Source organism: Tachyglossus aculeatus, chromosome 1, assembly GCF_015852505.1.
Source record: "Tachyglossus aculeatus isolate mTacAcu1 chromosome 1, mTacAcu1.pri, whole genome shotgun sequence".
Classification (NCBI taxonomy): Eukaryota; Metazoa; Chordata; class Mammalia; order Monotremata; family Tachyglossidae; genus Tachyglossus; species Tachyglossus aculeatus.
Genome location: NC_052066.1, coordinates 144,301,992 through 144,374,080, shown reverse-complemented (window position 1 = coordinate 144,374,080; position 72,089 = coordinate 144,301,992). Strand labels below are relative to the sequence as shown.

The 72,089-nt window shown below is 47.7% G+C and overlaps 1 non-coding gene across 1 annotated transcript; it reads left to right on the top strand.

Moving 5' to 3' along the window:
- The first annotated feature begins 37,455 nt into the window (after positions 1 to 37,455).
- On the top strand, positions 37,456 to 37,593 carry LOC119934556. Its single transcript, XR_005452961.1, has one exon. It is a non-coding gene; the product is annotated as a small nucleolar RNA SNORA7 (small nucleolar RNA).
- The last annotated feature ends 34,496 nt before the right edge of the window (positions 37,594 to 72,089 follow it).

The window sequence follows — 72,089 nt, the reverse complement described above, 5'->3', positions numbered from 1 at the left end:
AGGTACTGTGTCCAACCTGATTAGCTTGTAACCACCCCAGTGCTTAGTACAGTACCTGTCACATAGTAAGCACTTAAATACCACAGTTGTTATTATTATTATCATTGCTGAAGTGACCTTTGACAGGAGCTGTTGGGCTTCTGACCGTGCCACTACAGGAACCAGGTGCAGGGAGGTGGGGAGGAGGGATGACCACAGACCCAGCCCCCCCCAGCCATAGTGACCAAGGGCAGACTGAAACAGTTGAAGTGAATTGCTTGCCAGAACCCAATAGGAAGCAACAGACTTGAGTCCCCTCAAATACAAACTGCTCCAGAAAGTCTATAGCCTGGAGGAAGTGCCACCCAAATTAATTCCAGCTGCCTGTGGTCGCTCTGATCATTGCTTGCATAAACCACTTGCATAAAATACAGATATTTGTTTCTGGGAGAACCTTTCGTGCCCAGATGTGGAGAAAGGAGAAAGCCATGCTGGGTCACCGGAGGGAGAGTCGGGGATGGAGGGGAGAGAGTTAGGAATGCTGGATGGTCTGTGCTGGGCCACTGGAGGGAGAGTCAGGGATGGGGAGGGAAGAGTTAGGGGAAGTGCTTAACAAATACCATCATCATTATTATTATTATTGTTGGATGTTCCATCCCTAACCATGAGGAAGTGTGTCCTGGAGGGTCCCCACAAATGTCCTGAGCCTCCTGTCTGAGACAGAGTACTGGCTGGCCCTAATAATAATAATAATAATGGCATTTATTAAGCACTTACTATGTGCAAAGCACTGTTCTAAGCACTGGGGAGGTTACAAGGTGATCAAGTTGTCCCACGGGGGGCTCACAGTCTTCATCCCCATTTTACAGATGAAGTAACTGAGGCCCAGAGAAGTGAAGTGACTTGCCCAAAGTCACACAGCTGGCAATTGGCAGAGCCGGGATTTGAACCCATGACCTCTGACTCCAGAGCCCGTGCTCTTTCCACTGAGCCACGCTGACAGTGACTGCTCTGGCCTCTTGTGTTCCAGGTGGATTCTTGCAGATTCGTCTCTGCCTTGACAACTCTTTTTGGCTGACGGCCCTTTGAGAAAAGGGACCCCATTTCCTTCTCTCAGACCTGAGCACAGTTTCCTACCCACAGCATAGCGTAGTGGATAGAACACGGGCCAGGAATCAGAAGTCATGCCTTCTGCCACTTGTCTGCTGTGTGACCTTAGGCAAGTCACTTCACTTTGCTGTTCCTCAGTCACTTCATCTGTAAAATGGGGGTTAAGACTGTAAGCCCCATGTGGGACAGGGACTGTATCCCACCTGATTTGCTTTTATCCACCCCAGCGCTTAGTACAGTACCTGGTACATAGGAAGTGCCTAACAAATACCTTGAGCAGGGTCCGAGAGCACTGGGCCTGTGGACCAAGGCTCTGCCCAGATCTTAGAGAAACAGTGTAGCTCAGTGGAAAGAGCACGGGATTGGGAGTCAGAGGCCATGGGTTCTAATCCCAGCTCCGCCACTGGTCAGCTGTGTGACTTTGACAAGTCATTTAACTTCTCTGTGCCTCAGTTCCCTCATCTGTAAATTGGGGATTAAGACTGTGAGCCCCACTTGGGGCAACCTGATTACCTTGTATGCCTCCCAGCACTTAGAACAGTGCTTGGCACATAGTAAGCTCTTAACAAACACCATTATTATTATTATTATTATTATTATTATTATTATTATTATCTTCCTCTCCCCAGAGCCAGCTGGGCCAGTGCGGAGGATATTGTGAGCCCTGTGTGGGTCCCAGAGGAGTCATAAGAAAGTCAGGGAGGAGTCATTAGAAGCACCAGTGTTGCTGGATACTGAGGGGCCAGGCTAGAGAGCCTAATGGTATCTGTGGTGAAAATCTCTCCATCCCCAAAACTGGTGTCCAGATCCTGCATGGGCAGAAGCAATGGTTTGAGTGGGACCACTGCCCTGCTGCACCGCAGGTGGGGACTTTTGTGTGAAGAGATGAGACCATGTCCAGAATCGCTTCCCTTGGGGGCTCTGCTAGCCCAGCCTCTCTGTGTGCCGCTCTCTCTCTCCAACCAGCTCCCCACCTCTGGAGAGCTCCTTTAGACTTCAGAAAGAGCTGTGGGACTATTAGATATGAAGTGCTGAGAAGCAGCATGGTCAAGTGGTTAAAGCACGGACCTGGAAATTCATTCATTCAATCATTCAACTGAACTTACTGAGCACTTACTGTGTGCAGAACACCGTACTAAGCACTTGGGAAGTACAATTCAGCAACAAAGAGAGACAACCCCTGCCCACAATGGGCTCACAGTCTAGAAGGGGGAGACAGAACTCAAAACAAGTAAACAGGCATCAGTAGCATCATTATAAATAAATATAATTAGAGATATGTACACATCATTAATACAAATAAATAGAATTATAAATATGTACATATATACACAATTGCTGTGGGACAGGGAGGGGGGTAGAGCAAAGGGAGCGAGTTGGGATGATGAGGAGGGGGAGCAGAGGAAAAGGGGGGCTTAATCTGGGAAGGCCTCCTGAAGGCAGTGAGCTTTCAGTAGGACTTTGAAGGGGGAAAGTGTACTAGTTTGGTGGATTTTAGGAGGGAGGGCATTCCAGGCTAGAGGTAGGATGTGGGACAGGGGTCAATGGTGGGACAGGCGAGAATGAGGCACAGTAAGAAGGTTAGCGGCAGAGGAACGGAGTGTGTGGGCTGGGATGTAGAAGGAGAGAAGAGAGGAGAGGTAAGATGGGGCAAGGTGATGGAGAGCAATCAGAAGACCTACCTTCCAGTTCCAGCTCTGCCACTTTCCTGCTTGGTGACCATAAGCAAATCACTTAACTTCTCTTACCTCAGTTTTCCTCTTACCTCAGTTTTCCCCTTACCTCAGTTTTCCCAACTACAAAATGGGGATTGAATAACTGTTCTTCCTCCTACTTTGACTGTGAGCTCCAAGTGGGACAGATCTGTATCTGGCCTGATTAACTTGTATCTATCCCATCGCTTAGAATAGTGCTTAACACATAGTAAGTACTTAACAAATATCATAAAAGAAAAAAGTAGAAAACAAGAAATAAGTGGGAGACCGTTTCAAGCCCAGGGGAGAATGTGGGCTAGGGGTCAGCGGTGGGATAAATAAGATTGAGGTACAGACAGTAGGTTGGTGTTAGAGGAGTGGCATATGTGGATTGGGCTGTAGTAAGTAATCAGAGAGGTAAGAGAAGGGGAGCTGAATGAGTGCCTTAAAGCACGTGTTTGAAGCGGAGATGGATGAGCAACTCCTGGAGGCTTTTGAGGAGAGGGGAGATATGGACTGAACTCTTTTAGAAAGATGATCTGGGCAGCGGAGTGAAATATGGATTGGAGTAAGGAGAGACAGGAGGCAGATTAGTCAGCGTGGAGGCTGATGCAGTAATCAAGGTGGGGTAGATTAAGTCCTTGGATCAGTGTGAGAGCTGTTTGAATGGAGAGTAAATAGCTGATTTTAGTGATGTTGTGAAGGTTGAACCGACAGGATCTGGTGACAGATTGAATATGTGTTTTGGGCAGGGAATATATCTATCAACTCCGTTACATTGTATTCTCCCAAGCACTTAGTACAGTGCTCTGTTACAGTAAGTGCTCAATAAATATTAATGATTGATTGATATGTGGGTTGAATGAGAGAGATGAATGGAGGATGACTACTTCACTGTACAGTCAGAGAACTGGAAGCAGGGCTGTGAGAGAAGCCATTTCTTCCCAGAAAGGATTGGGGAACGTCTGGCTTTTTCTGCCTTCTGAGCAGCAGATTTCCAGCCTCTAGGAGACCCTTTGTGTCACCCCACCTGCGGGGCACCCTGGCCTCAGGGCAGATGGGAGAGGAGGAGGGCACAGCCCCGGGAAAGGTGGGATCATGGCTTGGGGGTGGGGGACAAAGGGCAATAACAATAATAATAATAATAATAATAGTATATGTTAAGCACTTACTATGTGCCAGGCACTGTTCTAAGCGCTGGGATAGATACAAGGTAATCAGGTTGGACACAGTCCCTGTCCCACATGGGGCTCAGAGTCTTAATCCCCATTTTATAGATGAGGGAACTTGAGGCCCAGAGAAGTAAGTGACTTGCCCAAGATCAAACAGCAGACAAGCGGCAGAGCCGGGATTAGAACCCATGACCTTCTAACTCCCAGGTCTGCGCTTTATCCATTAGGCCTTGTTGCTTCTAATGAGGTGCCAACACAGGGTCACGGTCTCTGGACTGTAAGCTCATCTCTAGACTGTAAGCTTGTTGTGGGCAGGGAATGCGTCTGTTCTATTGATATATTGTACTCCCCCAAGCACTAAGTACAGTGCTCTGCACACAGTAAGTGCTCAATAAATAGGATTGACTGACTGACTGTTGAACCTGCTCGGCTCCCCGCCGGGAACCAGTCCCCGCAGTGTTTCAGCAGCCCAGGGGAGATGAGTGAGTTTAGGACCGGAGCTCTCAGGAATGGCTGGCAGCAGAGCCTGCCGCTGTCCTGTATGTCTGCCTCAGGGGAGGGGGCAGCCTGTCCAAAACCGTTAACCGGTAATAACAGAAGCCAGACCCCGGTGACTTCACCAGCTCCAGTTTATTTTTCCAATTCTCCCCAGCCCACTTCGCAACCTCAGGACCCAGAACAAAATAAACCTGTCTCTGCTCTTCGTCCCTTCCTGCCCCAATGCCTGCCAATTAGCTCCATGGCAGGAGAGCAGGGGGCTCCTCTAATAGTAAGATACTCACTGGTCTATCTCCCTTCACTGATCTCTCGCCCACATCCTGCCTCTGGCCTGGAATATCCTCCCTCTTCATATGCCTTCAAAGCCTTATTGAAGGCACATCTCCACCAAAAGGCCTTCTTTGACTGAGTCCTCTTTTCCTCTTCTTCCACTCCCTTCTGCATCACCCTGACTTGCTCCCTTTATTCATCACACCTCCAGCCCCTGCAGCACTTAAGTACATTTCTGCAATTTTATTTATTTATGTTAATGTCTGTCTCCCCATTTAAACTGTAAGCTCGTTGTTGTCAGGGATGTGTCTCTTACAGTGTTATATTGTACTCTCCCAAGCATTCAGTGCAATGCTCTGCACACAGTAAGTGCTCAATAAATGTGATTGACCAACTGACTGACTGGCAGAAGAAACTGGCAGAAGAAACAGAGGGCTTGAGACCCCACCGCGGCCCCAATGTGGGCAGGGATTCAGAAGACCCCTCCTTAGTCTCCTCTAACCACAAAACTTCAGGAATGGTCTTCCCTTTGGGGTCTGTTCCCCTCTCTACCACTCAAAAATGATCTTTTTATAAAAATCCTGGGAAAAGCTAAAAAAATGAAAACTTTCTTTTCATGTAATGAGGCCATCAAGCAGATTGAGTATCACCATCTTTGAAAATGAATATACCTATATCTACCCACTGTGGAATCTGAAACTAAATAAAAATCAAAAATTTTCCCCAATACACTCATAAGTCCAAAGTATTTATTGAGCAACCACTGGGTGCAGAGTGCTATACTGTGCTGGTTACACGCAGAGCATTGCGCTGTGCAAAAACACTGTACTGGTGTTTACCTTGAACAGAGCACAATGCATAGAGGTAGGGTTAGAGTGCTGAGTGTGGAGTACTGTACTAAGCAGTGGAAGAGTATAACAGCAGAAGACCTGATCCTAGAAGCTTACAATCTAAACGAGGTATAGGGTGACTTAGATCACAACATTCTGTGGGGATAAAAGAGAAAAACTAGATTCAGCTGAAGTGGCTTTCTAAACTGAGATCCACAGGACAGGCCATTCCCTGTTCCCTGGCCTCCCCCCACACCCTGTCTGTGGAGGTCCAAGTCAACTGGGTGAACTAACTTTTTGATGGGATGGCAGTTCAGTTCTCTGCTTTATCTCCCAAACATTTTTCCTCCCAATCACTTAGTTCAGTGCTCTGCGCACACTACAAGGTAATTGAGCACACATTAAGTGCTCAAAAAATACTACTGATTGATTGACTGATTGATTTATCAAATTTGCCAGAGAGGTAGCTTGAATTCTATTTGCAAAAGTGGTGAGGGTCTGTGCTGAGCCACCCATACTCTCTCAGCCAAGTGCCCTGTGCCCAGTAGCTTGTTGAAGAGCTCAATCCACTTCTCTGATAGAGCTGCTCACAGGAGGGAAGGAGGCTGAGGCTCCTGCTGGTTGTGGTTCATGCTGACCGTTCACGGCTTTCTGCTGCTATGGGACGTGGAGGGTGGAGGGCCAGCAGGGAGAAGAAGCCTGTACTGGAAGTGCCTCCAGCCCCTGGCACCGGTGAGGGCCGAGGGGGTGCACTCCGGGGGGCCGCTCCTGGTCACGTCACCGGGGAATGGGCTGGGGTCCTGCCCGGCAGAAGCGGAGTAGCTTTCCAGCTGGTCCACAGCTGGGGCAGGGCCCTCACTGCCCTTGATCATACCTGCCTTTGAACTCACTAATCATACGTCTCTGGGCAAGGCACACCCAGTGCCAGTAGGCCAGACCCGGCCACCCCAAGATCTACCACGTCATGGCCCTAATAGGTTGGTGAGCGGACCTGGGCAGGGAGCTGGCCCTGCTCTTCTCCAGTGGGAATTCCATTTCCCTTCCTACCCCCCCTTAATCCGCCTGGCTTCCCTACATCTCAGAAACCTCCAATGATTGCACATCCATCGCTGCACCTAGCAGAGACCCCCTCAATGCTGGCTTCAAGACACTTATCCTTACTCCTCTCCCATTACAACCCAGTCCAAACATTTTACTCCTCTAACACCAACCTTCTCACTGTAGCTTGTTCTCATCTCTCTTTCTGCACACCCCTGGATCACATCCTCCCTCCTGCCTGGAATTCCCTCCCCCTTTATTTCCAGCAGATCACCACTCTCCCCACTCTTGAAGCCCTACTAAAAATCACATCTCCTCCAGGAAGACTTTTCTGAGTTAATCTCTCATTTCCTCACCCTAGTCTCCTTCCCTACTGTCACCTACACCCTCAAGTGCCCACCCCCTAAGTACTTTGATTTGCATCCCCTTGCCTCCTTCTTCAGAATTTATATTACATATCATTAAACTCCGTTGCTTCCCCTACCTGTTATTTATCCTAACGTCTGTCTCTCCTGCTCAGCTGTAAGCTCCTTGAGGGTGGGAATCATGTCTACTAACTCTAGGTTTACTCTTCCAAGTGCTTAGTACAATGCTCTACGTAGAGTACATACATACATACATACATACATACATAGAGCACAATAAATGCTATTGTTGGATTGATTGATTGCTGCGAGGCCTAAACTGAGCAAAGACTGAGCATGCTCCAGTTCCAGACAGTGATTTCAGATAATTCAAAGTGAGCAAGCTGTGCTTGTTTGGGGCTGGGGGAGCAGGATGTTGCCAGGCACTTGACCATTTTCGTCAGGGCCATCAGAATTCTGGCCCTTTCCGGAGGCCAAGCCATATGGGGGTGACTATGCAGGCCAGACCTAACACCCTAGGAAGCAGCTGACAATGGAGTGGATTCGTAGCCAATCAGGAGGAAGAAATTCCAAGCCACTTTGTGTGCATGACCCCTGTCTGTCCTGTTCCAGTCCTGTGTGCAGAATTGTGTTGAGAGGTGCTCATTAGTACCAGTTATCCTATCATTACCTGGCCCCCGCTGTGCAGGGAAGACACATTCCGGGAACCTGTTCCCACCTGCCTCTAGGTTAGCCCCATGGGGCGTAGTCCAGCCTCCTTTCTTGGAGCTGTTACATTTAGACACAGTGCTTGTCTCCCAGGAGCTGGCAGGGCTCCTCATTCTTGACATCCTTCTTGCACTGAGTGCCCCTTTGAGGACAGAAGGGCGGAGAGATTGGAGGCCCCTTCTGCAGATGAAGAGACTGAGGTCCTGGGCAGTGATATCCACAACTGGATCTTCTAGCACACATTATCCTGGTACAAAGACATCTGGTCTCTCAAGAGGCAATTCCAAAGGGGTGGGATTGGGGCAACTCAGCATCAGTGAAAGAAACTTATGTTCTCTGCATCCCTACTCCCTTGTCGTGTGACTATTTTCGGGCCTTATGTAGAGAATCTACCCAAGAATGCTAATCAATCAGTCATGGTTATTGAGCTCTTCCTGTGTGCAGAACACTGTTCTAAGTCCTTGAGAGAGTACAATGTAACAGAGTTGGTAGAAACATTTCCTGTCCACAGTGAGCTTACCTCAAGGGCTTTCAGGATAGAGAAAAAGCACATTCTAGTTCCCTCCTTTGGTGGGCTATTCAATAGTGACTGGAATGAATGCCTTGACTACTCCACTCATTCATTCAATTGTATTTATTGAGTGCTTACTGTATGCAGAGCACTGTACTAAGCGCTTGGGAAGTACAATTTAGCAATTGCTTTCAGACAAAGGTGCTTTCCTCAGCCACAGAACTTGTGGGAAAGAAACTAAGAAGTGAGGAAGTAACCCAGCTTCCCTTCCATTTATGATGGGCTTATGTGACTGAATGGAGAAAGTCTCTCTCCCCCAGGGTCCAGAGATGTAATGTTGCTGTAAATTCAGTCTTGGCCTGGGTGGGGAGCTTTGCTCCCTCTCCCCCACCCCAGCCCCCTTAAATGGGAACATGTAATAATGATGGTATTTGTGAAGCACTTACTATGTGCCAAGCACGGTTCTAAGCACTGAGATAGATACAAGGAGATCAGGTTGTCCCACTTGGGGCTCACAGTCTTAATCCCCATTTTACAGATGAGGTAACTGAGGCCCAGAGAAGTTAAGCAACTTGCCCAAAGTCACACAGCTGATTAGTGGCAGAGCCTGGTTTAGAACCCAGGACCTCTGACTCCCAAGCCCGGGCTCTTGCCACTAAGCCATGCTGTCTCTCAACGTATGTGAGCTGCTCACTTAAAATCCTGTTCCTCAAAGTGCCATTTAATCACTGGGGAATCGTGGGGATGAACTCTTCCCATAGAAGGGTCAGGAGGGTCTGGACATGAGGATCCCATCAACTTCATTGGCCAGGTGTCCCCTCATATGGCAGAGGCCTTCAGTTGGAGGGAAATTGCCACAAATATCCTGATTAGCTTCTGTCTACCCCAGATCTTAGTACAGTGCCTGGTACATAGAAAGGGCTTAACAAATACCATTTAAAAAAAAAATCGGTCAAAGTCCCTATCCCCAGTGGGGTTCACAGTCTAAAAAGGATTTGATGGGCTCTGGTGGACAATGTGAGTGCAGCACAGTGCTAATATATACCAACTGTTTTGTATTGTGCTCTCCCCAGTGCTTAGCACAGTGTTCTGGATGCAGTAAATGCTCAGTAAATTCGATTGATTGCCAAAGCACCACGTGGTTCATTAGTCAGAAATTTCCACTGTCAATGGCCTTAGCAGGCAAAACTGGGTCTAGAATACAGGTGTCCTGATTCCTGAAGCCACGCTTTTTCCACTGGACCCACGGTAGCAAATGAACTAGTAACTCAAATGAACTAATCTGTAGTATATGTAGATTGTTAATTACCCTGATCTGTTGATTATATCTGGAAGTTCTGATGATGGATGTAATCAATCAATCAGTGGTGTTTAGTGTTGATGGAGTGCAGTGCACCATTATAAGTACCTAAGTGCCAAGGGGCTGTTAGACTGATGTGAAGAGAAAGAGAAGGAAATTCAGGAGGGTAGAGCAAATGGGGAAGGAAGAGATTAGGGGGATTCAGAGTGGGAGGGAGATGGGGGAAGCTCTGCTCTTGGCTGCAGCTTGGCCTCCAGGCTTTGCAAAAGGTGTGAGCCCCAACTGAGTCCCATTAAGCCAATCATCCCCATTCCCAGGAAGGAGCCAGCTGGAGACAGGACAGGAAGGGGAGGGGTTGAATGGAGCCCCTCCTAGGCCCTCTGGAACTAGACTGACTTTGTGTTCATTGGGGTGGGGTGTTGTCTGTGCTGGGTCTGGTGACTCAGGATGGGGAGAATGGTTTGGGGGAACCCAGGTAGAAAGGAAGGACCTGTCTGCAGACACAGTTATTGGTGCCTGGTGGGCAGGACAGAGGGGGCTTTCTCAGCTAGCAGTGGAACATGTCCCTGGCCAAGTGTGAAGTTATAAAACCAACTAAGAGGTGAGTAGGGGTGAGAGGGGAGGAGAGGGGGTGCCTGGTTTAGGGGTTGAAGAAAAGAATCCTTTGAGAACCAGTAGTTTAAAGTGGATGAGCCTCTGGCTTGTGGGCTGGCAACCTCTCTTTCTATATCTTCACTAGTGTCCTGGATGAAGAAGTTGAGGATGGGCTCTCCCATTCTGCAGCTCTCAAAGGGCAGGCTAACTGGGAGGGTGTCCCCCTCCCCCAAACAGGCTGAGATGGAGTAAGAGTGGTTGGGTGAGTCGTAGATTAATCAGGGTGTGGTGCCATGGCTAGACCAGAGGTAGACAATGGCAACCTCAGGTGTTGATGGGAATGGGGCTGATGATGAATCAGCAGGATGGGGCTGCAATGGCAGAAGCCAGCAGGGATGAGAGGGCAGGAACTGGGCCATGAGGGTCAGGTGGAAGCCCTCCTGCTCTCTTGCTGCTCTTTAGGGAGTCTGTCTGTGGGTGGGGAGTGGTTAAAGGGCATAGGGCATACAAGTCATTGTGGGTCAGATTTTCTCACTTGTTCCCCCAGTACACCTTGAGGGGAGCAGGGTGTTCCTCTGTAGGCTGCTGAAGGGGAGTGGGCAATGGTGACAGAGCTGCTAAGTGGGTCTCCCTCAGCAGGACTCCAATAGGGGTGATGGACATCCAAGGTGGCTAGATTAGGGTCGGGTGTGTCAGCTGGGAGGGCACTTGAGCTACTTGGTCCACATTGGTGATGGTTTGTATTAAGACATGGGTGTCTTTTGCCTTCCAGTTCCCCAGTGCCCACAGCCTGTGGGGCAGTTGGTGGGACTGGGGCATAGGGTGATCCAATAATAATAATAATGATGGTATTTGTTAAGCGCTTATTATGTGCAAAGCACTGTTCTAAGCACTGGGGAGGTTACAAGGTGATCAGGTTGTCCTAAGGGGGGCTCACAGTTTTAATCCCCATTTTACAGATGAGGTGACTGAGGCACAGAGAAGTTAAGTAACTCGGCCAAAGTCACACAGCTGACAGTTGGCAGAGCTTGGATTTGAACCCATGACCTCTGATTCCAAGCACAGAAAGTCTTCTGGAGACCCCTCAGCAGCAGGCAATGCAATTCTTGTCTGGACCCCTGATTTTGGTGTGTTTTCAAAGGACTGGTGGGTAGTGGAGAAGGTCTCTCCAGAGGGATAAATATGAGCCAAGGGAGTGATAATTGGCCACAGTGGGGAAGGCTATGGGAACCAAAGGTGTTTAGGTAGGATAATACAAGCCTCGGGGGAGGGGAGAACAGGATTACTATGTAAAGTCTGTAAGAATTTCTATGAAGCAGGGGCTGACGGGTTTTCTCTGTACTCATTGGGAATCTAATTAGAAGAAATGGGCTCTCTCCATTAAGGGAAATTGTGGTTGGACAAATGGAAGAACTACGAGGTAGTTATGGTGATGAAACGCTGGACTAGGCTCCCGAGGGAGGGTATGGAGTAAGCTCTTAGAGAGCAGGGATTTAACCACTCCACTGTACTCTCCTAAGCACTTAGTACAGTGCTCAGCACACAGTAAGTGCTCAGTAAGTACCTTTGATTGACTGATTTAGATCTTTAGGACAGAGCAGACATAGGTCTGAATTGAATGGGTTAAGGTCTTCACCTTAAAGGCAGGGGGTTGAATCTGCTCTGTACACAGTAAGTGCTCAATAAATATGATTGAATGAATGTATGGACCATTTGACCTTTGTGGGGGGTCTTGATCAGGAGTCTGGGCCTCCAAGTTTCTTGAGTTCATCAGGTGGCTCAGTGGCAGAGTCTGCAGGACTTAAAGCACACATGAACCCCCTTAACCCTGAGCCCTCGTGTATCGGAAAAGCACAGAAGCTTTCCCACCCTGCCTCACCATTTGGGTAAAAATGTTTCCAGGACTGCTTAATATTTGGACTGTTGAAGACATGGCTTTTGACAGCAGAACTGGGCAGTGTTGCTGAGGTCCTGAGCAGGGATGCTACTGTTCTCTATTCCACTGTCCCTGGCTGCCACCCCACTTTGATACGGGAGGCTGCCAATGATCCTGGAAGATGGAGGTGGGGAGGCAAGCTGGGAGAGCCCATCGGCAGGGCTGGATTTGCCATTGGCTGGCTATGCTGAAGTTGGGGTACTGAATCATGGAGCTGATGACTGTGGTGCCCTTTGGACAGTAACCTGGCATGGGCTACAGCTTCTGGAGTGAGAAGCAGTATGGCATAGCAATCAGAAGGTCATGGGTTCTAATTCTGACTCTGCCACTCTGCTGTGTGACATTGGGCAATCCTTTCACTTCTCTGTGCTTGTTACCTCATCTGTAAAATGGAGATCGAGACTGTGAGCCCCATGTGGGACAGGGACTGTGTTCAACCTAATTTGTATCCATCCCAGCACTTAGTACGGTGCCTGGCACATAGTAAGCACTTAACAGATACCATAATATTATTACTGTTGTTAATAAATACCACAATTATCATTAATATTATTGTTAACAGGCACATTTCCCAGCATATTCCCAACTGTGGCTAGAGAAGCAGCAGTTCTTGTCTGTTCAACATAAAAGCCTGCTTGGGTTGGATGATAAGCTCTTGGAAATTTCCCTCCTCCTATTCCTTCTTCTGATTCTCCTCCCTGTGTTGCAGGGAAAGGTCAGTTTACTGGGGACAGTGAAAGGAAGGAGGGGGTCAGATCTTCTGCTGGTTAGAAGGAGGAGCATGTGGGACCTCTTGGCAAAAATACCAGTCCCCTATGTGTGGTCATTAGAACAAAAGCAAACAGATTCTCTAAATTCTCCTTGCTTCCCTCCTCAGTCTGATAGCTGGTCTCTGCCCTTTTCCCAGTCTCCAGCCTGGGACTGTGGCAATGGTAGCACACTACACCACAGTTCTTCTCTTTTTATCTAAAATGGCCTTGGGCCTTGAGATTGTTAGTTAATTGCTTTTTAGCAGGGAAGTCATTGATCCTCTGTCTAGAGATCCAGCCCCACTGTGGAGCCATTTCACTCCCCAGAGACCTCTCCTTATTCTGTCCCAGGTTCCTCACAAAGCAGCAGTTTTTCTTTCAATCAATCATATTTATCAAGTGCTTACTGAATGCAGAGCTCTGTACTAATTCCTTGGGCGAATACAGAATAATAGAGTTAGTAAACATGTTTCCTGCCCACAGGGTGTTTACAGCCTAGAGGGAGAGACATATGTTAAAACAAAATACAGATATGTGCATCAGTCAGTGCTGAGGGTGGGGTGAATAAAGGGTACAAATTGGTGACACAGAAGGAAAAAGGAGTAGGGGAAATGAGGGCTTAACTGGGGAAATTTAGAGATGTGGTAATAAATACCACAATTATCATTAATATTATTGTTAACAGGCACATTTCCCAGCATATTCCCAACTGTGGCTAGAGAAGCAGCAGTTCTTGTCTGTTCAGCATAAAAGCCTGCTTGGGTTGGATGATAAGCTCTTGGAAATTTCCCTCCTCCTATTGCTTCTCCTTCTGATTCTCCTCCCTGTGTTGCAGGGAAAGGTCAGTTTACTGGGGACAGTGAATGGAAGGAGGGGGTCAGATCTTCTGCTGGTTAGAAGGAGGAGCATGTGGGACCTCTTGGCAAAAATACCAGTTCCTTATGTGTGGTCATTAGAACAAAAACAAACAGATTCTCTAAATTCTCCATGCTTCCCTCCTCAATCTGATAGCTGGACTCTGCCCTTTTCCCTTGTCTCCAGCCTGGGACTGTGGCAATGGTAGTACACTAGCCATTTCACTCCCCAGAGACCTCTCCTTATTCTGTCCCAGGTTTCTCGCAAAGCAGCAGTTTTTCTTTCAATCAATCATATTTATCAAGTGCTTACTGAATGCAGAGCTCTGTACTAATTCCTTGGGCGAATACAGCATAATAGAGTTAGTAAACATGTTTCCTGCCCACAAGGAGTTTACAGCCTAGAGGGAGAGACAGATGTTAAAACAAAATACAAATATGTGCATCAGTGCTGAGGGTGGGGTGAATAAAGGGAACAAATTGGTGACACAGAAGGGAAAAGGAGTAGGGGAAATGAGGGCTTAATTGGGGAAATTTAGAGATGCAATTTTAATAAGGTTTGAAGTGGGAGAGACTGAATTGTCAGGTTTGAAGTGGGAGGGAGTTCCAGGCTGGAGGCAGGATGTAGGAGAGGGGTTAGTGGAGAGATAGTTGAGATGATACAGTGAGGAGGTTGAAGCTAGAGCAGCAAAGTCAGCAGGGCTAGGTTGGAGTAGGAAATCTCTTTTCTGGAAAAGACAAGGGAGGCATTTAGATTGTCCTTGAAGGTGGGTGTTTCATGCAACTGTTTCCTCAACATACAGTAATCTACCTTTTCTGAGCTCGGGCATTTTGGGGAGCACTGCTCCGGAACTAATAATTAAGAGGAGAAAGGTCTAGCCAGTAGGAAAGGTGCTTGAATTATGTGTACAATAGTGGTGAGGGTTTCTGCTGAGCCATCCACACACTCTTTAGCCAAACCCTCTGTGCCCAGGGGCACACACGGCAAGAATACTGGCAGGGGTATTGTCTGCAATCTGGGGTCATGGAACAGAATGGCCCCTTGGGGATAGGGAATGAGTCTACCAACACTGTTATGTTGTACTCTCCCAAGCACTTAGTATAGTGGTCTGCAAATAATAAGTGCTCAAATACCACTGACTGATGGATCGATAATTCTGAGATCTCAACTATATCACCATCTATTTTGAGATGCTCAACCTGCTCTCTCTTCTCTACCTAGCCTTGTTTCTCTCTTCACAACCCATCCCACACTCTTCACCACCAAACTACTGACTGTGTCTTTCTCATCTCTCTCTGTCCGCTTGCTCTTGCCCTCTCTCTGGCCTGGAAATCCTGCCCCATTCATATATGACAGGCCATCAATCTCCAGATCTTCAAAGCCCTATTAAAATCATATCTCTTCCTAGAAGCCTTCCCTGACTAATCTCTTATCTCTCCACTCTAGTTTCCCTCCCTGCTGTCATCTATGCATTTAGTCCTACCCCCTAAACACTTAGGTACTTATCTCATCCCCCAATCCCACAACACCCACAACACTTATGTGTCAATCAATCTATGGCATTCATTGAGTGCTTGCTGTGTGCAGAACACTGCACTGCTGCTTGGGAGAATATAGTACCATAGAAATGGTTGACATGTTCCCTTGTCCTCAAGTAGCTTAGATATCCTTGTAGTACTTTACGTCTCCTACTTGTAATTCAACTCAATATCCCTCTCCCCTGCTGGATTATAAACTTCTTGAGAGCAGAGTTTATGCTTATTCTGTTGCATCCTTCCAAGTGCTTAATACAGTGCTCTGCACTCAGTAAGTGCCCCATAAATATCACTGACTGTTTGATGCAAAGGAACAAGCCAGAAGGTTTTTGTCATCTGGGCTTGGTTGAGATGGTTATTTAAAAAGTTTATCCATCTTAGTTTTCATCCACCTCTGCATCAAACAAAAACTCATCACCATTGGCTTTAAAGCACTCAGTCACCTTGCCCCATCCTACCTTACCTTGCTACTCTCCTACAACAACCCAGCCCGCACACTTCAGTCCTTTTCACTGTGCCTCCATCTTATCTATCTCACTGCTGACCCCTTGCCCAAGTCCTACCTCTGGCCTGGAATGCCCTCCCTCCTCAAATCCGACAGACGATTACTCTCCCCCACTTCAAAGCCTTATTGAGGGCACATCTCCTCCAAGAGGCCTTCCCTGACTAGGCCTCCCTTTCCTCTTCTCCCACTCCCTTCTGCATTGACCTGACTTGCTCCCTTTGTTCATCCCCCTCCCAGGCCCACAGCACTTATGTTCATATCTACATAATTTATTTATATAAATGTCTGTATTCTCTACTCAAGACTGTAATCTCCTTGTGAGCAGGGAATGTACCTGTTTATTGTATTGTATTTTTCCAAGCGCTTAGTACAGTGCTCTGCACACAGTAAGGGCTCAATAAATACAATAGAATGAATAAATGGGGCCTCTCTGAAGAGCAAAGAGTGCTGGAAAGATAGAATGAGAGATCCTGAACCGCCTGGGCCTTGGACCAGAAGTGTGGGTATGTGAATTACAGAGTGGCCAGGCCCAGCTCTGTTCCTGATTCTTAAGGTGCCACTGAGGCACAGGGTTTTGAATCCGCGAGTCCTGATGCTCTTTTCAGTCATGGAGACGAAGAGCTTTGGGGAGGTAGACTCTCTGTTCCCTGGGGCATGAGCCACCAGGACCACGTAAGACCACAGACCCCTAAGCATCTCCCCTGGTCTGCCAGGCAGTAGGGAAAATTGTGTGCTAGTTGTCCTGGGAAGGACTATTAATAATAATAATAATGGCATTTAGCACTTACTATGTGCAAAGCACTGTTCTAAGTGCTGGGGAGGTTACAAGGTGATCAGGTTGTCCCACGGGGGGCTCACAGTCTTAATCTCCATTTTGCAGATGAGATAACTGAGGCCCAGAGAAGTTAAGTGATTTGCCCAAAGTCACACAGCTGACAATTGGTGGAGCTGGGATTTGAACCCATGACCTCTGACTCCAAAGCCCGTGCTCTTTCCACTGAGCCACGTTGCTTCTCCTTCATCTCTCTTTTCCATCCCTGACTCTTCCTCCAGTAACGAAGCATGGCCCTGCCAATCCCTCTAACTCTCCCCTCTCTATCCCTGACTCCCCCAGCAATGACTGCTCACCCGTAGATCTGTCCAAACCCCTTCAAGTCTTCCAACACTCCTAACTATTTTTATGGTATTTAAGTGCTTACTACATGCCAAACACTGTTCTAAGCACTGGGATAGATCCAAAATATTCAGGGTGGACACAGTCCCTGTCCCTATCATAGACTAAGTCAAAGGGAGAAGGATTTAATCCCCATTTTATGGATGAGGTAACTGAGACACAGAAGTGAAGTATCTTGTCCAAGGTCACACAGCTGACAAGTAGCGGAGCCTGGATTAGAACACAGATCCTCTGATTCCCAGGGCCGTATTCGTTCCCTCTGTTTGTCTTTCATCAGACCTTGAGCAAAATCCCCTTAAGTCCTCCCCATAGCTGGGCAGCCCAGGAGCAGATAGTAATCGCAGACCTGCCATGGAAATAGAGAAAGTCCCAGAGGCTTCCATTACAGGCTTCAAGACCTCCACCAGTTGGCTCCCTCTGACCCACTCTCTTCTCCCACTAGCCCCAGTTCATACTTATCGCTTCTCTGAAACCAGATTTTTCCCTGTCCCTTGTTATCTCAACTCTCTGTCTCTGCCCCACTGGTCATGATCTTCCCGCTTTGGGTCTCCTTGACCCTTCAAATCTCCTGTCTCTCAAAGTCCTCTAAAAAGCCACCTCCTCCAGAAGGCCTGCTCTGAATAACCATCCTCCCGGCATCTTGTTAATCTTGCCCCTTTCCCATGTCCTCCATCTGGCATGGAACTACCCTCTTCCTCCTCTAGCATCCATATTTGCCAGACCAACAGTCTCCACAAATTCAAGGTCACATTAAGGTCACATCTGCTCAGGAGGCCTTCTCTGATTAAACCCTTTTTCCTGGCTCCCTCACCCTTCTTCTTCAACTATGTACTTGGATATGTGACTTTCGGGCATTTGGTATTTGCCCCACACTCACTCCCAAAGCATTTATGTGCATATCTATATTATACATTATATATATTTCTGTCCCTCACCCCCCCGCCCCCCCCCAGACTGTAAACTTGTTGTGGGCAGGGAGCCTGTCTACCAAATCTGTGCTATACTCTCCCAAGCACTTAGTACAGTGAGAAGCAGCATGACCTAGTGGATAGAGCATAAGCCTGGTAATCAGAGGGGCCTGGGTTCTAATCCCTGCTCCACCACTTGTCTTCCGAGTGAGCTTGGGCAAGTCATTTAAATTCTTGGTGTGTCAGTTACTTCATCTGTAAAATGAGGATTAAGACTGGCATGGACTATATCCAATTTGATTACTTTGTTTCTACCCCAGGGCTTAGTACAGTGCCTGGTACATAGTATGTAACAAATATACTGTAAAGTAAGCACTCAATAGCATTAATCGATCGATCAGTCAATCAGTGGTTGGGCCATGTTGTCCTGCCAGCTACCAATGCCCATGTGCTCTTCCTTGCTTATTGGTTTCTAATTGATTTATCCCTCCATCAGAGATAATTATCCATGCTCACCTACTCCTTAATTATTGATGCCTCCCTCAATGTACTCGTCTCCCCTTTAGGCTGCAAACTCCTCCAGGACAGCGACTCTGTCGTCATCTTCTCCCTCCCTCTGCTTCCATCCAATGGAGCCTCACTGTGACTGGAAATCCTACCTGCTGCAGAAGACTTGGGTTTCTAAGTAGGTTCAGTATTCAGGGTACTCGCTTTCGTGAAGCTTCAGCCCTTGGCCACCTAGGCCTGCATCCTCTTAGCTGCACAATCCCTAAACCACCCCTCTTTAGGGGCACGACTATTTCCCCAGCTTACACTTACTGTTTTAGAATGGAAGAGAGAGGCCTCAGGAGACTCCCTAAGTCTTCTAAAACTCTGTCCAGTTTACGGGCTGGGGTGTCAGAAAGATTTTCTTTGGGCTCTGTCAGTTACTCCTCCTGGGCCACAGAAAGGAATTTGCGTTGGCTCCCTCCTCAACCAGGGAAAGGACCAGGTCTGACTTGATAGGCCTTGGGTGTAATTAAGCGATCAGATGGAGTGTTTAATTAAATTGCTGTTGAGTTATAAAACCCAGGACTTCCTAAAACCTCAGCAATCATTAGTGACCATCAGCTGCCCCCAGCACCTTTGACCTTGGCGTCAGAGAAACCCAGTGAATAATTCACGAAATCCAATTTCCCCAAGCAATTGTTCTCGTTGGCGATAGGTATCTTTGGGAAGTGGGAGCACTGGTCCTCTGGCTGACTCAGTGAAAGACAGGCCCGTTGGTGGTGAGACAACAGGCCGCTGACTGCCAGACAGATGCCCGGCCAGAATGGCAGAAGCCCGTCTGCAAAAACTGTACCCCTCCCTACCATGGTGGACTCTGAATTTATCGTTGGGTTTACATGGCTCGTGTTATGCTAATCTCGGCGGGGGGAAGTGTAAATCCTGGAGACCTCCCATGTGTCACCGATGCAATTTGTTAATGGCCTTCTGACGAGAATAAACATCAGCAGGAAATACAGGCCTCCCCGGGAAAGTTCAATTTATCACCTCTGCTTTACACGTGCCTGGGAACACGAACACACACACATAGCGTTTATGAATCAATAGGGCCCTAAACTAGTTTCTGGTCATCTGGAAAATCTTTAAAATGCAGTGCCTTCCTTTCCTCTGGGTTTGCTTATCTGGGGTATACATATTGTGTGTGTGTGTGTGTGTGTGTGTGTGTGTGTGTGTGTAACCATTTCCCAAATTAATTGTTGCAGCAATTTGATGTATCTGCTTTAGAGCTTTAGGGGTGCTACCCATCAGCCTGCTGCACAGAGGAATACTAATTGTGGTGCCTTCTTTCCCCCATTCCTTTTCTCTCCCCATCCCCTACAAATAGAGTTGACTTCTGGTACAGGAGGTTGGCAATCCCCTAATGCCCTATGCCGGTGCTTCTAGCAGCACATAGAAGGGCTAACTAGTCTTCTCAGGTCCATTCCCCAGTGTTGCCTAAGCCAGGAGGGTGGATTTCCCCCTGGGCCATTCTCCACTAGCAGTACTGAGACAATAGTGTTGCCCTACTCCTCTCCTCCCTGGTATGAGAGAGCTCTGCCAGTCATTCATTCATTTCATTCAATCATATTTATTGAGCGCTTACTGTGTGCAGAGCACTGCACAAAGCATTTGGGAAGTACAAGTTGGCAACATATAGAGACGGTCCCTACCCAACAGTGGGCTCACAGTCTAGAAGGGGGAGACAGAGAACAAAACATATTAATAAAATAAATAGAATATGTACAAGTAAAATAGAGTAATGAATACGTACAAACATATATACAGGTGCTATGGGGAAGGGAAGGAGGTAAGGCGGGTGAGATGGAGAGTGGGTGGAGGGGGAGAGGAAGGAGGGGGCTCAGTCTGGGAAGGCCTCCTGGAGGAGGTGAGCTATCAGTAGGGCTTTGAAGGGAGGAAGAAGAGCTAGCTTGGCGGATGTGCGGAGGGAGGGCATTTCAGGCCCGGGGGGATGTCGTGGGCCGGGGGTCGACGGCAGGACAGGAGAGAATGAGGCACGGTGAGGAGATCAGTGGCAGAGGAGTGGACCGTGCGGGCTGGGCTGTAGAAGGAGAGAAGGGAGGTTAGGTAGGAGGTGGCGAGGTGATGGACAGCCTTGAAGCCGAGGGTGAGGAGTTTCTGCCTGATGCGTAGGTTGATTGGTAGACACTGGAGATTTTTGAGGAGGGGAGTAACATGCCCAGAGCATTTCTGGACAAACCTTGCCCCCACCTATTGTAAACAGACCCAGGTAAGTCTTGCATCTAAGGCCGGGGAATAATAATATTCGAAGACCAGTTGAATTTTCCTAAAGCATTTCTCCACTAATCATATTTTGGCCTCATAAAATCCCTTTGTGACAGAGGTTAGTCTCCCTTTTTTAGGGAGCAGGACACGGGTACAGAGAGGTTGTGACTTATGCAAAGTAAGGTCGTTATGAGCAGGGAAGGGTCTGCTAATTCTGTTGTACTTTCCCAAGCATTTAGTATAGTGCTCTCCATGAACTAAGTGTTTAATAAATACCATTGATTGATAAATAGTGCAGCAGGCAGAGCTGACACCGAGTCTCAGGTGTCACTCCCAGCCCCTTGTCTCTCTAAGGCTTTGTTTCTCTGACCATGTTTCTCTGTCTCCTGGCATTTCAGAGTCTCTACATCTCTGTGCCACTATCTCAGTATTCTTTTCTTTCCCTGTGGCTGCCCTGGATGCCCGGTGCCATTTCCTCTTGTCTCCTTGGAGATTAAGTTGTGTTTTTACCTGACTCCGCCTCCCCCTCTGTCTCCCTGAGGCAATTTTGTCTGTCCTTTCAAGGTTGGGTATCTCCCACCTCCAACCCTACTTGTTCTATTTCTTTTCTCTCCCCTGTGTACTGTGGATCCTGACTCCCCCTACCCAGAGGACTAGAATGACCCAGGCAGGGACAAGGGCTGATAGCACATGGGGCGGTCCTGTGCCATTAAATCTGACAATGACTCTCCCCGCCTTCAAAGCCTTATTGAAGCCACATCTCCTCCAAGAGGCCTTCCCTGAGCCCTCTATTCCTCTTCCCCCACTCCCTTCTGCATCACCCTGACTTGTTCTCCTTATTCATCCCCCCATCCCAACCCCACAGCACTTACGTACATATCTGTAATTTAATTTTCATTAATCTCTCTCTCTCTCTAGGCTGTAAGCTCATTGTGGGCACAGAATGTGTCTATTTATATTGTAACAGTACAGCTTAGTACAGTGCTCTGCACAAAGTGAGCACTCAAATACAACTGAATGAGTGAATTGAATGCTCGTGCTCTGGGAATGGCCTGGGCTCACAAGAATCAATCCATCCATCAGTCCTTCCATCAAGGGTATTTATGGTTCACGTACTGTGTGTAGAAACACTGTATTAAGCACCTGGGCTGGAGCTCAATACAGTTGGTAGACACGATTTCCTGCCCTCAAGGATCATACAGTCTAACAGAACATGGACTGGGTGGACAGGGAAAAGAAATAGGTGTGAGGAGAGTTAATTCAAGGTGCTCAATCCATCGGTGCTGCCACATAGTCCATTCACCTTATTAACGTCTGTCTCCCCCTCTAGACTGTAAGCTCACTGTGTGTGGGGAATGTCTTTTACACTGTTATACTGTACTCTCCCAAGCGCTTAATATAATGCTCTGCACACAGTAAGTGCTCAATAAATATGATTGACTGACTGACAATGCTGTGGATTGCTGGAGCAGTTGCGGGTTTGGCTGGGAAAGCAGACTTCCTTTGTGGGTTCGCGGGGGTGGAGTGGATAGAGGGTGTGTGGATAATGGTTCTAAGCAGAGCACCCATCCGAACAGGCCTCTGGTGAGACGTGCAGGGGGTTGGGACACTCTGAACCTAAAGCTTTCCCTGGCGGGCAGTGAGAGGGCGGCGGTTAAGAATAATAATTATAACGATTGTATTTATAAGTGTTTACTGTGTGCCAGGCACTGTGTTAAGTGCTGCGGTAGATCCAAGCTAATCAGGTTGTACATAGTCCCTGTCCCACCTGGGCACGGTCTTAATTCCCATTTAACAGATGAGGTAACTGAGGCCCAGAGAAGCAAAGTGATATGCCCAAGGTCATGCTGCTACTTCGGTTCTGAACCAGCTGTTCTGTGTCCCTCGTCCTGCCTGAGGGGAAGCCCCCTTCTCCAACTGATCCACCGCTACTGGTGGCCCACGGAAATCTGTTGTAAATACTCAGTGCAGTGTGTGTATAATCCTTCAATTTGGGATGTTCCAGATGGAAGGATTAGCGCCCACCTCTCTCGTCTGGCCCAGGACAGGAGCCAGAGAGCAGGGAGGGCCAGGCCCCTGAGACGTTTTGATGTCCTGCCGGATGCAAGAGTCAAGATCCTCACCCACCTTGACTCCTTGTGACCTCTGACCCTTCAGGAACTCAAACATTGGTGTGAGTTATTTTAACCGCATTCCAGAAAGCAGTGAAACAAAATACAAGGGACACCTGGGCTCTTGGTAGATGAGGAGGGTCCTTGTCTCGAGAGACCACCCTACAGGCCCCCTGCAGGGTTGGATAAATACTAGAATTGTCTTCCAGGACTGCCCAACCCTCAACAAAAGTCCTGTTGTCCCCACTAGCAGCTCCCAAACTTGGTTTCAGGCCTTAGAAACTGCAAGGGGCCCCCTGAGGAGTCTTCTGACCCGGAGATTGATCGAAACAGCAGACAGATCACTCAGTCTGGGGTCCCGGCAGGCAGGAGGCTAGATGACATTACCTCCTGGCCCCAGAATTTGACCCCTTTCTGGCTGAAATGTTGTGTGGGAATCCTATGATATGGGTGGGCTAAGAAAACTACAAATATCAAAAAGTTATTCAAGTTATTCCTTCCTTGATGGCTCTTTAAAGCCAGAGAGCATTCTCCTGGTCACTTGCGGTGTGCAGGGCATCACTGAGGACTGTGTGCTTCTTGGCTGTAGCATAGTCTACTGGGAACTACAGTGGCAGACAGAAGAAATAGGACCCAGTTCCTGTCCTGAAGGAACCTTTGGAGCAGCAGAGTAGCCTAGTGGATAGAGAATGGGCCTGAGAGCCAAAAGTACCTGGGTTCTAATCCTGGCTCTGCCACTTGTCTTCTATGCTAACTTGGGCAAGTCACTTCACACCTCCGTGCCTCAGTTACCCCATCTGTAAAATGAAGATGAAGACTGTGATCCCCATGTGGGACAGGAACTGTGTCCAACCTGATTATCTTGTATCTACCCGAACACATAGTATAGTGCCTGGCATATAGTAAGTTCTTAAAAAATACCATTTAAAAACAGAAACGAAAACTTCTAGCCTAACTGGGGAGAGATGGAAGGCCTAAATTGAGGCATCCAACAATTACTAAAAGAATGTGAGAGTAGACACAAATAAATGAATTAACAGTCACAAATAGGCTGGCAGATAAGTATCTGAGTGCTGAGGTGATTAGGGTGGGTGGATGGGAAGGTGGGGAATGAATCAAGGAGGACTTTCTGGCTGAGTTGACTTTTAGGAGAACTCTACAGGAGGAGAATAATAATAATAATAATGATGACATTTGCTTAGCACTTAGTATGTGCCAAGCACTGTTCTTGGGGATTCAAGGTAATCAAGTTGTGCCACATAGGGCTCACAGTCTTAATCCCCATTTTACAGATGCGGTAACTGAGGCACATTGCTTCTGATGAGAAGATGCTTAGTACAGTGCTCTGCACACAGTAAGCGCTCAATAAATACGATTGAATGAATGAAATGCTTCTTCTGAGAAGAGGGATGGGGTTTGGTGAATGTGAAGATAGTAAGGGGAAGCTCGAGGGGGTGAGCACAGGAGTGAAGAGTGCAAGCTGGGCAGAGCAGGGGAAGAGAGCCCTAGGCCAGAGAGAGCCGACTGATGACTCCACTAGAAGCTGATAGTCAGGGATGCCTGTCTCAGGTGACCAGACCTTTTTTCCTCTTGACCTCATCCTACAGGCTGCCGGGGAGTGGAGGTGGCCTCCAAGTAACTTGTGTGACCTTAGGCAAGTCACTTAACTTCTCTATGCCTCAGTTACCTCATCTGTAAAATGAGGATTAAATTTTTCTTTGTACTTTTAGAACATGAGCCCCATGAGGGACAGGAAATATTTCTAACCTGATTAACTTGTAACAGTAATAATAATGCTCATCCTGTATTTTGTCAAGTGTTTACCGTGTGCTAGGCACTGTACTAAGCGCTAGGTTGGAAATAAGCAAATAGGGTTGGACACAGTCCCTGACCCACATGGGTCTCACAGTCTTAATCCCCATTTTACAAATGAGAAAACTGAGGCACAGAGAAGTGAAGTGACTTGCTCAAGGTCACACAGCAGACAGCCAGGATTAGAACCCATGACCTCCTGAGTCCCAGGCCTGTGCTGTATCCACTATGCCATGCTGCTTCTCTGCTTCTTCTTGTACCCACCCCAGTACTTAGTACAGTATCTGAAGTACAGAAGGCACTTGAGATATCTCTGCTGAGATTTTTTTTGAGTGCCAAAAACCACCTCCTTAAAAAAAAAAACGTGTTTCTTCCTAACTGTATTCCCAGCGGTCTTTGCTCCCCTGGGAATTATTTCCTATCAGGATGAGCCAATGCGAAGATGCCAAGGCTCATTCCTCGCCAACCAACTCACTGGTCGCTATCCAAGCGATCATTTTTACCCATTGAACGTGGAGTCGATTTGTTACTCTCACTCATCGCCCAAGAACCTCGAGCTCAGCGGGAGCGAGAGGCCCATAGTCTGCCAGCCTTTCTGAAGACTCATTAGTCTGAAACGGCTCCAGAGGCTCCACTCCACTTTCCAAGGAGCGATGCTGAGAACCATTTGGAAAGTTCTCTGTTCATTTTTGGGCTAATCAGCTTGGCCCCTGCAGCTTCAACCTCAGGGACAGCGAGGCCTAGCACGTGCTCTGAGCCACAGGTAACCACAGTCCGGAAGGAAGCTGGGTCGGGCTCACATGACATGAGGCCTGTAGGCCACCAATTGATGCTTAATGAGCCAGGCTGGGAGACGAAAGCCAACAGGAGCCCTTCCTACCCCGGGGGCTTCCTCAGTCCGGTTTTCCAGTTTATCGTCCTGTTTGAGGCCTCTACCCAACGGAAATCATTTGCCCCGAGAGTTGAAACCAGTGGTGTGAGGGGATTGAGATGGGAGGGCCAGGAGGAGGAGAGCTGGAATGGCAGCCCCAGTTTCTACTATGCTGTGTGACTTCACGAAAGCATATTCACCGCTCAGGGCTGCACTTCTCCATCAGAGCTGAGGTAGGGGCCCACTAGTTTGCTCCCTAACCTCAGGCATGGTGGGGAAATGAACGAGGGGGGTGATTGTCCCTCAAAGATGCAGCACCCTGAAGATCAAAATAATTGGGAGAGCAGATCACATGAAATAGAGAGCATTGAGGTGTTTTCCCTCAAGGAGCCAGGAATGCTGGAAGGAAGGTGGAGAAGTAGCGGGGAGAAAGAAGCTAATCATTCTAACAAAACCAGAGGTTTTAATTTCTTTTTAATCACTCTGCTGGAAGGATTGGAATTTTTACAAACACAACCTGGGTGAGTGCAGAGTGGAATATTGATCTCCAAGTGGGTGTGTAATGTCCAGTGAGTTCTCCTGAACACAGGGGTGGCCACATGACGGCCAGAGATTCATTTCTGGCTTTCCTGCTCCTCGCTAATGAGCTCTGGCCCCGGCAGTCTCACACACGCTCGGTTTGTTAAAGCCAGGTCACCCCCATCTCCAGACTCTGGTCAGTTACGGTCGCTCAGGGCTTAGGCATTTCCACTTACCAATCCGTCTTCAGGTGATAAAGATGGATTCAATAGAGATCTGCTAATAAAGAGAGTGCTGGAAGCTACTATTAAATTCTAGCTTCTGTCAGCTTAACAGCAAAAACTTTTAATGAGGAAACCATTAAAGTTGACCTAATGAATCAGAAATGCTTTTCCTTGCTGGCTAATTATAGAGTGTCTGAAATATCTTCCAACATATGTAATTTAGAAAATACTGATCTATTGAGTTTGCCGAACGCAAGGCCATCCGTTGCGTGGCAGGACTCTGCAAATGCCTTCTACGTTGCTTTCAGGGCAGAGCTGGAACATGACCCCGATTTGCGAAGAATCCCAGCAAACAGGTGGGCCACGTTGAGGCTTGTGCCCAACTCTTAGCAAGGGAATGATATTTTCCATCAGCTCCTTTTCTTTTTAAAAGTATCGCTAAGTGCTTATTATGTTCCAGGCACTGCACTAAATGCTGGGGTAGATACAAGCTTGGACACGGTCTGTATCCCACATGTGGTTCAGTCTTAATCCCCATTTTATGGATGAGGTAACTGAGACACAGAGAAATGAAGTGACTTGCCCAAGGCCACACAGCTAAGTCAGACAAGTGTCAAAAATGGGATTTGAACCCAGGTCTCTCTCTCTACGGTATTTATTAAGCTCACTATGTCCCAGGCACCGTACTATGCGTTGGAGTAGATACAAATTTATCAGGTTAGACACAGTCCCTGTCCCACGTGTGGCTCAGTCTTGACCCCCATTTTATGGATGAGGTAATTGAGACACAGAGAAATAAAGTGATTGGACCGAGGTCACACAGCAGACAAGTGGTGGAGCAGGGATTAGAACCCAAGTCCTTCTGACTCTCAGGCCTGTCCTTTTAATCCACTAGGCCATGTTGCTTCTCAGGAACAAATCAATCAGTGGTATTTGAGTGCTTACTGTATGCAGAGCACTGTACTAATAGCATGGGAAAAGTACAGTATAACACAGTTGGTAGACATGTTCCCTGCCCAAAGGAGGTCACTATCTAGATGGTTTCTAGAGATTGTAGTCGAGAAAACACCATTTTCCATTCACAGGAGGGGACAGACAGGCCAGCCAGAAATAATTCATCGGCGTCCCGCACCAGCACCCTCTCGGTTTCTCCCTTCACTCTTTCCAGTTGTGCTGGAGGCCTTGCCTCCTCCAGGAAGCCTTCCTGGAGTGGACAGAGGATGGCCAGGCCTAACGGGTACTCTGCCACTGTGATTAATCTTCCTGTGTGTCTGCCCCCGGGGAAGCAGCGTGGCATAGTGGATAGAGCACAGGCCTGGGATTGGGTCATGGGTTCTTATTCCAGCTCTGCCACTTGTAAGTTGTGTGACCTTGGGCAAGTCACTTCACTTCTATGTGCCTCAGTTAACTCATCTGTAAAATGGGGATTGAGACTGTGAGCCCCATGGGGGACAGGGACTGTGTCCAACCTGTTATGTTTGTATCCACTTCAGCCCTTAGTCCAGTGCCTGGCACATAGTAAGTGATGAATAAATACCAGAATTATTATTATTATTATTATTACAGAACTGAGCGAGTATGGTGATGAGGATACATAGCCCTGCAGTGCTGGCTAAGAAGTTAGCTGAAGAGGGAAGAGCTTGTCTCCCCACGATAGGCTGGCAACTCCTAGAGATGAGGGGAAGATAGAGCTGAATTTGGCCAGCGGGCAAAGAGGCAGAAAATCTGCTCAGATTTTGATGCATCACTCTTTATGCAAGCAGCTCCTTGAGCCGTGGAGAGGAATGCTTCCTCCTATAGAGAGCAGTACCGTGAAGTTACTCATGGCTCCTTTCTGCTTGGAGCTCCAAATCAGGCTGTTGGGCACTGGAATGATGGGGCATTGGTTAATTCCTTGAGGAGAATGAGGCAGCCGAGTCCCCTCCCTCCTCTGGCTCTTGTTAGCAAAGGAAGTCACCTTCCTGCTCGCTCCCATCCTCCCCATCCTTTTATCCCAGGATTAAGCACTTTAAGTTTATGTTTGATCAAGGGATGAAGGTGTCCAACTCTTCATTTCCAGGAAGGGGTACTGCGAAATCGGGGGACTGTCCTGAGAACTAACAGTCTCTATCTCCAGTGTGTGTCCACAGGTCAAGCAAAGTGGGCAGTCAGGCTGCTTTTACAGGCTGTAAATAATGTTTATACTATTCATAAGTGCAGTGTTGGTTAAAATTGTGGTATTTAAGTGCTGACTATATGCCAGACACTGTGCTGAGCGCTGGGATAGATACAAAATAATCATCAGGCACAGTAGATCTGCCCCTTTGCCTGTGAGCCCGATGTGTGACAGGACCTCATTTGATCTGATTATCCTGCACCTAACCCAGCTTTGAGCAAAGTGCTTGAGACATAGTCGGTCTGCCACAGTGCATAGAGCACTATGTTAAGATCAAAGTGATTATTTAGGGAATTAGGCAAAAATATTTTCTATAGAAGAGGAAAATGCATCCTGAGGCCCAAATGAAGCAGCCTGGCCGTTCAAACTGGCCAGAATCCGTGGATCACTAATCATGGGCTTGAAAGCTCCTCGGGGTCAGGGATTGCATCTTTCACTTTTGTCGTGTCTTCCCTCACATGCAATAGGGCATGACATGCCCAGCAGGCAGGCAATGGGTTCCCTGGGCACTTGGGTGGGCAGTCATAAATGCTGCTGACGATGCTCCCATTCATCAAGTCTGGCTGGGGGGAGGGGAGGATATAGGCTTTCAAGGAGCTGCCCCTCAGAAACCCACCCCCAAGGTAGGAGACAGAACTGTTCATTCACTCAAAGGAGGAACCCAGCAGATGTTGAATAACAGCCATCCAGGAAGTAGTTGGCCTAGCTGGCACAAGCCTGGGAGTAAGAGGATCTGGGTTCTAATACTGGCTCCTCCACTCTTTTGCTGTGTGGTCTTAAGCAAAACATTTGACTTCCATGTGCCTTAGTTTCTTCATCTCTGAAATGGAAATTCAATCCCTCCACTTGGACTGTGATCCCCAAGTGGGACAGGGACTGTGTCCACCCTGACTTTTATATTCATTCATTCAATTGTATTTATTGAGCACTCACTGTGATGATGATGATGGTGTTTGTTAAGCAGTTACAATGTGCCAAGTACTGGGGTAGATACAAGGTTAACAGGTTGTCTTACATGGGGCTCACAGTCTTGATCCCATATTACAGATGAGGGAACCGAGGCACAGAGAAGTGAAGTGACTTTCCCAAAGTCATGTAGCTGACAAGTGGCAGAGCCTGGATTAGAACCCAAGACCACTGACTCCCAAGCCAGTGCTCTTTCCTCTAAGCCACGCTGCTTCTCCTGTGCTTCTCCTTCTGCTGTGTGTAGGGCACTGCACTAAGTGCTTGGGAGACTATGATACAACAATAAGCAGATACATTCTCTGCTTTTATCTGTCCCAGTGCTTAGCACATAATAAGCACTTAATGTCACTTAATATTAGTGTTCTTCCATCTTCCTGCTGCAGCGGATGCCCCTTTCTCTGGTGAGGTGGGATTTGGGGAACAACAATTCCATGTTGTTCCTGTCCACCCCTTTCATGGTTCTAGAAACTCCAATTCTGTCCCCCCTAAGCCTGTGTCTGTTCAGAGTGCAGAATCCTGACACTTCCAGTCTCTCCTTATGCAGTACCTGCTCCATCGCCTGATCCTTGCTGCCCTCCCCTGCCACTTCTGAGCTTCCAGGCCATGAAGAGGGGAAGTAGTTGGCACTAACTGTCTACATTTATTCAGAGTAAACACAGTCTCCACTCCCACACTTAGCTGTCAGGCCTACTAGACTGTAAGTTCCTTGAGGGCAGGAATCATGTCTACCAGCCCTATTGCATCGTCCTCTCCCAAGTGCTTAGCACAGTGCTCTGCACTCAGTAAGTTCTCAAAAAATACCAGTGATTGATGGATTGCCTGAAGTTCATTAGCACTGGCTAATAGTCCCTTGATGTCTTTCCCAGGACTTCCCTTGGTCTGTGCCCAGGTGGCATTGAAGGGTAGTCAGGGGCTCACTGTTCCCAAGCTGTGGGGACTTTCCAAGTGGGAAGAGGCTTCACTGCTGCTGGAAACTGGCATTTTGCTTCCCCAGCTGACGGTCCGGTGGGAAGGAGCTGGAGGGCTCCCAACTGTGCAGGTGAAGCTGCCGGCTCAGGAGCGGATCTGAAATGGGGTGGTGCAGGCATGGAAAGAGTCAAGATGGACCACTGCCCCCTCTCATCCTGTTGACTCTGGAGACAACAGAGATGTGCCCCATCTCCCGACACCCATCCGCCCCTTTCTGCCTGAGCTGCAAGTGCTGGGAATTTGGGGTGAATCAGTCCTCAGGTTTGGGCTGCTGGGGTCGCAGATGTCCCTGGAAAACCAAATGTTTCAGCAACTCTTTCGCCATCAGAAAAGGTGGTATGTCAGGAGGCTTAGAAAGTAGGTTAGCAGTCCTCCAGAGTGACACTTCCCAGCTTTATGCTTGGATTCTCTCACCCTGGAGAGGGGTGGAGGGAGGCTGACATTTGAGGAGGGCCCAGCTGATTCATTAATGAAGAGTTCTACATTGAGAAGGGCTTCAGGATAGGTGTTTTGTCAAAGGCACTTCCTGATACTTACCCATGATTCCATCCAAACCCCTCTCTAGAGCTGGCTAGTCTTCCTGGCAGCACAGCTTCTCATGGGGGATTCTATACGCTCACCCCTAAACCCTCTACCACTGGGGGCAAGTGTCTCCTTGTGTCTGTTCTGAATCTTCCAGTTCTAGTGGAAGCCCTCACCCTGGTGGGCTGGGATTTGGGGAACAAAAGTTCCGTGTTCATCTTGTCGAGCTCTTTCGTGATTGTCAGCTCCAATCCTGTTCCCTCCCAGCCTGCAGTCCCCACCCTTTCATTCTCCTCTTGGATCAAAGTTGCTTCGTCTCCCTGGCCATCCTCCTGGTCCATTTTTCATCCTTCTCCTACCTCCTTGGTGTAGTGTCCTATTCTCGCTCTTCTGCTCAAGTCTGTCTCTCTCCCTCCAGGCCCCTGTCTCATCCAACACCCTTCGCCTCCCCTGGCTTTTCCGAGTGGACTCTTGTCTTTCCCTGGACACACATTTTCTCAGCATTCAGTGAGCAGTCACCTAAACGGGTGGACTCCACCAGTTGAATCTCATAAACCTATGGGGTGGCTGAGAGAGAAGGGCGTTGAGCACAAGCCTAGTGGAGCCAGGAAGATCATCAGTCCATCCTGCTGGGATTTTTTTTATAATGGTATTTAAGTCCTTACTAGGTGCCGGGCACTGCACTAAGCACCGTACACAGCCCATGTCCCACTGTGGACAGCTAAACCACTGTGGACTGTCCTATGTAGTCAATCCCACTCATTCTCCCCAGCAGCAGGGAGGGCTTCAGACCTCTGTCCGTTCTAGAACGAGCCTAATGAGTGTGACCAGAGTCCCAGAGGATGCTGGGAAGTGGATCAGCTACCACCCCCGCCAAGCTCTGGGGAACAGGTAACCCCAGGTTACTCCAGACCCACCATGTACACTTTTGAAAACCAAATGGACCGACCCCAAGTTCCCCACTCCACTTCCGAAAAGAGCTGAGGTTTCACCTGTGTAGTGGGGTTAGCCCCAGGAGTGGAGCTAGTGGGCATGAACAGGGGTTGTCGGTCCACAGGTCCTTCCTATCTTCCCCCAGCTTCATCAGGTTCACCTATTCAGTGGCCCTCATCGCCCTAATGCGGCCTGTCTGGAGACACCATTTAGCTACTTTCCACTAGGCTACTATTGAGGAGAGAAAGGCCGGGGCCTGAACACTTCCGCCTGACAGATCTGCAGTGCTTAGATCCTGTTGTTCTTGTTATGATGGGATTGATTTCCCCACTGGAGCGTCTATAGATTTTATGCTCTGTCTACTGTTTCATAGACCATAAATATCTATCTTTTTGGACACGGTGAGGGTGGGGGCAGGGTGAGGTGGGGGAGGGTTGTGTTCTGGGTTAATCCTGTATCTTGATCCTCTTGCCGTGACCTGAGTGCCTGTGACTCTCTTTGCCCATTAAAATATTCCTGAGTCTTTTCAATGGTGTGTTGAAAGTGAGATGTTGGGGTTGCCATCTGCTTCCCCCAACAGGGGCCTCCACTCTTACAGGCTCATCCATTTTGTGGGTGCTACCGAGTTGGAGGTCTGGGATGGGGAAAGCATAACCATAAATTTTCCCAGGGAGAATAATATTCAGGGCTTCCTAGAGAGCTTCTCTTTCCCCAGAGCATTTCCATGTCTGTAACCTCAGTTTATCCACACAACAGGACTGTGACGAAGGGAGAGGCAGATATTATTCTGCCCACTTTACCTTATTCTTCCCCTATCTGCCATTTATTTTAATGTCTGTCTCCCCCACTAGATCAGGGACAAGTATTATGGGCAGGGAACAAGTCCACTAATTCTCTTTTACTCTGCCAAGAGTTAAGCACAGTGTTCTGCACACAGTAAGCACTCAATAAATACCAACGATTGATTCAGGTGAGGAAACTGAGGACCGGAGAGCCAGCAGGCAGGTGACAGAGCTGGGACTGGCGTGCAGATCTCCCAGCTCTCAGGCATGAGTTTCTTCCAATGGACCTCACTGCTTCCATTAGAGAAGCACCGTGGCTCAATGGAAAGAGCACGGGCTTGGGAACCAGAGGTCATGGGTTCAAATCCTGGCTCCACCAATTGTCAGCTGTATGACCTTGTACAAGTCACTTAGCTTCTCTGTGCCTGTTAGCTCATCTGTAAAATAGGGATTAAGACTGTGAGCCCCACGTGGGACAACCTGATCACCTTGTATCCTTCCCAGCCCTTAGAACAGTGCTTTGCACATAGTAAGCGCTTAACAAATGCCATCATTATTTGCTCTTGGAGGTGTTCCTTTTTGGATTTAACCCTGGGGAGGTCTGCTTGGTTCTGGACATTCTTCTAATCATTAGCACCAGGACTGACTGAGCATATATATATTTTTTGTTTGTGTGCGTGTGGAGCAAGAGATTGGGCAAATAAGGAGCAGACAAAAGAAATAACATGCGATTCCTGCCTCAGTGAGCTTTTTGAGTATTACTATTATCATTTTTTAAGCACTTATGTGTCAAGGACTGCTCTAAGGACTGGGGTAGATGCAAGTTAATCAGGGTGAACACAGTCCCTGTACCACCTGAGACAGTCTAAGTAGGAGGGAAAACAAGTATTTATTCTCCATTTTCTAGTTGAGGAAACCGAGGCACAGAGAAGTTAGGAAACTTGTCCAAGGTCCCACAGCAAGCAATTGGCAGAGTTAAGATTAGAACCCAGATCCTCTCAGGGCCTTGCTCTTTCCACTAGGCTATTCTGCTTCTTGTGAGCTCATAGTATAATGGAAGTATGAATCAGTGAAGGTTCCTGTTGCTGAGGGGGTGAAACGGCATGATTGATAGACTCGAGAGAATCATTCAATTGATAACTAAGAAACCAGCAGGGCCAACAAGGCACCGCAGAAGTGGTTGAGGGGATGGAGTCTCCCAGGGAGGTACACAGTAATTCAGAGTGGTCCACTGTATAAAGAAATAATCCCTGTGACACCCCTTGAGGGCCAGAGATGACATGAAAGAGGGATCAGGATGGGCGATCACTTCCATGAGCTGGGCTTGTCAGTGAGCAACGGCTTGGCTGTTCATTCGAAAGCCTCATAGGACCATGGCTCATTTCGGTTTCAAAAGTGTTTTCTTTGTTTGCAGAGCCAGATTCCTTGACCTCTGTATGTGCACGTGTGTGTGTGTGTTTTCATGGGGGCTTAAGCTTATCTTGTCCACGTATGGGTGTGCCTGCATGTCTCGTGGTTACCTAATGATGCATTCCCTGTCAAGGACAAGACCCACAGATCTGTGCAGAAAACCCTAACTTCCCCAGACCAGGCCCTGAGATTGTAGTGGGTGCAAGGGAGACTTCATTATCATCATCACCGATCTGGGCCAAGCCCTGAACTGAGCACTGCAGTCATCGCCAGATAATTGCAGTCCTTGTTTCATTATTCATTCATTCAACTGTATTTATTGAGCACTTACCGTGTACAAAGCATTATACTCAGCACTTGGGAGAATACAATATAACAATATTGTTATATTCCCTGCCCAGAACGAGCTAAGTTTCCAATCCCAGAAGTGGGAAGAACAGATGTTTTATCGCCATTTTACAGACAAGGCAACTGAGGTTAGTCAGAGAGGTAAAGTGACTCATGCCAGGTCTCACAGCAGGCCCATGGCAGAGATGAGATTAGAACCCAGACCTACTGAATCTCGGTATCAGGCTCTTTCCCCTGGGCTGGGCTGGCGGAGGAGTCACAAGATCAATCCGGGCTTGGCGTGATTGATTGATGTGTGGTTAGGTCTGCCCCTTTCTGTGGTACCGGGAAAGGCCGAACATAACATAATTCATCATTGCCCAGACGCCCTGGGCAGCCATCTAGACTCCCAGTAAAGGGAACTCGGTCAAAGCAGGGGACCTGTGATTCCAAGAGTGCCTCTTGATGGAAAATTCAACCTTTTCTCTTTAAAATAAAGGAGACATTTATTTCCTTGCAGAACCTTGTCATGTTTGAGATGAAGCCTGGTGTCTGCATGTCTGCGTGTTCAGTAATTGCTTTTCTGTTTGCACAAAATAACTTCCCCACATAAAAGGGTCGGATAATCCTGAAAGTTGGGATCTCACAGGCCTCTGATTTATTGCTTCCACAGGAGAAGGAGCTCAGTTTTTTTTTAAACAATATTTACATAAAATTCTTTGTTCATTAGCTCAGCTCCAGAGATGGGGGGCTCCCCTGAGCTGGTCATTGGTCACAGAGATCCAATTAGCACCAAAGGCCAAGCGTACATTATGCTGGAAAAGTCCTGGCTGGGGAGGAGCATGCATTTCTGATTAAAGCAGCCCCAGCCTCAAATGGAATTAGTGTCCTGAAATCAGATTGTGCCTGCATGGGAGTGAGGTAGCGTCTCGCTTTTCCATCTCCCAGAGGGGGGCCAGCTCCAGGCACCCAGGAAATCTGCAAGGAAGAGGGTGGGGAATGTATGATGGGATGGAGGCCGGGTTGGTGGGAGGGGCCTTTGCTATAGGTTGCTCCCTGCCAGGAGTTCCAGCAGGTGAGAAACTGGAGATGGAGGCACCTAGGGTCTTTTTTTGACTGGCACTCCTGAAGGCAATGGTCATCAGTGAAGTGTTTGCTAGTTGGTTCTGGGGCAATCTAGATGGAAAACTCCTTGAGGGCAGGGGCTGAGTCTGACCCCAAATTGCCTAGCACGGTGCTTAAGATTGCAGCTGTGCAATAATAATTCAACTCCAGGAGGCCTTCCCAAACTGAGCCCCTTCCTTCCTCTCCCCCTTGTCCCCCTCTCCATCTCCCCCATCTTACCTCCTTCTCTTCCCACAGCACCTGCATATATGTATATATGTTTGTACATATTTATTACTCTATTTATTTTACTTGTACATATCTATTCTATTTATTTTATTTTGTTAGTATGTTTGGTTTTGTTCTGTGTCTACCCCTTTTAGACTGTGAGCCCACTGTTGGGTAGGGACTGTCTCTATATGTTACCAACTTGTACTTCCCAAGTGCTTAGTACAGTGCTCTGCACACAGTAAGCACTCAATAAATATGATCGATTGATTGATTGATAATAATCCCAATTGTGGTATTTGCCAAGCACTCTCTGCCAAGCACTGGGCTAAGGTCAGGGCTAGGTGCAATGCAATACTATTGGACACAGTCCCTGTCCTTTTATTTTAATGGTATTTAAGCACTTACTATGTGCCAGTCACTGTTCTAAGCACAGAGGTGGATATAAATTAATCATTTTGGGCCCCACAAATGGCCCAAATGGGGCCCACGTTCTAAAGAGGAAGCAGCATGTCCTAGAGGATTGAGCACAGGCCTAGGAATCAGAAGAACCTGGGTTCTAAGCCCAGCTTGGCCACTTTGCTGTGTGACCTTGAACCAGTCACTTCACTTCTCTGTGCCTCTGTTTCCTCATCTGTAAAATGGGGTTGAAGACTGTGAGGCCCACTTGGGACACGGACTATGACCAACACAATTTGCTCGTATCCACCACAGTGCTTAAAACAGTGCCTGGTACATAGTAAGTTAACAAATGCCACAGTTATTATTATTAAGGGGAGGGAGAATGGGTATTGAATCCTCATTTTACAGATGAGGAAACTGAGGCCTGTCCTCTTTTCAGCAGGCCATACTGCAGCACTCTATACGTGCTAAGTCTTTCTCAGTAAATACTAATGATGACGATGATGATGACGGTAATGATGATGAGATGCTGAAAGGAATTCAAATCCTCCTCTGTGCCAATCCACTAAACAGGACAACCAGCGAGGTGAGGTATTACCAAACCCAAAGCCTGTGCCCAGTGTGCCCTATGACAACAGCAGAGGCAGTTGGTGCATTGATGCCTATAAGTTGCCAACTTGTACTTCCCAAGTGCTTAGTACAGTGCTCTGCACACAGTAAGCACTCAATAAATACGATTGAATGACTGAATGCCAGAACCATGGATACCCTCACTGAAACCCCAAGAGGCCAGATTTGGCTCTGTGTCAAAGATGGATTTGGAATGCATTTTAATTTCACGCCAATGGGAAGCACCCATTCTGCTCTTGTGACATGTTGGCGGAATTCAGAGAGAGCCTGAAGTCTTCAGTGTGCAGAATTAGGTTGAATGGGTGGATCTTTACTGAACCATGTTGATGTTGATCTCAAGGCACCGAACACAACTGTCAGGATGGGCTTGGGGATACAAGCATACTTCCTTTGTCTGGGGATGAATTTAAAGCAGACTCCTGGGGTCCTCTACAATGCAAGCTCCATGTGGGCCAGGAATGTATCCATCAACTTTGGTTTTATTGTACTCTCCCAGGTGCTTAGTACAGTACTCTGCTACACAGTAAGTGCTTATCAAATAGGATTAATTTTTCATAGGAATGTTTCAAAGAGAAAGGACTGAGTGCTGGTTGTTCTCCTGGACACGCATCCTCAGATTAGAGATAACTATCCACCACCCCAAACTCTCCCCCGCTCCATCTCTGACTCTCCCCCACTGACTCAGCACAGATCATCCAACACCCCTAACTCTTCCCTCTCCATCTCTGACCCTCCCTCCAGTGACCCAGCGTGGTCTGCTTATTTCTGTTCTGTCCAAACCCCTCTGGTGATTCTGACTGCCCAGCTCAATTGGGAACAGATTCTATATTCTCCCTTCCTCTTATTGACATCCTAGGAATTCTGTGTGCAGTGAACATTTCCTTTGGAATTACTGAAACTCTGTACCTTTCCCCAGTGTGTTTCCCCTGCCATGAGTCCAATCTCCAACTTGGCATTGCGTACTTATGAGAGTTCCTACTACACCCTTTTCCCTTCTCAGGATGGCACCTGGAGAGTTTCCAGTACTCTACCAGTCTCGGCTATGGGAGGGAGAGTCAAGTAGATGCATACCCATTCCATTCCTAGCTTGGGAAGTGGCTAACATGTGGAAGGCAATCTACTTCAAGTCAAAACTCACCAGTGCTGGGCAACAGTAGCATGGAATAGAGTTGAGGGCAGAGACTCGTTTACTGCATGGAAGGAGGCAATGGTAAACCACTTCTGTATTTTGACCAAGAAAACTCAATAACAATAATAATAATAATAATAACAATAATATTTAAGCATTTACTATGTGCCAAGTACTGTTCTAAGCGCTGGGGTAGATTCAAGGTTATCAGGTTGTCCCACATGGGGCTCAGAGTCTTAATCCTCATTTTACAGATGAGGCAACTGAAGCACAGAGAAGTAAAGTGATTTGCCCAAAGTCACACAGCTGAAAAGTGGCGGAGCTGGGACTAGAACCCATCACCTCCGACTCCCAAGCCCAGGCTCTTTCCATTGAGCCATGCTGCTGCTTCTATGGATACACTACCAGAACGATTGCAGATGGAAGTGGGGTATTTTGGGAGAGATGTGTCTATGGTGTTGCTAGGGGTTGGATGCGACTTGACAGCCCAAAACAACTGAACCCTCTATTATTCTCATGTTAACTTATTCACTGTATGCCCAGCTCATTTATCTCACTCCGGACCTCTTGCTCACATCCTTCCTTTCACCTGAAATTTTAGACTGGGAGCCCCAACCAGGACAAAGACAGTGTTCAACCTAATTAACCTGTACTTACCCCAGCTCTTAGAACAGTGTTTGACATATATAAGCACTTAATGAAGTCCTTAAAATAAATTCCCACCCCCTTCACGTACAGCAGACCACTACTCTCTCCCTCTTCAAAGCCCTTATGACATTGCGTCTCCTCCAGGAGACCTTCCCTGATTAATCAACTTGCATCGTCACTCCCTCAGATGTAGCTTCAGCACTTCTGTCACCTTAGTACTTGCGGGCTCACATTGTTCTTAATACAGCTCTTTATACTCTGTTGCTCCCTTCTTCCTGTAATTTTAATGTTTGTCCTCCCCACCAGATCATATGCTCCTGAAGGGCAGGAATCTTGTCTACCAACTCTGTTAAACTCCCCTTATAAGTACTTAGTATAGAGAAGCAGTGTGGTTTAGTGGATAGAGCAGGGGCCTGGGCGTCAGAAGGACTGGGTTCTAATCCAGGCTCTGCCACTTGTCTGCTGTGTGACCTTGGGCAAGTCATTTAACTTCTTTGTACCTCGGTTACCTCATCTGTAAAATGGGGATTAAGACTGTGAGCCCTCTGTGGGACAGGGACTGTGTCCAACCCAATTACCTTGTAACCACTCCAGAGCTTAGTACAGTGCCTGGCACTTAACAAATACCATCATTATGGAGAAGCAGCTTGGCTCAGTGGAAAGAGCCCGGGCTTGGGAGTCAGAGGTCGTGGGTTCTAATCCAGGCTCCGCCTGGACTTTGGGTAAGACACTTAACTTCTCTGTGCCTCAGTTACCTCATTTGTAAAATGGGGATTGAGACTGTGAGCCCCACATGGGACAACCTGATGACCTTGTATTTACCCCAGCGCTTAGAATGGTACTGGGCATATAGTAGGCACTTAACAAATATCATCTTTATTACTATCATTATTAACATTATTATTACAGTGCCTGGCACATAGTAAGGGCTTAACAAATACCACTTTTATTGTTATTATTAGGTAAGTGCCTATTACAGTGCTCTGCAAAGAATAAGTGCTCAATAAATACTACGGATTGGTTGATTGAGATCTCTGTTCTCTGGGGTGGAAAGTCAGCTGTGGAGACAGCTTTCTGCAGTAGTTAGTGGCAATAGTATTTATGAAGTGCTTACTGTCTACAGAAGACTGTATTAGGTGCTGGAAGAGAATGAGCAGTTGAGAATTAGACAATAGTCCCTGTTCTTCAGGGGGCTCTTGATCTTTCTGGGGAAGGAAATCTCTGGTCTGAGAATTCTCCGGGAGTTTCCCCTAAAGCCAAAGCCTTTCTCTCCTTCAGCTCGAAAACACTTACGTGGATTTCCTTCCCTGCTGCTGAAGGGTTGTGAGCACAGGGCCTGGTCTAATCTCCACCCTCGCCATTCCTCGCCTGACAGCCCAGGCTGGCTGAATGTTTCTGTATATTTGACTGACAAGAGCCTTTTCTGAACACTCCGTTGTAATCAAAATGTCCAGGGCTCAAGATCAAACTGGCATTAAAAATCGATCTGGTTGTCAGTCAGGAGCCCGTCTTGGCATGAGGCTCCGCTCGAAGCAGGGTTAGGTGGACTCTTGTAAAATCTATGGAAGAAGTCAAAGACAATTGTCCCTGCCCTCAGGGACTTCACACGCAAAAGTGATGCATATCTAAGAATTAGAATAATAATAATAATGACATTTGTTAAGCACTTATTATGTGTGAAGCACTGTTCTAAGCACTGGGGGGGAAACAAGGTGGTCAGGTTGTCCCAAGTGGGGCTCACACTAACTGAGGCCCTTTAGATGGGCTGGGAGCCGCCGAGTGGGTCAGTGGAAAAAGCACAGGCTTGGGAGTCAGAGGTCATGGGTTCTAATCCCTGCTCTGTCACTTGTCAGCTGTGTGACTTTGGGCAAGTCACTTCACTTCTCTGGGCCTCAGTTACTTCATCTGTAAAATGGGGATGAAGACTGAGAGCCCATGTGGGACAACCCGATTACCTTGTATCCCCCCCCCAGCCCCCAGCACTTAGAACCGTGCTTTGCACATAGTAAGTGCTTAACAAGTGTCATTATTATTATTATTATCATTATTATTACTTATTCAATGTTGTCTGTGGTCCAAGTGCTGGTGCAGATATACGATCTTCAAAATTGCCGTCTGCTGGGTGACTTGTTTATGTGGATCAATGGTGTCAGAACAGAGAACAGTACCATAGAGAGAGGACTTGGGCTCTAATCCCCCCCACCCACAGCTTGCCTACTATATAATAATGATAATAATAATGATGGCATTTATTAAGTGCTTACTATGGGCAAAGCACTGTTCTAAGCACTGAGGAGGTTACAAGGTGATCAGGTTGTCCCATGGGGGGCTCACAGTCTTAATCCCCATTTTACAGATGAGGGAACTGAGGCACAGAGAAGTGAAGTGACTTGCCTAAAGTCGCACAGCTGACAAGTGGTGGAGCCAGGATTAGAGCCCACCCCTCTGACTCCCAAGGCTATGCTCTTTCCACTGAGCCATGCATGGGCAAGTCACTTCACTGCTCTGCGCCCTCAGTTTCCTCATCTTTCAAATGGGGATTCAGTTCTTCTTCTCCCTCCTATTTCTACTGTGAGCCCCATGTAGGACAGAGACTGTATCTGACCTCTTTACCTTGTATCTATCCCAGTGCTTAGTATAGTGTTTAGCACATAGTAAGTCCTTAAAAATACCATAGATTATTATTATTATTATTAACAGTAGTAATAATAATAATGATGACATTTGTTAAGCGCTTACTATGTGCCGATCACTGTTCTAAGCGCTGGGATAGATACATGGTAATCAGGTTGTCCCATGTGGGGCTCACAGTCTTAATCCTCATTTGGCAGATGAGGTAACTGAGGCACAGAGAAGTGAAGTGACTTGCCCAAAGTCACACAGCTGATCAGTGGCGGAGCTGGGATTAGAACCTATGACCCCTGACTCTCAAACCTGGGCTCTTTCCACTAAGCCATGCTGCTTCAGTAGTAGTAGTACAAATAGGGAAGCAGCAAGTTCTAGTAGAAAGAGCATGGGCATGGGAGTCAGAGGACCTGGGTTCTAATCCCAGCTCTGCCACCTGTCTGCTGTGTGACCTTGAGCAAGTCACTTCACTTCTCTGTGCCTCAGTTACTTCATCTGTAAAATGGGAATTAAGACTGTAAACCCCATGTGGGACAGGGCCTGCGTCCAACCTGCTTAGGTTGTATCTACTCCAGTCCTTAGAACAGTGCTTGGCACATAAGTGCTTAACAAATACCACAATTATTATTATTAGAAGTAGTAATAGTAGGAAGAACAGGCCCTGATGAGAAATCAAAGATTTAGGTCATCCTGTACTATTAAACCCTGCCTTCTTTTCCTCCTTGGAAATGCTTCTGAAAAAGCTACCTCCTCGAGGAAGCTTTCCTTGATTGAAACCATCCCCCTTCATCCTGCACCATTCCAGGCATGGTTCCTCATCATTCAGTCACCTTAGCACCCAGGCATTTATCTGTTGGTTCATTTCTTGTCAATGCATTTGCCACCTGTTTTTGTTCTGTCTCCCCAATCCCTCTTCTAAGGGCTTAGTGGAAAGAGCTCAGGCTTGGGAGCCAGAGGTCTTGGGTTCTAATCCAAGCTCTGCCACTTGTCAGCTGTGCAACTTTGGGCAAGTCACTTCACTTCTTTGGGCCTCACTTACCTCATCTGTAAAATGGGGATGAAGACTGTGAGCCCCACATGGGACAAACTGATCACCTTGTTTCCCCCCCCCCAGTGCTTAGAACAGTGCTTCACACATAGTAAGCACATAACAAATGCCATTATTATTATTATAATTCTTAGATATGCATCACTTTTGCATGTGAAGTCCCTGAGGGCAGGGACTATTGTCTTTGACCTTTTTCAGAGATTTTACAAGAGTCCAGCACAACACTTTGCCCATAGTAGGCCCCCATCAAGGCACCCTGCAATCAATCAATCAATCAATCATATTTATTGAGCACTTACTGTGTGCAGAGCACTATACTAAGCGCTTGGGAAGTACAAGTTGGCAACATATAGAGACAGTCCCTACCCAACAGTAGGCTCACAGTCTAAAAGGGGGAGACAGAGAACAAAACTAAACATACTAACAGAATAAAATAAATACAATAGATATGTACAAGTAAAATAAATAAATGAATAGAGAAATAAATATGTACAAACATATATACATATATACAGGTGCTGTGGGGAAGGGAAGGAGGTAAGATGAGGGGGATGGAGAGGGGGACGAGGGGGAGAGGAAGGAAGGGGCTCAGTCTGGGAAGGCCTCCTGGAGGAGGTGAGCTCTCACTAGGGCCTTGAAGGGAGGAAGAGAGCTAGCTTGGCAGTTGGGCAGAGGGAGGGCATTCCAGGCCCGGGGGATGACGTGGGCCGGGGGTTGATGGCGGGACAGGTGAGAACGAGGTACGGTGAGGAGATTAGGAGCAGAGGAGCGGAGGGTGCGGGGTGGGCTGTAGAAGGGGAGAAGGGAGGTGAGGTAGGAGGGGGCAAGGTGATGGACAGCCTTGAAGCCCTGGGTGAGGAGTTTCTGCCTGATGCGCAGATTGATTGGTAGCCACTGGAGATTTTGAGGAGGGGAGTAACATGCCCAGAGCGTTTCTGGACAAAGACAATCTGGGCAGCCACATGAAGTATGGATTGAAGTGGGAAGAGACACGAGGATGGGAGATCAGAGAGAAGGCTGATGCAGTAGTCCAGACGGGATAGGATGAGAGCTTGAACGAGCAGGGTAGCGGTATGGATGGAGGGGAAAGGGCGGATCTTGGCAATATTGCGGAGCTGAGACCGGCAGGTTTTGGTGACGGCTTGGATGTGAGGGGCGAATGAGAGAGCGGAGTCGAGGATGACACCAAGTTTGCGGGCTTGTGAGATGGGAAGGATGGTAGTGCCGTCAACAGAGATGGGAGTCAGGGAGAGGGCAGGGTTTGGGAGGGAAGACAAGGAGTTCAGTCTTGGACATGTTGAGTTTTAGGTGGCGGGCAGACATCCAGATGGAGATGTCCTGAAGGCAGGAGGAGATGCGAGCCTGGAGAGAGGATGAGAGAGCAGGGGCAGAGATGTAGATCTGGGTGTCATCAGCGTAGAGATGATCGTTGAAGCCGTGGGAGCGAATGAGGTCACCAAGGGAGTGAGTGTAGATCGAGAATATAGTAGGTTCCCATTTCCAAGTCCACCCATCTTCCCCGTTGCTCTGCTTTCCTTAATTTTGAATAATACTAATAATAATTATGGTATTTAAGCACTTAATTTGTGCCAGGCACTGTACTAAGCACTGGGATGGATACAAGCACATCGGGTTGGACACAGTCCCTGACCTACCTGTGGCTCACAACTTCAATCCCCATTTTGCAGATGATGTATCCGAGGCACAGAGAAGGAAAATGACGCCTCGGGTCACACAGCAGAGAAGTGGTGGAGCTGGGATTAGAACCCATGAATGTCTGACTCCCACAGGCCCATGTTCTATCCACTATGCCACATGTGTTAAGCCCTTACTATGTGCCAAGCACTGAACTCAGTCGTGGAGCCGTAAAAAGGTGATGAGGTCAAATGCAGTCCCTGGCCCACAAGGAGCTCCCAGACTAAAATGGTGAGAGGACAGGCATTGAGATAACATAAAAAAACAAAAATGGGTATTGAATCCCCATTTTACAGATGAGAAAACTGGGGACCAGGGAAGTGAAGTGACTTTGCCAAAGGTCACATAACAGACAAGTGATGGAACTTAGATTAGGACTCAGGTTCTCTGATTCCCAGGGCTGTGCTCTTCCGACTGGGCCACGCCACTCCTCAGTTTGAGGGAAAATGGGCAAAGTTTCTCAGCAAAGCCAGTTGACATCTTCTAGATGGGAAGCAGCCTGACCTAGTGAAAAGAGTATTGGAGTCAGAGGATGTAGATTCTAATCCCAGCTCTGCCACAAAGCTGCTGTATGACCTTGGTCAGGTCAAGTCAACTCAGCTGAGAAGCAGCGTGGCTCAGTGGAAAGAGCACGGGCTTTGGAGTCAGAGGTCATGGGTTCAAATTCCGGCTCTGCCAACTATCAGCTGTGTGACTTTGGGCAACTCATTTAACTTCTCTTTGCCTCAGTTACCTCATCTGTAAAATAGGGATTAAAACTGTGATCCCTCCGTGGGACAATCTGATCACCTTGTAACCTCCCCAGTGCTTAGAACAGTGCTTTGCACATAGTAAGCACTTAACAAATACCATTATTATTATTATTATTATTATTAAGTCACTTAACTTCTCTGGGCCTCAGTTACCTCATCTATAAAATGGAGATAATAATAATAATCATAATAATTGTGGTATTTAAGTGCTTACTTTGTGCCAGGCACTGTACTAAGCTCTGGGGTGGATACAAGCCCAAGTAGGGCTCACAGTCTCAATCCCCTTTTTTACAGATGAGGTAACTGAGGCCCAGAGAAGTGAAGTGACTTACCCAAGGTCACATGGCAGACAAGTAGCGGAGCTGGGATTAGAACCCATGGCCTTCTGGCTCCCAGGCCTGTGCTCTATCCTTAAGACAGTGAGCCCTATGAGGGACAGGGACTGTGTCCAATCTGATCACTTCTTATCTACCCTAGTGCTTAGAACAGTGCTTAGCACATAATAAGCGCTTAACAAATACCATAATTATTAGTATTATTATTATTAACTTCATCTCTCCCCAGTGAAGTAGAGTGAGAACCAGCAGCCTTGGTGATGAGCAATTTGGGGAAGGCAGATATGCTGAACAGCCAATTCATACAGACTCTTCCATTCCCGGCTTTGTGTGGCCCCCTTAGACCCATGTGGGATCCCATTTGGGGAGGGATGGAAGGTGGATTGGGATGGACACTGGCTTGTCCATGGGCTGGCAGTTCTTGGTCTTCCAGAAACCAAAACCTTTTGGACCTGCGGGACCAGAGAGCAGCTTGTGGGACCAGATGGGCACCAGGGGACAGGCTGGGACATCATTACTCATGACATTTGCCTAAGGAGCGATTGAGTGACATTAGCGCATGGCACTGTGGGTAGAGCCTGAGCCCGGCTGTCAGAAGGTCACGAGTTCTAATCTCAGCTCTGCCACCTCTCTGCTGTGTGACCGTGGGCAAGCCACTTGACTTCTCTGGGCCTCAGTCAATCCCCATTTTACAGGTGATGTAAAACTGTGAGTCCCACATGGGATAGGGACCGTTTCCAAATCAAATTTGCTTGTATCCACCCCAGTGCTTAGTACAGTGCCTGCCCCAAAGTAGGCGCTTAACAGATACCAATATTGTTGTTATTATTTTTATTAGTGTGGGCCTTACTGTAGCCAGTCTGAGAAGCAGCACAGTCTAGTGGATAGAGCATGGGACCGGAGGTGGGGAGCTCAGAAAGACCTGGGTACCCCAGCTCCTCCACCTGTCTGCTGTGTGACTTCTCTCTGCCTCTCTAAAATGGGGATTAAGACTGTGAGCCCAATGTGGAACAGGGACTGTGTCCAACCTGATTACTTTGTATCTCCCCTCGTGCTTAGTACACTGTCTGGCACAGAGTGCCTGGCGTTTAACAAATACTCAAAAATAAAAAGTGAACAGGCACTACCGAGGGATCCTGTTTTGGTCTAGGTGTTCCAAGCAGAAATAGTTTCTACTAGAAACTCCTTACCATTGGCTTTAAAGCAATCAGCTTTCCCACTCCTACCTCTCCTCTCTTATCTCCTACTACAGCCCAGCTCACACATTCATTCATTCATTCAATCGTATTTATTGAGCGCTTACTGTGTGCAGAGCGTTGTACTAAGCGCTTGGGAAGTACAAGTTGGCAACATATATATTCCACTTCTCTAGTGCCGGTTTGCTCATTGTACCCTGATCTAAGTCTTTCCTGCTGCCATCCCCTTTCCCATGTCCTCCCCCTAGCCTGGAATTCCCTCCCCCTCCATATACAACAGACTACCACTCTCTCCTCACCTTCAAACCCTGGAGAAGCAGTGTGGCTCAGTGGAAAGAGCACGGGCTTTGGAGTCAGAGGTAGGGATTCAAATCCCGGCTCCACCAGTTGTCAGCTGTGTGACTTTGGGCAAGTCACTTCACTTCTCTGTGCCTGTTACCTCATCTGTAAAATGGGGATTAAGACTGTGACCCCCCCGTGGGACAATCTGATCACCTTGTAACGTCCCCATCGCTTAGAACAGTGCTTTGCATATAGTAAGCGCTTAATAAATGCCATTATTATTATTATTATTATTATGGTCACATTTCCTCCAAGAGGCCTTCCCCCATTAAGCCCTTTTTTCCCTGGCTCCCTCTCCCTTCTGCATTATCTATGCACTTGGATCTCTGGCCTTTGGGTACTTGGTATTTGCTCCACCCTCGACCTGACAGCATTTATATCCATTTTGAAAATTATATATTATAAATCATTTAATTACAACAATAATAATATATAATTGGGGTATTTGTTAGTTGCACTGTCCTAGCTCTGGGGAAGATACAAGATAATCAGGTCAGAAACAGTCCCTGTCCCACACAGAGCTCATAATCTAAGTAGCAGGCAGAGCAGGTATTGAATCCCCATTTTACAGATGAGGGGACTGAGGCACAGAGAGGTGAAATGACCTGCCCAAGGTCACACAGCAGGCACTTGGCAGTTGGCATATTATATTATGAATATAATAATATATATCAATGCCTGTCTCCCCCTCTGGACTGTAAGCTCGTTTTGGGCAGGGAACGTTTCTGCCACCTCGGTTGTGTCAAACAATCAATCAATCGTATTTATTGAGAGCTTACTGTGTGCAGAGCACACAACTCTTCCAACCTCTTAGTACAGTGCCCTAAACATAGTAAGTGATCAATAAATACCACTGATGATGACTTGTACTTCCCAAGCTCTTAGTACAGTGCTCTGCACACAGTAAGTGCTCAATAAATATGATTGAATGAATGATAATGAGGTAGAAGTGGGAATGTTGTCGCCTGCCTTTGGGCTCAATTCCACTGCCTCCTGGCCCTCAGTGAGTATCATGGCAACTCATTTGCCAGGGTGGGGAGTTAGGAACTGACAGCAGGATTTGGGTCCATAAGGCCTGTTTAGGGGAAGGGGCTTGGGCCAGCTCCCGGGGCCCAGCTCTCCTGTCCCGAGGAAGGGTGGTCTTTGATGGGCAGAGGTCTCTACAGCCCCACTCCCCAAGGATAAGCTGTGTGTGGATGAACTGGACCATGTGACTCGGATGAGAGAAATTCCGCCTGCAGCCCACAGTATGGGGAGATGGCGACCAGGTGGGTCAGGCCTCATGTTAGATGATGTTCCACCCGAATTTACAATCCACTTGTTACTGAATTATCTCTCAGGATTACAAAGGCCCCTCCTGATAAAGGGCATGTGTCCCCCAACAGAACAGTTATTTGTTTAGGAGGTGGAAGCTATTAATTATTTACCCTTCTCACCTCCCTGCCCCAGCTACCTCTAGTTAAAATTCATGGTCCGGACCCTCATCAAATATTGATTTCTACCCAGGTTGATGCTTTCCCTTTAACATTATCATAATGAGGGATAGAAATCAAATTGTCCCCGCTGAAACTCAATCACGCTTCCCCGCCGTCCCATTGATCCTTTTCTTTCCAGGTTTTACCATAAATTATTCTATTCAATTAAGTAAACTCGCCCATAATGCCATTTTGCAAACTAAATAATTGATTGACTCCTTTCAGCAGTTGTGATCAGACGTGGGGGATCGGACGGCGGAGCACGAGTCTGGCGGGGAGGGGAGACGGAGATCTCTTGGAGAAGGAAGGGTCCAGGACAGCCGGACAAAGGATCGGCAGCTGGGAGCAGGGGTGGCCGCCCTCCAGGTCGGGTCTTGGTCCCTCTTCTGGAGTGTATTGAGCGCCCCTGGAATGCAGAGTCTTGTTCTCATCTCTGGACATTGCTGTGCCCCAAAATGGACAGGTCCACTGGCTGAACATTGTTCTCTGGCCTGCAGTGGGTGATTGGATTCTCCCAACCTGGAGAGCACATTAATTACATTCAGGGACTGCTTTATTAAGACCTTACTATGTGCCAAGCACTTGTTAAGCCCCAGGATACATTCATGAGTGCATAATAATAATAATGGTGTTTATTAAGCGCTTACTATGTGCAAAGCACTGTTCTAAGCACTGGGGAGGTTACAAGGTGATCAGGTTGTCCCCACGGGGGGCTCACAGTCTTAATCCCCATTTTACAGATGAGGGAACCGAGGCACAGAGAAGTGAAGTGACTTGCCCAGAGTCACACAGCTGACAAGTGGTGAAGCCGGGATCTGAACCCATGACCTCTGACTCCAAAGCCCGTGCTCTTTCCACTGAGCTATGCAGCTTCTCAAATATGCAATTGGGAGTGGCGACATGGGCTCTGTCTTCTCTGGTCAACCGTTTCTGGGAGTTTCCTCGGTCCCCGGATGGGACCCCTTGGCTGGGGTCTGCTTGGCTCAGGTATTGCTGGACTAGGGCTGTCCCTAAGGTGTGGGGCTCCACCTCTCATCCCAAGCCTGGTTTCTAGTTCAAGGAAAGCTCCCCCAAAAGCTCCCCCAGTTGTGCAGAGCCTGTTTCTGAGGGGCCCTGAACAGAAACAGGAGGCGGCAATGTGATCTAGTGGCAACAGCACAGACTTGAGAGTCAGAGGACCTGGATTCTAATTCTAGCTCTTCAACTTGTCTGCTGCGTGACCTTGAGAAAATCACTTAACTTCTTGATGCCTCGGTTTCCTCATCTGTAAAATGGGGATTAAATTCATTTGTTCAGTTGTATTTATTGAGCGCTTACTGTGTGCAGTGCAGTCTCTATTTGAAGCTCTTGGGAAGTACAAGTCGGCAACATATAGAGACGGTCCCTACCCAACAACAGGCTCACAGTCTAGAAGGGGGAGAAAGGCAACAAAAACATGTAGACACGTGCAAAATCATCAGAACAAATAGAATTAAAGCTATATGCACATCATTAACAAAATAAAGAGTAAATATGTACAAGTAAAACAGAGTAATAAATCTGTACAAATGTATATACAGGTGCTGTGGGGAGGAGAAGGAGGTAGGGCAGGAGGGATGGGGAGGAGGAGAGGAAAAAGGGGGCTCAGTCTGGGAAGGCCTCCTGGAGGAGGTGAGCTCTTAGTAGGGCTTTGAAGGGAGGAAACCTTCTACTCCCTACTAAATCCTACTGCCTCCAACCTAGACTGTGAAGTGCTTAACAAATACTATAATTATTATCATTACTATTAATAACCTGATTATTATCATTACTATTAATAACCTGATTAACTTACCCTAGTGCTTAAAACAGTCCTTGGCACATAGCGCTTAACAACTACCATAATTATTATTGTTATTAGCACCACTCTGGATCCTAAAATTCCCTTGCCCTTCCATCCTGACCTTTCCTGGAAGCAGAAGGATCATTGAGCCCCACTCTGGCCCTTCTTTTGGCAATTTCTAAACCCCTCTCTGAAAGGTCAGTGGGATTGTGGGGTGGTCCTCATGTCTTCCAGCTGCCATCACTAGTGTCCTTGTAAGTACTCTTGGGAAATTAGAGCCTTGGCCATTTCCTGTCAGTGGGTTTTAAAGTCAATCCCCTCTAAGAGAGAGGAAGACTATGAACCTCCTCCCTCTCTTGAAGGTGGCAAAGATGGGCTGCTTTAGTGAGAGCTGCCACCCTGGGGGGCACCTCTGTATACATCATTACCTTGACCCACTAGCTAATGAGTTTGTTATAGTTGGCCTTTTCTTCCTCAAGCAATCAATCATTGGTATTTATTTGGTGTCTTTTGGAGGCCCCTGCCCTCAGTGGGCTTCCCTAAGGGGAGACAGGTAGATATGAACTATTTACATACAGTGGGTGGAGGAGAGGGAAAAGAAAGAGGTGGGGGAAGAGGAAGGACACCATAGGTTACAACATGAATTAGCTCAATAAATAATTTGATGTACAATCAATTATATATGTACCAAGTCCCGAAGATGTTGGGCTGACAGAATTTGGAGGATTAGGAATTCAAGCACTTACTATAGTGCTCTGCAGACAGTAAGTGCTCAATAAATACGATTGAATGAATGAATGAATGGAAAAGTTTCTTGGAGGGGTGGAATTTTAGGAGGGCTTTGAAGATGGGGAGAGCTGGGATCTGGAAGATTTGAAGGGGGAGGGAGCATCAGGCTGGAAGAACAAGGGGAGCAAAGGATCAGAGCTGGGAGAGGGGAGAGTGAGGTACAGAGAGAAAGTGCCAGTTAGGGAATAGTAATGATGGCATTTGTTAAGTGCTTACTATGTGCGAAGCACTGTTCTAAATGCTGGAGGGGTTACAAGGTGATCAGTTTGTCCCACGTGGGACTCACGGTTTTAATCCACATTTTACAGATGAGGTAACTGAGGCCCAGAGAAGTTGAGTGACTTGCCCAAAGTCACACAGCTGACAAGTGGCAGAGCCAGAATTAGAACTCATGACCTCTGGAATAGTAGTTGAAGAGAGCTGGTAGATAAGATAGGGCCCTTGGTGGAGAACCTTGAAGCCCATGGTGGGGAGTTTTCGCTTGATGTTTAGGGGATGAAAGAGTTTCAACATTTTCGACCAAGGCCCAAGTCAGGGATGGAGAATTGAGGGTAATAGGCCTCTTGAGTGGATTAGAGTTCAGGCTTCTCCCCAGCCCAGGGGGCTGGAGTGTTGGGGGGGCATCCCCTGTTCTAGAGGACTTCTTGACTTAGGTAGCACTGGAGTAGATCCCATTTGTTGGGTGCCAGAATCTCTCTGCCTCCTGGAGCACAAGTGTCTGTTAGTCCAGCTGTCTGATTTCTAGTAGCACAGCCTTGGCATTTTTTGTTGGAGTGTTTTTTTTGGCTGTTTAGGTTTTCTTTGAGCGTGAATAAATCAATCAATGGCATTTATTGAGCACTTACTATCCTAAGTGTTTAAGAGAGTACAGTACCACAGAATTAGAAGGCACGTTCCCAGCCCACAGTGAGCTTATGGTCTAGAGGGGGAAGAATACAAAAATATATCGGGAGCCCTGGGTCGACTCCATGGCCCATTCTCGTTCCTGATGGAGGCCCCAGGATGCTTAGTACAGTGCTCTGCACACAGTAAATGCTCAATAAATAAATTGAATGAATGAATGAAGGACAGAAGCCTGCACTGGTTGCAATGTGAGATTCTCACTCCTCCCGCCTCAGTTCCTGTGTAGGAGAGGGAATTTGTGTCCAAACTGACTAGCTTGTATCTATCCCAGTGCTTAGTACAGTGCTTGGCACTTGGATTTGCACCCTTTATTCACCCCTCCCTCGGCTCTGCAGCATTTATGTACAAATCCATAATTGATCTATTTATATTAATGTCTATCTCCACATCTAAACTGTAAATTCATTGTAGGCAGGGAAGGTGTCTGCCTCTGTTGTACTATCCCAAGTGCTTAGTACAGTGTGTGGCACACAGTGAGCACTTAATAAAAATGATTGATTCCTGACATACTTCCAGGCTCTCAGCAGACCAGTCTGAGTTTAACCAGCATGGCTCAGTGGAAAGAACACGGGCTTTGGAGTCAGAGGTCAAGGGTTCATATCCTGGCTCTGCCAATTGTCAGCTGTGTGACTTTGGGCAAGTCACTTAACTTCTCTGGGCCTCAGTTCCCTCATCTGTAAAATGGGGATTAAGACTGTGAGCGTCCCGTGGGACAACCTGATCACCTTGTAACCCTCCGCAGCGCTTAGAACAGTGCTTTGCACATAGTAAGTGCTTAACAAATACCATTATTATTATTTATTATTATTATTAACCATCCCCTTTCAGGCTCCTGCTTGTGCTCTCAGCTGTACAGAGCTCACCTTCCACTGCAGGAGCACAGCTTTCTTTCTGTTTGTCCTTAACCTGCTCCCCTCCAGCTCCAATGGTGCCCCCAACCCTGGGGGAGGAAGGGATTTGGAAAGCAATGGTTCTGTGTTTACCCTGTCCAGCCCTCTCACTAAAAAATGTGTGCCCTGAAAGGTGTAAGCCAGAACTGGATCTTGGTGGTCAGTCAATCCTATTTATTGAGCAGAGCACTGTACTAAGTGCTTGGAAGAGTACAATATAACAATAAGCAGACACAATCCCTGCCCACAACCAGCGCTGACCCTCGATTTCCTCATCTGAAAAAAGGGGATTCAATATCTGTTCTCCTTCCCTTTAGACTGCGAGGCTCATATGGGACAGGGACTGTGTCAGATCTGATTATATTGCATCTACCCCAGTGCTTTGCACACTGCTTGCTGCATTCATTCAATAACATTTATTGAGCGCTTACTGTGTGCAGAGCACTGCTGAACAAATACTATTGTTATTATTGATTTAGCAGTTTGATCGGCATAGTTTGGAAGCTGGCTTTTCTGTTGAAAAGCGAGGGGCTAACACAAGCCAAGCTTCTTCCCTTTCTGGCGAGGGAACGTGTAGCCAATTAGAGACAGCCTGAATCCAGACTGTCGGAAGAGTAAAAGAAATCGTCTGCTCAGATAATTGCATCGCACAAACTATTCAAAAACGCTTTGAGGCTGGATTTTCCTAGCAACAAGCTGCAACCTGCCCAGCACCACCCCTGCATTAAAGGAGTTCATTGGGGTCACTGGGCCACGGAACTGGGAGTGAATTGAGATGCCTTTCTCTGGGCTCCTGCTTGCATCTGTGTGAGAGTGAGTGTGTGTGTGTGTGTGTGTGTGCATGCATATGCGTGCACATCTGTGAGTACAGCCAAGTTTTATGAATGTTTGAAGGTATGGATATCTGGATTTGTGTATATTTGACAGTGAGGTGTCATGAATGCTTGAATGCATGTGTGGATGCGGACAAACGTGTAAGTTGTTAGCAAAGTTTTGTCAGTGTGTTTGTGTATGCCTGGATGGGTATGTGTATGTGTGTGTATATGTGCACACGCGTATAGAATCAAGTTTCCTGAATGTCCTTGCAAATGTCTGGATTTGTGTGTATTTGTGCTCAGTGAGGTTTCATGAATGATTGAATCTATGCATGGATGTGGATGGGCATCTAAGTTGTTAGTGACGTTTGGTCAGTGTGTGTGTGTTTGTATGTGCATGTGTATGAATGTCTGGAAAGGGGTGTGTGTTTGTGTGTGTATATGTGTACGTGTGATTGCTTTTTTATAGTTTGGAGGGCTGCCTGGTTGAAGAGCTGGGAAGCCAGGAAGCCCCTACCAGATAGAGTGCAACTCTGTTGTTATGGCCTTTTTCCAGGTCACCCCAACTTTGTTGTTGTGCTCTGAGGCTTTGGGGAACTCTCCTGATGCCTGCTGGATTCTGAGAGTCACCTAATGTACAAGACCCCTCACTCCCACTCCCATCCAGTGGTCTGGTCCTCTTCTACCCCCCGAGCACCCCCGGATTGTGCTCCCTGGGCAGGAAACAGGCTGGTGGCAGACTCCTGTGGCCAGGCCTCCCTTGGTGAGCCCTTCTGATATGCCCCTGGCACGGGTCCCAATGGCAGGCCCCTCGAGACAGGCCTCCTGGCAGTGCTGGAAGCATCGTTTCTCTGCTTGCTGGCAGAAACACTGATGCTTCGACTTCTCTACAGCCGCCCGCTTCGATAAGCCAGAGAAGAAGACATGGCACGTTGGGGCCAGCTGGATTCATTCAATCGTATTTACTGAGCACTTACTGTGTGCAGAGCACTGTACTAAGTGCTTGGGCGAGTACAAATCGGCAACATATAAAGCTGGTTGCTGGGGAGCCTTGTGGAAGTAGCCAGGGTTGGGCCAGCGGTCAGGGAATGTATTTGTTTATTATATTGCACTCTCCCAAACGCTTAGTACAGTGCTCTGCACACAGTGAGTGCTCAATAAATACAATTGACTGACCTACTGGAATCATGGAGGAAGCTTTGTTCAGAAGGGGGATTCTCTCCCTGGAGATCTGTATGTTACCTAACTGCTCCCCTGGAGGCAGCAGAATAGTACTGAGAGCTTAGAACAGTGCCTGGCACATAATAAGCACTTAACAAATACCACATTTATTATTATTATTATTATTATTAATGTAGTTTAGAGGAAAAAACAAGAAACTGGATGTCAGAAATGCAGGTTCTAATCCTGCTTCCACCACTTGCCCACTGTGTGACCTTGGGCAAACTGGACTGTGTCCAACCCGACTCCCAACACAGTCATTATCCCACATAGGGCACAAAGTCTTAATCCCTATTTTACAGATGAGGGAAACTGAGGCACAGAGAAGTTAAGTAATTTGGCCAAAATCATACAGAAGACAAATGGCAGAGCCGGAATTAGAACCCAGTTCCTAGCCCATTGTTGGGTAGGGACCATCTCTATATGTCACCAACTTGTACTTCCCAAGTGCGTAGTACAGTGCTCTGCACACAGTAAGTGCTCAATAAATATGATTGAATGAATGAATTACTCCCAGGTCCATGCTCTATCTACTAGGCCATGTTACTTATCAATGCTGTGTGTGTGTGTGTGTGTGTGTGTGTGTCTGTTTCCAACACCTCTCCGGATTTCATAACTTTTGCGTAACAAGCATCTAAGTTGGTGATAATTAAATCCCCCATCGTATTTTATCTTTTTCAAAGTTTGTGCCCCTGATAATTAAGGTGCTGCATGATTCCAGTGCAGGAACAACACCACCAAAGTGGAGTTCCATTTCACTAGACGCTGCTGATTTATTTTCTTCCCCGAGGATGAGGCATAAAGCAGCCATTATGTAGGGTTCCTCCCCAAACCGGTGTCTGCTGCTCCCTCTTTGGAAGCCCCTGGGGCCATGGCCAGCCCAACAGTGGTGAGGGCTGGGAATCCAGGAAGCCCCTACCACCTGGAGAAGGCTTGGGATCTGAGGGGGCTGCTACACTAGAGCTCCCCAGAGTCAGGGCCCAGGGAGTGAGGGGGTGGAGGGGTAGCCCTTAGCTGGCCCTGCTGGCATGTCAGCCAGAGATGAAAGCTTGCAGTCCAGCCGGCCCGCCTTACCCAACAGGGAGTGTTTTCACCACCAAGCAGGCGTGTTGGGCAGGTGCTGGTTTTATGAGGATTCCTCTAGGCTCTGCATTTAATTTTCAGAGACGAGGAGGATCAAGGTGAACCGGGCGGGAGTGGGTGGGGGGCTCTGCTGATCTTGCTTTTACCAAAATGAAAAAAATTCAGCCCCGCTCCCTTGCCCCCGTTGGCCACTGGTTTATTCCTCTCTCTCATCTCTCACGCAACCTGTTTACGAGTTTCATTTGCATTTATGTTTTTTCCTCCTGCTGCCTAGAATGTGCTTCTGGCTTGTCCACTGCCTTTGGCGGCCCAGGGTGTAGTTACAGAACCATTGATTGCCCACGAATCTCTGCTTCAGTCTGGACGAGGGTGAATGGGACAGAATTATTTGCATTTCTCTAGAGGAAAGAAATGAGGAATAAGATACTTGTTCTGTAAATGTTGTGTTTTGCTCTTAGGGATTTAAGAGTAACAGTCCTTCATCATCATCATCAATCGTATTTATTGAGCGCTTACTGTGTGCAGAGCACTGTACTAAGCGCTTGGGAAGTACAAGTTGGCAACATATAGAGACAGTCCCTACCCAACAGTGGGCTCACAGTCTAAAACGGGGAGACAGAGAACAAAACCAAACAAACTAATAAAATAAAATAAATAAAATAATAAATATAATTAAATAGTCCTTAAGTGATAACTGCCCCTTCCCCCAGGCCTCCTCACCCCCATGCACACACACACAAACAGTGTGCCCTTTGTTCATTTCTGCACAAGACTCTGTGTCCAAAGGGACTGGCAGGATACATGGAGGAACTGTGTGCTGGTTGCCCTCTTAGACACCCACAATCTAAATTAAACATGGATCATCCGGCACGCTAGCTCTCCCCTCTCCATTCCTAACTCTCCCTCCAGTGATTCTGCCTGGATCACCCAACACCCCTAACCCTCCCCTCTCTATCCCAGATTCTCTCTCCAATGACCCAGAATGTACTGTCCAACATCTTTAACTCTTCCCTCTCCATCCCTGAGTCTCTGTCCAGTGACTCAGCATGGACCATCCAACACCTCTAACTCTCCCTCCTCCATCCCTGACTTTTTCTTCAGCATGGACCATCCAACTCCTCTAACTTCCCCCTCGCCATCCCTGATTCTCTCTCCAATGACCCATCATGGACCACGCTACACCCCTCACTCTCCCCATCTCTGACTCTGCTACCAGTGACCCGGCATGAATTTTCCAACATTCCTGACTCTCCCTCCACGACACAGTGTGCACGGCTTGAGCGTGGCTGGGGCCAGCTTCAGTCATCCCACTATCTTGAGGCAGGGCCAAAATGGCCACCTGCCACACTCTGCTTGAAGCCATCATATCCTGGTGGGCTTGCATGCAGCATGACATAATGAAATCATACACACTCTTTGCCCTCATGGAGTTTACAATCTATCGATGACCTGAGGACCTGAAAGAGCAGACTAGCTCTCTAAATGTTGGGAATAATAGAAGGGGAAGGAGGGTCAAGTCTGCCCAGAGACAGGGGGCTGGTTCATACAAGCTGTAGAGGACTCTTACCACCCATTAGGGCTAATGAAGCAGGAATTGTGGAACATCCCACTGAAGCAGCATGGCATAGTGGATAGAGCACGGGACTGGGAGTTGGAAGGTCATGGGTTCTAATCCTGACTCCTCCACTGGTCTGCTTTGTGACCTTGGGCAAGTCACTTAACTTCTCTGTGTCTGTTACCTCGTCTGTAAAATGGGATTGAAACTGTGAGCCCCATTTAGGGTTGGGACTGTGTCTAACCCGATTTGCTTGTGTCCACGGCAGTGCTTAGTAGAGTACCCGGCACATAGTAAGCACTTAACAAATATCATAATAATTATTATTATTATCTGCTCCCACAGCATGGCAGGGCCAAGACTTTCTATGTTTTGAGCACTGGGGTAAATCCGGGCAGCGTGGCCTAGAGGATATAACACAGGCCTGGAAGTCGGAAGGACTTGGCTTCTAATCCCAACTCTGGCACTTGTCTGCTCTATGATCTTGGGCTAATCACTATGCTTCTCTATGCCTCAGTTACCTCATCTGTAAAATCATCATCATCATCAATCGTATTTATTGAGCATTTATTGTGTGCAGAGCACTGTACTAAGCGCTTGGGAAGTACAAATTGGCAACATATAGAGACAGTCCCTACCCACCAGTGAGCTCACAGTCTAAAAGGGGGAGACAAAACCAAACATACTAACAAAATAAAATAAATAGAATAGATATGTACAAGTAAAATAGAGTAATAAATATGTACAAACATATATACATATATACAGGTGCTGTGGGGAAGGGAAGGAGGTAAGATGGGGGGATGGAGAGGGGGGCAAGGGGGAGAGGAAGGAAGGGGCTCAGTCTGGGAAGGCCTCCTGGAGGAGGTGAGCTCTCAGTAGGGCCTTGAAGGGAGGAAGAGAGCTAGCTTGGCGGATGGGCAGAGGGAGGGCATCCCAGGCCCGGGGGATGACGTGGGCCGGGGGTCGATGGTGGGACAGGCGAGAATGAGGTACGGTGAGGAGATTAACGGCAGAGGAGCGGAGGGTGCGGGGTGGGCTGGAGAAGGAGAGAAGGGAGGTGAGGTAGGAGGAGGCGAGGTGATGGACAGCCTTGAAGCCCAGGGTGAGGAGTTTCTGCCTGATGTGCAGATTGATTGGTAGCCACTGGAGATTTTTGAGGAGGGGAGTAATATGCCCAGAGCGTTTCTGGACAAAGATAATCCAGGCAGCAGCATGAAGTCTGGATTGAAGTGGGGAGAGACATGAGGATGGGAGATCAGAGAGAAGGTTGATGCAGTAGTCCAGACGGGATAGGATGAGAGCTTGAATGAGCAGGATAGCAGTATGGATGGAGACGAAAGGGCGGATCTTGGCAATGTTGCGGAGCTGAGACCGGCAGGTTTTGGTGACGGCTTGGATGTGAGGGGTGAATGAGAGAGCGGAGTCGAGGATGACACCAAGGTTGCGGGCTTGTGAGACGGGAAGGATGGTAGTGCCGTCAACAGAGATGGGAAAGTCAGGGAGAGGGCAAGGTTTGGGAGGGAAGACAAGGAGTTCAGTCTTCGACATGTTGAGCTTTAGGTGACGGGCAGACATCCAGGTGGAGATGTCCTGAAGGTAGGAGGAGATGCGAGCTTGGAGAGAGGGGGAGAGAGCAGGGGCAGAGATGTAGATCTGGGTGTCATCAGCGTAGAGATGATAGTTGAAGCCGTGGGAGCAAATGAGGTCACCAAGGGAGTGCGTGTAGATCGAGAACAGAAGGGGACCAAGCACTGAACCTTGGGGAACCCCCACAGTAAGAGGATGGGAGGGGGAGGAGGAGCCTGCAAAAAAGACTGAGAATGAACGACCGGAGAGATAAGAGGAGAACCAGGAGAGGACGGAGTCTGTGAAGCCAAGGTCAGATAGCGTGTTGAGGAGAAGGGGGTGGTCCACAGTGTAATTTCTCTGTGTCTGTTACCTCGTCTGTAAAATTTGAGAGAGGAAAAGACTGTGAGCCCACGTGAGGCATGAACTGTTTGTCCAACCTGACTAATAATAATAATAATGATGACATTCGTTAAGCACTTACTATGTGCCAAGCACTTTTCTAAGCACTGGGGGAGATACAACGTAATCAGGTTGTCCCACGTGGGGCTCACAGTCTTCGTCCCCATTTTACAGATGAGGTAACTGAGGCACAGATAAGTTAAGTGACTTGCCCAAAGTCACACAGCTGACAAGTGGCAGATCTGGGATTTGAACCCATGACCTGACTCCCAATCCTGGGATTGTTCCACTGAGCAATGCTGTTTCTCTGCTGCTTCTTGACTAGCTCGTATCTACCCCTGCATTTAGTATAGTGCCTGTCACATAGAAAGAGTTTAACAAATACAATTTAAAAAATCTTATAAACAAGTTGATGGGGAAGGACACCATTTTTTATGATGTTTAAGTGTTTATTGTGTGCTAGGCAATGTTCTTAAGCTCTGGGATAGATAACATCAGTAATCAGGTTGTAAAGAGACCATGTCCTACATGGAGCTCCCATTCTTAATGTCCATTTTTCAGATGAGGTAACTGAGGCCCAGAAGAGTTAAGTGACTTGTCCAAGGTCACCTAGCAGACAAGTGTCAGAGCCAGGATTAGAATCTAGGTCCTTCTGGCTCCTAGGCCCATGCTTTATCCACTAGGCTAGCTGCTTCTCTCTCTCAGTCTCTCGTTGTCTCTCTAAGCTCCCTCAGAAAGTATAGGGAAACTGGCCCACTGAGCATTCAGAGAAGTTGTTCTCCCATTTGTTTTTAATGTTGATGAAGAGGCCCTTCTGGGCAGCAAGTAGATTTCTGATGTGTTTGCTGCAACAAGAAAGGATAAATGTGAGGCGGGACCCCTCCCCACCCAAGATGGGAGTCCCCCAGGTCCTGGGCCAGCAGGAAGGTGGGCAGAGCTCACAGACAGCCTTTCCCCCCGCCATCCCATCACTCCCTGCCCCACTGCCACCCCAGCCACCAGGCGATATTTACCCGGAATCCCGTGTGACAAAGCTGCTAATTCTTGGAGCTGTTTTATGTTTAAACAGGGATTTTCCTCTCTCAAACTGCCACTTTTGCTTCTATAGACGATTGATTCCCAGCCTTGTATTCTCCAGCTTGGAGTGGCGCTGGAGGGGGGAGGTTGGGGTGAGGGGTGGGACTGACCTAGGCTGAGCTGATCTCTCCACACTCTTCCCACTCAGGAAGATTAAATGCCGGTTGGTCAAATCCAGTTCCTGATCTTGTGGGATCCCAGCCACAGAATCCCCCAAATTCAGCCGTGTCTGCCATGGCATTCACCTGTTCCTAAACCTGAGCTGGCAGTCCGAGTCCTCAGAATGGTGGAGGAAATGGCCTCGGCACCATCCGGACAGTGGTGGACAGGGATGGTCGACAAGGACTGTTGGCTGTGCCACGGGTCTTCTGTTTGACCTCAGGTAAGTCGTTCAACCTCTCTGGTCTCCTGTTCCCCCTACCTATATAATGGGGAGAAAAAAATCCCATTTTTTTTCCTTTTCCCGGTTTGCTACCCTGGAGATGTTATGAGAACAGATGAGGTCACTGTTATAAAAGTGTTTTGGAAAGGCTAACTGCTTCCTGATGAGGAGGAGGGGGCTTAAGAGTAGGAGAAATAGGAGGATGAGGAGGAGGAAGAGGAAACGAGAAGGAGGATATGAGATTAGAAATGGGGCCGCCTGGAGAACTTTGTACTGAGACCCCACTCAGGGAAGTTTTGTAAGCAAAGGAGGGGGATATCCACCCCCTTTGTTTCTTGCTAATCTTTCCATCAACTTCACAAGTTTGCCCTTTCTCAGTCTACAAGGTGTGACAGTGTCTACCAGGTATACTTGAAACCATCACCTTTGGGCATTTGATATTCAGCCCACAGCCTTTATGTATATATCTATAAATTATATGTTATACAAGATCATGTATTATAAATTATTTATTTACATTATTGCCTATCTCCCCCTCTAGAATGTAAGCTCACTATGGGCAGGAAATGTGTCTACCAACTCTGTTGTAATGTTCTCTCCCAAGTGTGTACTGCGTACAATAAGTGCTTGATGATGATGATAAGCACATTACAATATGCTGCACTTTTGCCGACCTCCTCACTCGTTGCATTCCAGGCCCAAGAAGAAATACTAGACTCAATTCTTTCTCTCAGGTTGTGAGTTCTGCGATCCTATGACTGAGAGTTGTTCCCAATAGGAGACTCTCTCACTATGAACAGAGAAATGTACTGGACCCCTTTACTATGAGGAGCACTATCCTGGGGACTTTGAGTGGGCAGAGACATATGCCAGTGCCTGCAGTGTACTGAACACTGTCCTGGGCACCAGTTGTGGGCAGATGTCCTTACTGGGCTCCTGAGGAACGTCAATCAATCATATTCGTTGAGTACTTACTGTGTGCAGAGCACTGTATTAAGAGCTTGGGAGAGTACGATAAAACAGAGTTGGTAGATACGTTCCCTGCCCACGGTGAGTTTACAGTCTAGAGGAACATGTACTAGAAGTCGAAGGCGTACCGAGTCCCTGACTGTGAGGAGGTTTCAGTCCAAGAAGAGAGCTGGTTCTATCAAGTAGCTTCCAGTTTGGAGCTTGGAGGCGTTTTCTGGCCCTCCCAAATCCATGGCATCATGCTGGGTCCTGGGCACTGACAGTCTTCACTACACATGTCCTGCCCTCCTGGAGCTCCTGCTGATCTCAAGGAAAGAAGACGTCCCTCTGCCCAGTCTACATTTTCCCGTGTTGTTTTTTTTTTAAATGGTATTTGTTAAGCACTTACTAAATGCCAGGCATCGTTCTAAGCTCTGGGACAGATACAAGGTTATCAGGTTGTACACAGTCCATGTCCCACATGAGGCTCATGGTCTTAATCCCCATTTTACAGATGAGGTAACTGAGGCTCAAAGAAGTAAAGCGACTTGCCTAATGTCATACAACAGACTAGTGATGGAGCCGGGATTAGAACACAGGTCCTTCAGACTCCTGTGCCCTACCCAGTAGGCCATGTTGTTTTGCATTTTCCCCATGCTTCTTACAAGATCCCTTCTCCCTCGCCTCCTCTTCCATGGCATGGGGGGCTATGCTGGAGAAGTCGAATGAGTGGAACTGCTTCTCAAGTCCTAGTTTCCACCACTGCCCAGTCAGGATATATATAGATATATAGATAGGCATACCTATCTATACATGTGTGTATGTGTGTGTATGGGTGCAGGATATATATATAGATATATAGATAGGCATGCCTACCTATATATCTGTATGTGTGTGTATGGGTGTGTTTGCATTAACCCTTCCCTGTCCACACATCCCCCTTGCCTCTGGGTTTCCTCTCCCTCTGGTCTCTGAACCCAGCTGGTAGATGGCTGTGTCCAGGGTGAATTCAGAGACTCTGGCCCCCAACTTTGGGTGGAGGTGAGTGGAGTAGGGTGGGCACCACACCTGTGCAGTGCTAATGGCTGGTTCTATGGACGGATTACACTGCCCCATCTGGGTTTGGTGGCTAACTGTGTGTCCCCTCCGAGCCAGCCACCGGGAAAGGACTAGGTTCAAGACTGCAACTGAGGGGTCTGTCTCAGTGGGGAGAGTTCGCTATGCTGGCCTGGGGCAGGCTGGACACTCCAACCCACAAGCCCCCACCCCGCTAACCCCCACCCCGCTGGTCAGCCCTGGAGGGGACACTCATGGGAACAGGAATTTGTGGGCAGGGGTTCTGATTTCCAACACTATTGTAACGTACTCTTCCAAGCACTTAGTTCAGTGCTCTGCACACGGTAAGTGGTCAGTAAATATCCTTGACTAACTGATAGAGGAAAGGCTGGACTTGGGAGAGAGCAGGGACTGAGAGTTCTTCTTGGGGCTATAATCCAGATAATAATAATAATAATAATATTGGTATTTGTTAAGTGCTGACTATGTGCCAAGCACTGTTGGAGGTGCTGCCTGTCCCTGGGGCAGACACCAGGTCTGGACCTCTGAGGATGGGTCATGGATTCAGGATGGAGCAGGTTGCCAGCAGAGCAGACTAAAGAGTCCAGTGTCTGGTGAAACCCACCTGGTGGACCTGTAGAATTAGCTGGAACTCCTTTCAATAATAAGCACCCCCCCTCCCTCCACTGGGCTGCTCCAGTTACTGTCTGGTCGAGCCCCTCCCCCTGGGGCTCCCTTTCTCTTCCCTCCCGAACCCTCCACCCCCACCCCCCAACTGTCTTCTCTGTCCCAGCTCCTGATATAAAATATTCTCTTTCCTCCTCTGGAACGCCGCAAGTGGAATTACCAGAGTAAATATGACTTGCCAGGAAAATGTAAATTCAGCAATTAGCCGTACCCTGCTAGAACTATCTAATGAGGGTTTTGGTATTCTCCTGGTGACCCAGGGAGGGAAGGGGAAGGAGGGAGCGGCAGCCATAGCCTTGATCAGATTAGGAGAAAAATGAGCTGGAGACAGATGTTTCCCCCGGGGACAACAAGATTGGGGGTCCAGTGGGCTGTTCACTTCTGTCAGGCTGGGCTGGGATGGTCACTTTTTTTTTTTAACATTATTTGTTAAGCGCTTACTATGTGCCAGGCACTGTTCCAGGTTCTGGGGTAAATGCCAGCTAATCAGGTTAGACACAGTCCCTGTCCCACATGGGGCTCACTGTCAGATACCAGTCAATACCAGTCAGAACAGGTATTGAATCCCCATTTTAAAGATAAGGTAACTGAGGTACAGGGAAGTGAAGTGACTTGCCCGAGTTCTCACAGCAGACAAGTGGTGGAGCCTGGACTAGAACCCAGGTCCTTCTTATTCCCAGGCCTGTGCTCTATCTACTAGACTTTTAGACTGTGAGCCCACTTTTTAGACTGTGAGCCCACTGTTGGGTAGGGACTGTCTCTATATGTTGCCAACTTGTACTTCCCAAGCACTTAGTACAGTGCTCTGCACACAGAAAGCGCTCAATAAATACGATTGATGATGATGATGACTATGCTGTTTCTCCACCTCTCGTTCCACTCAGCTGGGTAGGAACCACTAGGCCCTAGTGTCCTGTAGAGTGACAATGGGGAACACAAGCAATCCTGGGCTCATTTCCCTGCCAGTGAGGTGTAGGGACAGGTCCTAAAATTCCACTGGGCACAGGGAAAGCTCACCCACACATGTACCCTCACACACGCATGTACCCTTCCACTCACAGTTGCATGCATGTCTCCACAGTGCCTCACATGTCCAGACAGTGCTCTGCACACAGTAAGCGCTCAATAAATACGATTAAATGAATGACATGTACATAGAAACAAAGGCACCCAGCTATGCCCAGGCACACACAGATATGCATGAGCCCACTGTTGGGTAGGGACCGTCTCTATATGTTGCCAACTTGTACTTCCCAAGCGCTTAGTACAGTGCTCTGCACACAGTAAGCGCTCAATAAATATGATTGAATGAATGAATGAATGAATATGCCTTTGCACTTGGACACATTCGTGCACACAAACACATCAGCAGAAATGGGTTTTATGCAAGGGTCATACTATTTATTTGTATTGTTGTCTGTCTCCCCCTCTCTAGACTGTGAGCTCATTGTGGGCAGGCAATGTCATTATTTATTGTACTTTCCCAAGTGCTTAGTACAGTGCTCTGCACACAGCGCTTAATAAATATGAATGAATGGTATTTCAGAGGCATGGGTCTGAGAGTAAGTGGAATAGGCTTCTAATCCCAGCTTCACCACGTACCTGCTGTGTGACCTTGGGCAAGTAATTTAACTTCCCTGTGCCTCAGTTCCGTATCGGCAAAATGAGGATTCAATACCTGTTCTCTGTCCTACTTAATAGTGATAATAATAATTGTGGCATTTAAGTGCCTGTTTTGTGCAAAGCACTGTACTAAGCGCTGGGGCAAATCCCACATGGGGCTTACAGTGTATGTTGAAGGGAGAACTCATGGCCTAATGGGAACAGCACAGTCTTGAAGTCAGAGGACATGGGTTATAATCCTGGCTCTGCCACTTGTCTGCTTAGTAATAACCGTGGTATTTGTTAAGCACTTTGTGCCAGGCCCTGTACTAAGCACTAGAGGGGATACAAGCAAATTGGGTTCATAGTCTCTGCCCCACATGGGGCTCACACTCTCATTCCCCATTTTACAGATGAGGTAACTGAGGAAATGAAGAGACCTGCCCAAGGTCACCCAGGAGACAAGTGGTGGAGCTGGGAACCAAGCCTTCTGGATCCCCAGGCCTGTACTCCATGCTAACTTCTCTGTGCCTCCGTTAACACTTCTGTAAAATGGGGATTAAGACTATGAGTGCCCCGTGGGACAGAGACTGTGTCCAACCTGATTACTATGTGCTTGGCACATAATAATCGCTTAACAAATACCACTGAAAAGAAACTCAGTTACTAGGCCATGCTGATTTAGACTGAGCCCCATGTGAGACAGGATTATCTAGTATCCACCCCAGGGCTTAGTACAGTGCTTGGCACATAACAGGCACTTAACAAATAGCACAGTTATTTCATTGTCAGTGATGTCTTCCAGTATGAAGGACAAATATATGCATATTGACGCTTCCTCCTCCCCTTCTAAGCTCTGTCTTACCCCTTGCTTGTCCACTTTCCTGTCTCCTTTGCAGCCCAATTTCCCATCCACCTTTCTGTTCTTCTCTTGCGGACAAGCTTTTCATTATTTGATGTTTGATTACTTTTTTATTATTATTATTGCAGTACTATAAATTTTATATGATAAATTATTTATTTAAACTAATACCTATAACCTCCTCTAGACAGTAAATTCACTGTGGGCAAGCAACATGTCTCATACATTCCCCAGCATTTAATACAGCGCTTTGCACACAGTAAATGCTCAAAAAATACCATTGGTTGATTGATATGTTAAGCTATTTAAGAAGCAGCATGGCCTAGTGGATAAAGCATGGGTCTGAGAGACAGAAGGACTTGGGTTTTATTCCCTGCTCTGCCATTTGTCTGTTGTGTGACCTCGGGCAAGTCACTTAACTTCTTGATCCTCAGTTACATCATCTGTAAAATGGGGATTAAGACTGTGAGCTGCATGTGGAACATGGACTGTATCCAACCTGATTAGCTTTTATCTACCCCAGAGTTTAGTACAGTGCCTGGCACATAGTAAGTGTGTAACAAATACCAAAAAAAATTTAAAAAGTACTTGCTATCAGTCAAGCACTGTTCTAAGCACTGGGGTAAATACGGGGAAATCAGGTCAGACACAGCACCTTTCATTCATTCATTCAATCGTATTTATTGAGTGCTTACTGTGTGCAGAGCACTGGACTAAGCACTTGGAAAGTACAAGTCGACAACATATAGAGGCGGTCCCTACCCAACAACGGGATCATAATCTAGAAGGGGGAGACAGACAACAAAACAAAACATGTAGACAGGTGTCAGTCATCTGAACAAATATAATTAAAGCTATGTACCTGTCCCACGTAGGACTCACAGTCTAAGTATTTTTTCTATTTCATTTTCCCTTGACCTCCTCAGACTCCCTGTTTGGGGCAGGCCATTCTGCCTGGACTATGAGCAGCTGGATATTCTACCCTAGGGATCTTTTTAGCAGCAGCCAGGAGCTCCTTCTACTCCCTCTGCCTTCCCTCCACCTTGTACTTCCCAAGCACTTAGTACAGTGCTCTGCACACAGTAAGCGCTCAATAAATATGATTGAATGAATGAATGAATGCAACCCTTACCTCTGCCACAGCTCCTCCTAGGATTGTTTCTTTCACTGCATCCCATATTCCTCTCTGTCTCATTCCCATTTGCTTCCCTTATAGCTTCTCTCCCCCTCTCCTTATGATCCACCGCCCCCCACCATTCTGCTCCTTCTATACTTAGTTCCCCATCCTCTAGGCTCCAAGGCTCTTCTCTGTGTGAACTCCTGCTGCCTTGCCCGATGACTTGGTACAAAGGGTCCTCGTTTGGAACTCCCCAACCCAAGGAAGACTGGTGTGTAAGGTGAGGTTTCAAAAGGAGAGAAAATCCCTCTACCCCAACTGTGACACTGTACAAAGGAGAGAAGATTCCAGCACTTGTAAAGCCCAGCCCACTTTCATCTATCCACAGTAGCTGGCTTTAGAATGACACAGATAAACCACCCTCATGGAGAATCCACACTTCTTAATTTGGATTTTTACTTGCACATTTCAACCATCTCCCCACGCCTCACACAAATGCTTCTCTAGCAGGAGTTGAGAATTTTACTCTCCTGCAGATATGACCAGGAATGTTTCCCAGGAAGGGGCATTTCCAGTGTGCTCAGCCTTAGCTGGGAGGGAGGGTCTCGTCAGAACCATACCTGGCCCACTCGTCCAATTGTTGCTTTGGTTCAGAGAGTGGATAACCAAGTCAGCACTGATCTCCCACCTCTGCCACAACACTCTGCTTTCTCAAAGAAGCCAACATGGCTCTATCACAGACTGGCAGGCCCTGCCAAGAATCCCCACAGAGTGTCTCAGCTTTCCCCTCTTCTGTTCTACCTGGCCAGCTGCATCCCACTCTGTTTTCAGTTGTCAGTCTTCCCTGCCTTTAGGTATTCCCCACCTCTGGCATCTTCATTCAGCTCATTAATGAGCAGAACACTGTAGTAAGTGGTTGGGAAAGTATGCTACAACAATACAACAATGAACAGACACATTCTCTGCTCACAGCGAGCTTACACCTTGGCTGCCAAGCCAGCCTGGAGCTTGGTTTAGGACAAACATGCTCAGCTGAGCATTCTCACTCCTGGATTCTTCTCAATTCCAGGAGCTGGGCCAGGAAGGCCTCCGATAGAGAGAAGGGCAAGAGGCTCAATGTCTGAGTGGCTGGGCTGGCTTCCTAGCAAATGTGAGACCATCACCCCTGTTCAATTAGCCTTCATGGCTGGTGGGTGGTGAATTCCCTGTCCCCCCCTTCTAGACTGTGAGCCAGCTGTTGGGTAGGGACCGTCTCTATATGTTGCCAACTTGTACTTCCCAAGCGCTTAGTACAGTGCTCTGAACACAGTAAGCGCTCAATAAATGCGATTGAATGAATGAATGAATTCCATCAACTTTGCATATGTGCAGATTTGAACCCACATTTAGAGAACGGATTCTGTATGATTTGCAGTTTTACTGAAACCTCAATATGTACCCGAACAGTCCGATTTTTACATCCGGTTGTCTTGATGAGTGATGTGTCCAGGGCTGCTGCCTGGTCCGGGAGGAGTATTTATGTGTGTGTATATATATACACACATACACCTGTATATATGTATATATGTTTGTACATATTTATTACTCTATTTTACTTGTACATGTCTATTCTATTTATTTTATTTTGTTAGTATGTTTGGTTTTGTTCTCTGTCTCCCCCTTTTAGACTGTGAGCCCGCTGTTGGGTAGGGACTGTCTCTATGTGTTGCCAACTTGTACTTCCCAAGTGCTTAGTACAGTGCTCTGCACACAGTAAGTGCTCAATAAATGATTGATTGATTGATTGAGTGTGGGGAAAGGTTTCTATATGGCACCAGTTTGGCTGGAAGCTTCAGGAAGGGGGTGAGGGTGCCCCGGGTGGGAGCATAGCAATGCTGGGGGGGCGGGGGGTGTCTTCCCGGAAGCAAGAGACAAGGTGGAGGTGGGGGAGCGAAGTTGCTATTCCTTTTTCCATTCCTCGAATGGCATGCAAATGGATGTAAATAGGTATGCAAATGGACATCTGTTATTTTTGAAACAGCTTGGGCACTTTTTGTAGCAGGACAGAGGTTGTGGTCAGCTGTCATAGGGGCTACTGGGGGAAGTGGGTGGGCAGAGCCCAGCTCTGGTCATCCCCCTCCCACTCTCTCCAATCTGCTTTCCTGGCTGGGTGCTCCCTGGGACCGGAGTGGTAGGATCGGGCTCTGCAACCTTCTGCCCTCACTGCAGCCATGTACCAATGAATCAATCAAGGGTATTTATGGAGCACTTACTTTGTGCAGAGTACTGTACTAAGCACTTGGGAGAGCTGCTTGGGAAGCAGCGTGGCTGGGAAGCAGCGTGGCTCAGTGGAAAGAGCCCGGGCTTTGGAGTCAGAGGTCAGGGGTTCAAATCCCAGCTCTGCCAATTGTCAGCTGTGTGATTTTGGGCAAGTCACTTAATCAATCAATCAATCGTATTTATTGCATGCTTACTATGTGCAGAGCACTGTACTAAGCACTTGGGAAGTACAAATTGGCATCACATAGAGACAGTCCCTACCCAACAGTGGGCTCACAGTCTAAAAGGGGGAGACAGAGAACAGAACCAAACATACCAACAAAATAAAATAAGTAGGATAGAAATGTACAAGTAAAATAAATAAATAAATAAATAGAGTAATAAATATGTACAACCATATATACATATATACAGGTGCTGTGGGGAAGGGAAGGAGGTAAGACGGGGGGATGGAGAGGGGGACGAGGGGGAGAGGAAAGAAGGGGCTCAGTCTGGGAAGGCCTCCTGGAGGAGGTGAGCTCTCAGCAGGGCCTTGAAGGGAGGAAGAGAGCTAGCTTGGCGGATGGGCAGAGGGAGGGCATTCCAGGCCCGGGGGATGACGTGGGCCGGGGGTCGATGGCGGGACAGGCGAGAGCGAGGTACGGTGAGGAGATTAGTGGTGGAGGAGCGGAGGGTGCGGGCTGAGCAGTAGAAGGAGAGAAGGGAGGTGAGGTAGGAGGGGGCGAGGTGATGGAGAGCCTTGAAGCCCAGGGTGAGGAGTTTCTGCCTGATGCGCAGATTGATCGGTAGCCACTGGAGGTTTTTGAGGAGGGGAGTAATATGTCCAGAGCATTTCTGGACAAAGATAATCTGGGCAGCAGCATGAAGTATGGATTGAAGTGGAGAGAGACACGAGGATGGGAGATCAGAGAGAAGGCTAGTGCAGTAGTCCAGACGGGATAGGATGAGAGCTTGAATGAGCAGGGTAGCAGTTTGGATGGAGAGGAAAGGGCGGATCTTGGCAATGTTGTGGAGCTGAGACCGGCAGGTTTTGGTGACGGCTTGGATGTGAGGGGTGAATGAGAGAGCGGAGTCGAGGATGACACCAAGGTTGCGGGCTTGTGAGACGGGAAGGATGGTAGTGCCGTCAACAGAGATGGGAAAGTCAAGGAGAGGACAAGGTTTGGGAGGGAAGACAAGGAGCTCAGTCTTCGACATGTTGAGCTTTAGGTGGCGGGCAGACATCCAGATGGAGATGTCCTGAAGGCAGGAGGAGATGCGAGCCCGGAGGGAGGGGGAGAGAGCAGGGGCAGAGATGTAGATCTGGGTGTCATCAGCGTAGAGATGATAGTTGAAGCCGTGGGAGCGAATAAGGTCACCAAGGGAGTGAGTGTAGATTGAGAACAGAAGGGGACCAAGCACTGAACCTTGGGGAACCCCCACAGTAAGAGGATGGGAGGGGGAGGAGGAGCCTGCAAAAGAGACTGAGAAAGAACGACCGGAGAGATAAGAGGAGATCCAGGAGAGGACGGAGTCTGTGAAGCCAAGGTCAGATAGCGTGTTGAGGAGAAGGGGGTGGTCCACAGTGTCAAAGGCAGCTGAGAGGTCGAGGAGGATTAGGACAGAGTATGAGCCGTTGGATTTGGCAAGCAGGAGGTCATTGGTGACCTTTGAGAGTGCAGTTTCCGTGGAATGAAGGGGACGGAAGCCAGACTGGAGGGGGTCGAGGAGAGAGTTGTTGTTGAGGAATTCTAGGCAGCGCATGTAGACAACTCGTTCAAGGAGTCTACACTTAACTTCCTTGTGCCTCAGTTACCTCATCTGTAAAATGGGGATTAAGACTGTGAGCCCTCCATGGGACAACCTGATCACCTTGTAACCTCCCCAGTGCTAGAACAGTGCTTTGCACATAGTAAGTACTTAATAAATGCCATCATTATTATTACAATGCAACAGAGCAGGTAGACATGACCCCTCCCCACACTGAGCTCACTGTCTGGAGGGATGAGCTCACACCCCCCTACTTTCCTACCTCCTCTCTCCCATCATTGTCATGGCAGGGACAGATTGGCCCACCCCTTCCCTTCTGAGTGATGTCACCTACAGACTTTTGCAAACGTCTGCCTGTCCATCGGAAGGGACATTTTCCGTTGCCCCACCATCAGCTCTCATTCATTCAGTGCTTAGAACAGTGCTTGGCACATAGTAAGCACTTAACAAATAGCATCATTATTTATTCATTCAGTCGTATTTATTGAGAACTTACTGTGTGCAGAGCACTGTACTCTTGGCACATGCTCTTTGGGTAGCTCAGCTCTGGGACCCCGACTTCCTCCTGCTCATGCATCATTTCCAGTCTGCATGACACACGATGCTGATCCACCATCTTAAGAAGGGGAAGAGCATCTTTATTCTATTTATTTTATTTGGTTTACATGTTTTGTTTTGTTGTCTGTCTCCCCCTTCTAGACTGTGAGCCCGCTGTTGGGTAGGGACCGTCTCTGTATGTTGCCGACTTGTACTTCCCAAGTGCTTAGTACAGTGCTCTGCACACAGTAAGTGCACAATAAATACGATTGTGTGAATGAATGGTCATTGCCTCCACCATCTTTGAGAAGGATCGCACTGCTGCCCTGCCCCTACTGCCCATTTCCCCCACCCCGTCACACCTTACCTTGCTCTCTCCCTTGCCAACCACGTTCTCCGAGGCAGTCTCCTCACCTCCCTCATTGGGGACAGGGTTTGGAACAGCTTCTGTTTATAGGGAGGGACTGGATGATGATGATGATGGTGGTGGTGGTGTTTATTTAGCGCTTAGTACATACTTGTACTAAGCACAGGGGTGGATACAAGCAAATCAAGTTGGACACAGTCCTTGTCCCATGTGGGGCTCACAATCTCAATCCTCATTTTACAGTTGAGGTAACCGAGGCACAGAGAAGTTGTGACTTGTCCAAGGTCACACAGCAGACAAGTGGCAGAGCCAGTATTAGAACCCATGACCTTCTGACTCGCAGGCCCAAGCTCTTTCCTGGACAGGCCAAGGGGAGGCAGGTTTGGATTTCAGAGAACAAGGAAGGAGATGGGTGGGGCAAACATGAAATTATCATTACCCCAAACCCAAACCACCAAGGTGAGAGGCCCCTATTGGAGCTGGAAGGTGATGGGTTAAAAACTGAACAACAGGAAAGACTTCTTCCTCTTAGATGAGTATTTGGAATCTGTTCACGTAGGAATCTGAGTAGTCAGGAACACCAGTTGGCTCCAGAGGGGTTTGGATAGAATCAAGGAGAGTCAGGAATGGAGACGGGAGAGTTACAGGTGTTGGATGGTTCACGCTGGGTCACCAGAGGGAGAGTCAGGGATGGAAAAGGGAGATCTA